The sequence below is a fragment of the Trachypithecus francoisi genome, unplaced genomic scaffold (assembly GCF_009764315.1).
Source record: "Trachypithecus francoisi isolate TF-2019V2 unplaced genomic scaffold, Tfra_2.0 Lachesis_group7, whole genome shotgun sequence".
Taxonomy (NCBI): domain Eukaryota; kingdom Metazoa; phylum Chordata; class Mammalia; order Primates; family Cercopithecidae; genus Trachypithecus; species Trachypithecus francoisi.
In genome coordinates this window covers 100,175,553-100,247,397 of record NW_022681472.1, presented here as the reverse complement: position 1 = coordinate 100,247,397, position 71,845 = coordinate 100,175,553, and the positions used below count along the sequence as shown (strand labels likewise).

The 71,845-nt window shown below is 43.1% G+C and overlaps 2 protein-coding genes and 2 pseudogenes across 4 annotated transcripts; 1 reads left to right on the top strand and 3 right to left on the bottom strand.

The window, feature by feature from the left end:
• Positions 1 to 23,130: 23,130 nt before the first annotated feature.
• Positions 23,131 to 26,556, bottom strand: CUNH8orf33 (chromosome unknown C8orf33 homolog). 3 transcript variants are annotated; one of them, XM_033203289.1, is made up of 6 exons: positions 26,013 to 26,145; positions 25,635 to 25,911; positions 24,667 to 24,848; positions 24,417 to 24,501; positions 24,120 to 24,266; positions 23,131 to 23,548 (listed from the first exon to the last, which is right to left on the bottom strand). In XM_033203289.1, exons 2-6 carry the CDS (start codon positions 25,855 to 25,857, stop codon positions 23,409 to 23,411), a joined length of 777 nt encoding a protein of 258 aa, XP_033059180.1. In that variant the 5' UTR covers positions 25,858 to 25,911; positions 26,013 to 26,145; the 3' UTR covers positions 23,131 to 23,408. The 3 variants fall into 3 exon arrangements, with proteins under 3 accessions (XP_033059180.1, XP_033059182.1, XP_033059183.1); XM_033203291.1 differs by lacking the exon at positions 26,013 to 26,145 and adding an exon at positions 25,067 to 25,198 and having other exon boundaries at positions 24,667 to 24,978; positions 25,635 to 25,771; XM_033203292.1 differs by lacking the exon at positions 24,120 to 24,266 and having other exon boundaries at positions 25,635 to 26,556.
• Positions 25,855 to 26,526, bottom strand: LOC117079455 (annotated as a pseudogene).
• A 16-nt stretch (positions 26,557 to 26,572) lies between the features above and the next one.
• On the top strand, positions 26,573 to 71,192 carry LOC117079453 (zinc finger protein 252-like). The gene is given in 7 exon segments (XM_033203288.1): positions 26,573 to 26,696; positions 27,063 to 27,222; positions 29,411 to 29,532; positions 29,674 to 29,840; positions 35,262 to 35,375; positions 67,928 to 70,154; positions 70,156 to 71,192. Coding segments are annotated over 4 exon segments (2,517 nt in total). The 5' UTR covers positions 26,573 to 26,696; positions 27,063 to 27,222; positions 29,411 to 29,532; positions 29,674 to 29,716; the 3' UTR covers positions 70,208 to 71,192.
• Positions 34,251 to 34,975, bottom strand: LOC117079456 (annotated as a pseudogene).
• Positions 71,193 to 71,845: the final 653 nt, after the last annotated feature.

Genomic DNA, 71,845 nt, shown 5'->3' with positions numbered 1-71,845 from the left:
GGGGATGGACAGGGTGAATAGTGAGAAATTACTTACTGAGTACAATGTGCATTATTCCGGTGATGGATACCGTAAAAGTCCTGACTTCACTATGCTTACAGCAAAATGGCACTTGTAACCCATAAATTTATACACAAAAATCTTAGACCTCTCTCTCTTCTCTCATAAGCCTCAGAGCTCAGTGATCCCCTTGGATCTCCTCAGCCTGCTGAGTTTTGACTTTCTTACCTAAGGTGATTTTGGGCAGAGACAAGGAGTGTTTCAGGAGGATGTTCTCAGGCACACTGCTTCTGAAGAAACATTGGAAACTCTTCTAGTGGCTTTTATCTATTCACTGCTTTAAGCAAGGAATAAAACATCTGTGGCTAAATTTTTAAAAACTTTGTTTCCCACCCACCCTTCAGACTTGACAAAAGAGATTTTAGGATTTTAAGGGAACAGCTTTTTCCTGACCCAAAAGAGCACAGTTGTGCAAAGACCAAGGTCACGTAAGTACCTTTTCCCCATCTGTAACATAACTCTCAGATACTGTTCCCACAGCTGGAATCAGTACAATGTTTTGACTGAGGTATTGGAAAAGCCTATGAGCTCATTATCGTTTGAACATATAATATAAAATTTAGACAGAATTTTATTTGAAAGGTTTGTTTACAAAATTTTTAGTTAACTGATTTATATTGTGGTTATTTCAAGCAACAAAAATCAGGTTGTCGTGTTGTAAGCTAGAAATATTTACAATAACACATAGTCTTGATTATCTCACATGATGAATTGAAGATTAAAGCAAAATAATTTATCTTAGGGAACTTTGTGACAGTTTCTGTTTCACTTTGCCTAATAATGACTTCAAACTGTTGTGCATATACAGAGAACTCCTGACTAAAGAGACTTATTTTGACTATTGCACTACATTGCTTATTGTAACTTTCTAAGACCTAGAGGAACATACATTTAGTCTCAGTTGACCAACTAAATGTTATGGGGTCGGTTTCTGTGTTATGTGCTGAGCGCTGAAGGAACAGTGGAGACAAGGCTGCTGCCCTCGCAGAGTCTGGGGGAGAAAACCTGGTGGAGTGTGGCAGGGAACACACTGGGAGCATCCCAGGATGCCAAAAGCACACACAAATGGAACACCTGCCTCAGAATGGGGGAGCGTCAGACAAGGAGAGGTGTCAGGAATAACGAGGAAAGTTTGATCTGCAGGAATAGAAACACACTTGAGAAATCCATGGGGAATGAAAAGAGCATGGCTGAGCAGCAGCAGATTGTCAAGAAGGAAATCAAGAAGGAGCAGCCAAAGAGGTTGATGGAGAACAGGAGAAAGAAGGTGACACTGAAGCCAAGGAAAGGAAAGTGTTTCAACATTTCTGGAAAAAATGACATGCTCTGTCTTAACCTTGCTCTTTTATGAATCAGATGGCCACATTCGAGGTTCTGAGAAGCCCAGCACTAAAGATGTTTCTTTTAGTTTGCTTAATCCAGCATTTGCAGAATATTCTGGGCTCAGTGTGTGTGTGTGTGTGTGTGTGTGTGTGTGTGTGCACGTGCGCGCCTGTGTGTTCCACTAATATCTCACTGGGGCTAGTGCTTTATACAACATAATTTTTAAAACACTGGTTTTATCTATACTATGTTCAGCTGCAGCAACACCTACAAAGGTCAACTTTGATCATGTGTCTTAGTTACTAAAGAAAACAAAACAAACTAATTAATAAAGCCCACCCTGCAGTGGCTCCTCCCTACCTGTACAATGGAGCCCACCTGGGTTGGCCTGGGCGCCCTGTGCTGACATGGCCATGCTGCAGTCTGCCTGTTCCTTTGCCTTCCCTTTCCTCCTGGAGAAGGTAGGGATGCTCTGAGCTTTGACCAGCATGGAACATGTGTCCTTCTCCTAAAGCAGACCATGTTTTCCTGAGTCCTCTTTAATCTCTTTTAAGGGTATTGATCAAACAATTTATATTTTCTAGCCTCTCCTTGTCTCCCCTTCCAATTTCCATACAGAGATCTGACCTTTCCTTAAAGCTTTTGGTCAGGTCTCAGCCTGTATGCAGTTTTCCTGCCACTTCTGCAATGTACATACTTTCCTGGTGCATTAATTGTGGGGGAAAGGAAGAGAGATCCGACTGTTACTGTGTCTATGAAGACAAAGGAAGACATAAGAAACTCCATTTTGATCTGTACTAAGAGAAATTCTTCTGTTTTGAGATGCTATTAATCTGTAACCTTAGCCCCAACCTTGTGCTCACAGAAACATATGCTGTATTGACTCAAGGTTTAGGGGATATACGGCTGCGCAGGATGTACTTTGTTAAAAATGTGTTCGCAGGCAGTATGCTTGGTAAAAGTCATTGTCATTCTCCATTCTCTATTAACCAGGGACACAATGCACTGCAGAAAGCCACAGGGACCTCTGCCCAAGAAAGCCTGGGTATTTTCCTGGTTTTCCACCCCTGAGACAGCCTGAGAAATGGCCTCATGGGAAGGTAAAGACTTTACAGTTTCCCTGCCCGACACCTGTAAAGGGTCTGTGCTGAGGAGGATTAGTGCAAGAGGAAGTCCTCTGCAGTTGAGATAAGAAAGCATCTGTCTCCTGCTCATCCCTTGGAATCGAATGTGTCGGTGTAAAACCCAACCATATATTCTATTTACTGAGATAGGAGAAAACCGCCCTTTGGCTGGAGGTGAGACAGGCTGGCGGCAATACTGCTCTGCCACTCTTTACTGCACTGAGATGTTTGTGTAAAGTTAAACATAAATGTGGCCTATGTGCACATCCAGGCACAGCGCCTTTCCTTAAACTTATTTATGACATCGATTCCTTTGCCCAGGTTTTCCTGCTGACCTTCCCCCTACCATTACCCCATAGTCCTGCCACATCCCCCTCACTGAGATAGTAGAGACAGTGATCAATAAACACTGAGGGAACTCAGAGACCAGTGCCAGTGCAGGCCCTCACTTGCTGAGCACCAGTCCCCTGGGCCCACTTTTCTTCCTCTATACTTTGTGTCTTATTTCTTTTCTCAGTCTCTCATCTCCACCTTGTGAGAAATACCCACAAGTGTGGAGGGGCAGGCCCCCTTCATTAATTATGCCATACCAGCTCAGGTTTTTCATTTATATATCAATTTATGTCATCTTCTTTTTTTCTTAGAGCTTATTTCACTGATTTATTCAGCCTTTCCACAATATAATTGTATGTCATAATTTTATATTTATTTTCATTGGTATTTATATATATCTTTCTTGCAAAAATGGAGACTTTCTAAGTATATCTTCATTGACGTTGAAAGAACAAAGTTTTAAGTCTTGGTTTCAGCCAAAAGGAGTTCCCTGCATATCCAGGAGGGAATGAAACACTTGCATTGTTGCGTTAGATATTCTTACAGAGAAAGAGAACCACTTGAAATGGAAAATTGCTAACTTTGCCTCAAGGAGACCAGGTTGATTCACTGAGAAAGTCTGAATTGGTTTAGAAAGCATGGTTCTGAGTTTTCTAGGAGAAGGAGAAAAGTTAGGGTAGGGCATAAGAAGTAAAGGCCACATCAAAAAGTTAGAAAGATCTTTTTTTTTTTTTTTTTTTTGAGACGGAGTCTCGCTCTGTCGCCCAGGCTGGAGTGCAGTGGCCAGATCTCAGCTCACTGCAAGCTCCGACTCCCGAGTTTACGCCATTCTCCTGCCTCAGCCTCCCGAGTAGATGGGACTACAGGCACCCACCACCTCACCCGGCTAGTTTTTTGTATTTTTTAGTAGAGACGGGGTTTCACCGTGTTAGCCAGGATGGTCTCGATCTCCTAGACCTCGTGATCCGCCCGTCTCGGCCTCCCAAAGTGCTGGGATTACAGGCTTGAGCCACCGCACCCGGCCAGTTAGAAAGATCTTAAATTAACAACCTAACATCACAACTGAAAGAATTAGAGAAGCAAGAAAAAATCAACCACAAACTTGCAGAAGACAAGAAATAACTAAAATCAGAGGTGAATTGAAAAAAATTGAGACAAGAAAAACTGTTCAAAAGATCATTTAATCAAGGTTTCTTTAAAAAATTAATAAGATAGGCACTAGCTAGACTAATAAAGAAGAAAAGAGGGAGAATTCAAATAAACACAATTAGAAATGATGAAGGGAATGTTACCACTGATGCCACAGAAATAAAAATAACAATCAGCAACTACTATGAACACCTCTACATACACAAACTAGAAACCCTAGAAGAGATGAATAAATTCCTGGACACATACACCCTCTCAAGACTGAACCAGGAAGAAATTCAGTCTCTGAACAGACCAATTATGAGCTCCAAAAATTGAATCAGTAATAAATAGCCTACCAGCCCCCCAAAAAAGCCCAGGACCTGATAGATTAACAGTCAAATTTTAACAAATATACACAGAAGAACCAGTACCATTCCTACTAAAACGATTTCAAGAAATAGAGGAGAAGGGATTCCTCCCCAACTTGTTCAATGAGGCCAGCATCATCCTGATACCAAAGTCTGGCAGTGACACAACAAAAAAAGAAAGCTTCAGGCCAGTATCCTTGATGAACATCTATTCAATAATCCACAACAAAATCCTTGCAAACCGAATCCAGCAACACATCAAAAGGCTAATTCACCACAGTAAAGTAGGCTTCTTCCCTGGAATGGAAGTTTGGTCCATCATGGGCAAATCATAAAATGTGATACATAACATAAACAAAACTAAAGACAAGAACCATGTGATTGTCTCAATAGATACAGAAAAGGCTTTCAGTAAAATTCAACAATCCTTCATGTTAAAAACTCTCAATAAATGAAGTATTGAAGGAACATACCTCAAAATAATAAAAGCCAGCTATGACAAACTCACACCCAACATTATACTAAGTGAGCAAAACCTGGAAGCCTTCTCCTTGAAACTCGGCACAAGACAAGGATGCCTCTCTCACCACTCCTATTGAACACAGTATTAGAAGTTCTTGCTGGAGAAATCAGACAAGAGAAAGAAATAAGGGTTATTTAAATAGAAAGAGAAGTCCAACTACCTCTGTTTGCAGACAACATAATTCTCTATCTAAACCCTATAGTTGTTACCCAAGAAGCTCCTTAAGCTGATAAACAACTTCCACAAATTTCAGGATACAAAATCAATATACAAAACTTGCTAGCATTCTTATACACCAAGAAAAGCCAAACTGAGAGCCAAATCAGAAAGGCAATTTTATTCACAATTTCCACAAAAAGAATAAAATACCTAGGAATACAGCTAACCAAGGAGGTGAAAGATCTCTACAATGCAAATTACAAAACACTGCTCAAAGAAGTCAGAGAAGACACAAACAAATGAAAAATTATTCCACATTAATGGAGAGAAAGAATTAATATGATTTAAATGGCCATACTGCCCAAAGTTATTCCTATTAAACTACCAATGACATGCTTCATGGAACTAGAAAAAGCTATTTAATAATTCATATAGAACCAAGAAAGAACCTAAGTAGCCAAGGCAATCCTAAGCAAAAAGAACAGAGCTTGAGGCATCACATTACCCAACTTCAAACTATACTACAGCACTACAATAACTAAAACAGCATGATACTGGTACAAAAACAGACACACACACCAACAGAATAGAGATCAGAAATAAGACCACACACCTACAACTATCTAATATTTGACAAAGCTGGCAAAAACAATGGGGGAAAGACTCTCTATTCAATAAATGGTTCTGGGATAACTGGCTAGCCATATGCAGAAGATTGAAGCAGAACTTCTTCCTTACACCATATACAAAAATCAACTCAAGATGGGTTAAAGTCCTAAAAGTAAAGCCCAAAATTATAAAGCCCTGGAAGACAACCTAAACAATACCATCCTGGACATAGAAACAGGCAAAGATTCCATGATAAAGTCACCAAAAACAATTACAACAAATGCAAATACTGACAAGTGGGATCTAATTAAACTTAAAAGCTTCTGCTCAGCAAAAGAAATTATCGATAGAGTGAATAGACAGCCTACAGAATGAAAAAACATATTTACAAACTATGTGTCTGATAAAGGTCTAACATTCAACATAAGGAACTTAATAAATTTACAAGACAAAAAACAAACAATGCTATTAAAAAGTGGCCAAAGAATTGTCTATTCATGTCCTTAGCCTACTTTTTGATGGGATTGTTTGCTTTTTTTCTTGCTAATTTGTTTGAGCTCATTGCAGATTCTGGATATTTGTCATTTGTCAAATATACAGATTGTGAAGATTTTCTACCATTCTATAGATTATCTGTTTGCTGACTGTTCCTTTTGCCATGAAAAAGCTCTTTAGTTTAATTATATCCCACCTATTTATCTTTGTTTTTCTTGCATTTGCTTTTACGTTCTTGGTCATGAAATCCTTGCCTAAGCCAATATCTAGAAGGGTTTTTTCAACGTCATCATCTAGAATTTTTGTAGTTTCAGGTCTTAGATTTAAGTCCTTGATCCATCTTGAGTTGATTTTTGTATAAGGTGAGAGATGAAGATCCAGTTTCATTCTCCTACATGTGGCTTGCCAATTATCCCAGCACCATTTGTTGAGTAGGGTGTTCTTTCCCCACTTTGTTTTTGTTTGCCTTGTCAAAAATCAGATGACTGTAAATATTTGGATTAATTTCTGGGTTTTCTATTATACTCTGTTTGTCTCTGTGCCTATTTTTATACCAGAACCATGCTGTTTTGGTGACTATGGTCTTATAATTTGGAATCAGGTAATGTGATGCCTTCTGATTCGTTCTTTTTGCTTAGTATTGCTTTGGCTATGCGGGCTCTTTCTTGGTTCCATATGAATTTTAGAATTGTTTTTTATTTTTATTTTTTTCCTTTTTTATTGAGATGGAGTCTCGCTCTGTCGCCCAGGCTGGAGGGCAATGGCGCAATCTTGGCTCACTGCAAGCTCCGCCTCCCGGGTTCACATCATTCTCCTGCCTCAGCCTCCTGAGTAGCTGGGACTACAGGCGCCCACCACCACGCCCGGCTAATTTTTTTGTATTTTTAGTAGAGATGGGGTTTCACCGTGTTAGCCAGGATGGTCTCAATCTCCTGACCTCGTGATCCACCCGCCTTGGCCTCCCAAAGTGCTGGGATTACAGGTGTGAGCCACCAGGCCTGGCCAAGAATTGTTTCTTCTAGTTCTGTGAAGAAGGATGGTGGTGAGACACCATCTCACACCAGTCAGAATGGCCATTATTAAAAAGTCAAAAAATAACAGATGCTGGCAAGGTTGTGGAGAAAGACCACACATACACTGTTGGTGGGAGTGTACATTGGTCCCACCATTGTGGAAAGCAGAATGGTAATTCCTCAAAAGAGCTAAAAGCAGAACTATCACTTGAACTAGCAATCTCATTACTGGGTATATACCCACAGGTATATAAACTATTCTATCATAAAGACATAAGCACATAAGTGTTTATTGCAGCACTATTCACAATATTAAAGGCATGGAATCAACCTAAATGTCCATCAATGACAGATTGGATAAAGATAATATGGGACGTTGTGGAGGAAAAGTTAAGTATTAAATTTGAACTCAATTGAACATGGACACAAACAATGGTCACTAAGTCCCAGAACAAGTTGTGTGAGCCCTTGAGGCATTCATTCAGCAATGTTTCAGAGAAATAGTTATTGAAAAATGACAGACAATTTCAAAAACAAGTTCACTTTTTGTGTTCCTCGAGCCCAGTCATGGAGGGCCCTCATGACTGGGCCTCATGTCAAACAACTTGTTACAAAAAGAGCTAGGTTCCCAGACCATGCTGAAGCTTCATGGAACCTCTCCTCATCTCTGCATGGACTAGTGGCCAACTCTGGACCCCAGGCTGTTGCTTCCTGGTCTGGTGATGACTCCTCCATCATCTAGTGAGTGTAAATATGTGTGTGTGTGTGTATATATATATATCTTTTCCCTTCTCCCCTTCCCATTACAATTTGTTTATTATATCATTTGCTTATTGCATAGCTGGGTCCTTCTAAAGAGGACCAAAACAAGACAATTGTCTATGGATAACAAAAAGTTTTAGGGCAGCCATAGTCAAAGACACAATTGACAAGGAAATTTGTTACTTCTCTGGCACAAAATAATGTAATATAACAATTACAATTATTACCGATAATGTACACTAAGTCATATCAGAATTATAGGAGTTTCCCATAATTTTAGAACACATACCAATAACATATTTATACAAATACAGTCCAAAGAAAATGAAACACAATTTCATACTTGACAATGCTTTCTGTATAATTTTTATACCAAATAAGCCAAATTATGTCATTTTTGGAGTTTAGAGAACCTAGTATCTTAAATGATTAGGACAGAAAAATACATAATTTATAATTTGATTTTGGAAAGTTTGTCAGATATCAAAGGTTTAAAACACTTCATATCACAGGTCATTGTAAAATAAGTCACTGATTTGACCAAAGTGATAGCTCACGGATTTAACAAAAAGGCAAAAGTCTTCATTGTTTGGGAGAGGAGACTTAATTTTCAAACAATAAGCCCTAATTTAAAACAACAGCAGGAAGCTAATTACATTTTTCAACATTTTATATAAACAATCTATAAAATTTTAATATTGACCATAACATATAACTTCCATAAGCCTTTTATAACCTTTATTAAGGAGTCAGTAATGCTTCAAGAAAACCTGTCAATCTGACACAAGGCCCACATGCTGGTCTTGCATCAGTGTGCCTTTGACAGTAATGATTAATTTACAGAGAAACTCAATGTATTTCCTCTCTCAAAACTGGCCCTTACAATCTCACATGCCCATGCCAGTCCCTGGGCCCTGAGGAGTTGAACAACTTAATTTCTGCGTCTCAGGAACATAGTTCATTTTGATTGGCATCTTATGCTGGGCCTGAAGATGAGGCTTGAATTCCTGTCAGTGTTTAAGATTTAGCAGAACTTGGTGTCCTTTTTAGACCCAGGACTCAAAGCCCTGTTACTTCATGTCACAAGGACTTCAAAAGAACATACAGGAAGATACATGGATGTATAACCTTAATTTAAGAAAATTTTTTTCAATCTCAGTTTTTTTCTAAGCAAACCAAAATTTAATAATAATGGCAATGAGTTCAATAAACCATGAAATGTTAGACCAGTTACCAAAAGGCAGAAGAAAAGACCTTTGGCACTGCACAGAATATTACGATGAAAGAAAACATTTCCTTTAGACCTTTAAGAGAACATTGTTAGCATCAGGCCACAACAAACAGAACTTGAGGAAAAAAACTTATATGAGCTGAAAATGAGTTGAAAGGGAGCATTACTATTTTGCACCCTTTCAAAGGGGAGAGAAAATAAAAAATGGTGAGATGCAATAGAAGTTAAACTTTGGGTTGAAAAAAATTAGAGTCTCTTATAATTTATTAAGAGTAAATCAATCCCTTAAGAAAATTTCATTGTTCTAACCAGTTATTTAGTGTATAAGTGTTTTTTGTTTGTTTTTTGCATTAAGCCCAATCTCTAGAAAGACTATTATAATTTCCCTTTAATTATAGACAACTTAATCATATAAGGTTTTTGGTTTGTTTGGTTTTTTTTTAATCCTCTTATTGTGACTTACACAGACTATTCATGATATGCTTGGATTTTCTGGTCTGTCCTGAACTTCTCTCTTTCTTAAACAACCAGTCATTTTATTTTAGGACTATGTTTACCATATAAGATTCTTTCTCATATAAAATTATGTCTCTTTAAGCTTTCTTAAAAGAAAAAAACCTCTTTATTTTTATAACTTTCTTTACATCTTTCTTATTTCCTGGTTCCTTTTACTTTGTTTTATACATAACCTTTAAATAAACCTTGAATTAGACAAATATTGTTCACCTTTTTTAAAAGGATACACATTTTCTTAGAAAGAATGTTCTTCTACAATATATTTTTATTGGAAAATACTCAAATAATGAAATATCTATTATTTAATTTAATATAACTTAGGATTCCAGATTATGAGTTTGTCTACAAGTATTTGTCCCATTACATTTGCCTAATTATTTTATTTTAATTGTTTACCTAGATTATTTATGAAAACTGCAGTGGTTATCATTTAAAGTTATGGAACTGCCATTGCAAAATCATAACTAAGACAGTGAGAAAGATCTGACCTAACCAACTCCATCTTGCTTCTAACCACCAAACCGTCCTTGTTAATTCCTGGGTGGAGGCTGAACTAACTTTAGGAGGAATGTAGTTTATAGTTTAGCTTTGAAACAAAGTGGATAACAGTCCTTTCCCAAAACAAACCTTACTCCCTGTGGACTAGACTGCCTAAAGCCACAAGATTAGAAGTTATGGTAATCGTACTAAATTCATGATGTAGCTGTTTTCATTAAACCCATATCAATTATTAAAAATTATATAAGCAAAGATCATCCTCTCTTGGGCTGGGTTTATAGTTTTATAACCTCTGTGTCAAATTTTGACACCTTATATTATTTGGCAGGGATAAGTATAAGATTGCATGATTAATAAATGCAAACAAAATGTATGCTGGCAATTCTTAAGATATTTCTAATATTACTTTACCAATAATTTTAAAGCTAGCTTCCTTATTAAAGATTTTACTTAAGTTATATAAACTTGGAAAAGCATTTGACTAGTCGTTTTTTCCTGATAAAGTATTTGATTCAAGCACTTTTATTTTCTATTTCTTTTTCTTTTTTTCTTTTCTTTTCTTTTTTTTTTTTTTTTTTTTGAGACGGAGTCTTGCTCTGTCACCCAGGCTGGAGTGCAGTGGCCGGATCTCTGCTCACTGCAAGCTCCACCTCCCAGGTTTACGCCATTCTCCTGCCTCAGCCTCCCGAGTAGCTGGGACTACAGGCGCCCACCACCTCGCCCGGCTAGCTTTTTGTATTTTTTCATAGAGACGGGGTTTCACCGGGTTAGCCAGGATGGTCTCGATCTCCTGACCTCGTGATCTGCCCGTCTCGGCCTCCCAAAGTGCTGGGATTACAGGCTTGAGCCACCGCGCCCGGCCTTTTTTTTTTTTTTTTTTTGAGACAAGAGTCTCACTCTGTCACCCAGGCTGGAGTACAGTGGTGCTATCTCGGCTCACTGCAACCTTCACCTCCCAGGTTCAAGCAATTCTCCTGTCTCAGCCTCCTGATTAGCTGGGACTACAGGCACACGCCACCACACCTGGCTAATTTTTGCATTTTTGGTAGGGACGGGGTTTAGCCATGCTGGCCAGGCTGGTCTCGAACTCCTGACCTCAAGTGATCTACCTGCCTCAGCCTCCCAAACTGCTGGGAGTGCAGGCGTGAGCCACTGCACCCAGCCAAGTGCTTTTGTTTTCTTAAGCCAATTAATTAGAGTTCTTTTATATATTTACAGTAGTGAAACATTGTATATATATTGTATATACAACACATAAATACATAGATGTATTAGGTATGCTGATAGAAGTTCATCTTATAAGTTCATAAACAGCTTTTTTTCTATCTTACACCTTTAAATTCTTTTTAATGTTTTTTTATTTAACAGAGTTTCACTCTGTTGTCCAGGTGGAGTGTAATGGCCTAATCTCAACTCACTGCAACCTCTGCCTCCTGGCTTCAAGCAATTCTGCCTCAGCCTCCTGAGCAGCTGGGATTACAGGTACCTGCCACCACACCAGGCTAATTTTTTTGTATTTTTAGTAGAGACGGGGTTGCACCACGTTGGCGAGACTGGTTTTGAACTCCTGACCTCAAGAGATCTTCACAGCTCAGCCTCCAAAAGTGCTAGGATTACAGACATGAACCACCATGCCCGGCCACACCTTCGAATTCTTGATAACCTGTTCTACTACTCTAAGCAGTTTTCAGCTAAATAGCCTTGAATTTGCACCTGAGGAAACTCAGGTGCGAATCAAATAGCAAAATTTACATCATAAAGTATGAAGAGAAAAAGTGTGCGTTTGCTAGAGGGAAATTAAAACAGATTTGATCGCCAATTAAACAAAAACTATAGAAATTATAAAGTCCTTTTAAATATATACACATACACAAAGATCCTATAACTTTTACTTCAGAAATTTAACCATGAAATCGGGGCACGGTGGTTCATGACTGTAATCACAGACACTTGGGAGGCTGAGGCGGGCAGATCACCTGAGGTCAGGAGTTCAAAACCAGCCTAACATGGAGAAACCCCATCTCTACTAAAAATACAAAAATTAACTAGGCGTGGTGGTGCATGCCTCTAATCCTAGCTACTCGGAAGACTGAGGCAGGAGAATCAATTGAACCCTAACATTAACACTTCATACTTAACCTAACCCTAACTCTTAACCCTAACCCTAAACCCTAACCCTAACCCTAAACCCTAACCCTGCCCCGAAACCCTTACCCCTAATCCCTAAACCATAACACTAACCCTAACCCCGAACGCTAAACATAACCCCTAAACCTAACCCTAAACCTTAAGCCTAACCCCTAACCCTAACACCTAACCCTAAAACTAACCTAACCCTAACTTAAGACTAATGCTGACCCTGACCCTAACGCTACCCTAACAATACTAACTCTGACCCTGACCCTAAACCTAACCCCTAACCTTAACCCTAACCCTTAACCCTTAACCATTAACCCTGACCCTGACCCTAACCCTAACTGTAACCCTAATGACACTAACCCTGACCATGACCCTAACCCTAACCTCTAACCTTAACCCTAACCCTTAACCCATAACCATTAACGCTGACCTGACCCTAACACTGACCTAAAATCTAACACTAACCCTGACCCAAACCTTGAGCCAAACCTTAACCTAGACTCTGAACCTAACCCTAACCCCAACCCTAACACTAACCCCTAACCCTAATCCCTAACACCAAACCTTAACCCTAGCCCTTAACCTTGACCCAGACCCTGACCCTAACCAGACCCTGACCCTAAATTAACCCTGACCCTAACCCTTACCCCTCTTACCTGTAAATCTAAGCTAACCATAACCCTTCTTAACCCTAACCTTAAACCATAAACCTAACACTAACCCTAACCTAACTCTAACCCTAACCCTTAACACTTGAACCATACACTGAAACTGACCCTAAATCTGACATGTAAATACTAACACTAACTCTAAAGCCTAACCCTAACACTTACCCTTAACCCTAATCCTTACCCTTAAGCCTAACCCTATCCATGACCATGACCCTATCCCTTAACCCTGACATTGACCCTAACCCTAACCATGTCCATGACCCTGCAACTGACCATAGCCCAGACCATAACACCCTGACCCTATGACTTTGACGCTGACCCAAACCTGACCCTGACCCTGAGCCTAACCCAACACTGAATCTAACCGTTAACCCTTACCCCAACCCTAACTCTAAGATAATCCTAAACCTAACACTTAACCCTAACCCTTAAGCCTAACCCAACCCAAACCCTAACTGAAACCCTAACCCTTAACCCTACCCCTAGCCCTAGCCCTACCCCTACACCTAGCCTTAACTAACGCAGAACCCAAACCGTAAACGCTAAACCCTAAACCTAACCCTACCGTAACCCTAACCCATAACCCTAACCCAAAATCCTAACCCTAACGCCTAAAAATAATCCTAACCCCAACCCTGACCCCTCACACTGACCCTGACTCTGATGTGACCCGGATCTAGACGTGAATCATAGCCATAGCCGTAACTCCAACCCCAACCACAAACCCTAACCCTAACCCTAGCCATAACCCTATCCCTGAACCCTGAACCCTGGTCCTGACCCTGACCCTAACGCAACCCCAACCCTAACCCTAACCCAACCCCAACCCTAGCCCTCACCCAACCCTAACCCCAACCCTAACCCTAACCCTACCCCTAAGCCCTACCCCTAACCTAACCCTAACTGAACCCTAACCCAAACTCTACCTTAACTGTTAACCCTAAACCCTAACCCTAACCCCCATCTGTATCCCTCGTGCCTTCCCCAACTCTACCTCCTAACCCTAACCTTAAACCTTTGTAGTATAATAGTGTCTGAAGTTTCCCCAGTGCAATGTCACAGTGGACTGTGGGGTTTCGTCCAACAATGTCTCTATGTTCCAGCCCATTTCCAGGCTGGTCAGAGAAGGTACTAGCTTGTGGCAACTTAGGCCAGCTGGCGCTGGCAGGGGCTGACTTGTGAGGTGCTAGAGACTGTGATGGAGCAGGTAGTGGCTGTTGTACAGAAGATGTACCAGGCCATGATCTCAGCTGTGCAGCAGGCATAGTCAAGCAGGTAGCATAGCAGGAAAGCTGGCAGCAGCAGTCCCTGCTCAGTGGAGCACATGCAGCTGCTCAGTATCAACTGCATGGTGGCCGTGGCCACAGGTAGGACCTCCACAGGTGGAGGGTGGCCACTATGTCAATGTGAACCCCAACTTCTTGATCTACTACATTGTCTCCCTGGAGCCTGACTAGAGAGGCCTGGGGGTACCATTAGCCACAGGAAGTGTTAGGTATGGGCTCTGCAGATGATCTACACATCCACAGCATGCTGCTGCAGATGCCGATAAGGCAGATCCGGGCCAAAAAGTGATCTCTGTGCCCTTCCCGGAGCCTGTTCTACTTGCAGCAGCACTGTGCCCAGAGAGTGGTTAGGGTTACCAGATAGGGTGAGAGTTAGGAACTCTCCCTAACCCTACTGGACTGACCACCTGGTCGCTGCAGAGGGCAGGAGAGTCTGCAGCAGCATCTTCTCCTAGGCAAAGCCAGGGTCCAGGCCCCTCCTTCCTGAGCCACAATGCTGACCACTGACCAGGAGGACACAGCTCAGCACTGATAAATACTTTCATATACACTGGATGGAGTGGGGGGAAAACTGAGACAGGAGACTCACCATACTGTACCAGGTATCATGAACATTTCCATCGATTCCTCAACATTCTTTCCCTGCCAAACAAAGCCACTTGTATGTTTTGATGCTCTTCAAAAATTAAAAATAAAAAATGCAAAAATAGGTAAGAAAATGTGTGGTATTTTAAGTCCAGGCACGGTGGCTAACGCCTATAATCCCAGCACTTTGGGAAGCTGAGGCAGGAGGATCACCGGAGATCAGAAGTTTCAGTCCAGCTTCATCAACATGGTGAAACCCTGTCTCTATTAAAAATACAACAATTAGCCAGGTGTGATCGCACATGCCTGTAATCTCAGGTACTCAGAAGGCTGAGGCTGGAGTAATCGCTTGAATCCAGGAGGCAGAAGTTGCAGTGAGCCAAGATCGCACCACTGCACTCCAGCCTGGGCAACAAGAGCAAAACCCCATCTCAAAAAGAAAAAAAAGAAAGAAAGAAAAGAAAATGTGTGGTATTTTAAAAACAAGTTTGTTAAGGTTTAATTAACATCTAGTACGATGCGCATATTTACAGTTTACAAATTTTAGAAGAAAAATTTAAGTTCTATATTACAATACCTTACAGTCAAACTAGGGCAAAATATTTGTGACTCGTGTCATAAAAAGCTTATTTTCCTAATTTATGAAGTCCTATAGACTGTAAGAAAAAGAGAAACATAAAAAAGAAAGATGGGCAGCTGCTATGTGGAAAGGATGCTGGGCCATCCCCAAACACCTGTTCCTCCCTCACATAGGCATGGAGCTGAGCCGTGAGGTGGCCAGCCAGTTCTGAGGTGGCTATGGAATTGGTCTTGGTTTCTGAGTTGTGAAGGGGAGGGGTTTGTGCGCCACTTTCCCGGAAAGGCCTTAGGAAGCTCAGGTTTCCCTGAGCTTCTGCATGACCTGGACTCCTGCATGGCCCAGGAGTGTCTACCTCATGAGGGACAGCACAGGCCAGTGACAGAAACACAGTGAACTTTCCCTAGAGGCAAAATAGGCTAGACACAGAGCCACCAAGGTGCCGGATGTATAAAGCAGGACAGACCTCATATTCTCACTGTTTGCCCCCACTCCCTTCTTACAGGAGACAACAAGGACCCAGAAATCTACCACACTTATTGGAAAGGTCAGAAAACCAGCCAAATGGAACCCACGTTAGTCCAATCTTCCAGGAGCAGGGACCAGCAAATCAACACCATGGCCATGTGCCCTGTTCCCCGACGTTGCCGAGGGCCTGTTTCAGGACATGGCAGGGAATAGAAAGGCAAGTCCCACTGCCTTGCCCTACTTCAGGAAATGCTGGGACACAGGCCAGCTGGTTACCCCACCACCCTCACTTGCTAGGAGAGACCAGGGACCCTGGCCAACTGCCCTCCATTCTTTTTGCTCCCCAACTCCCAGTATACAAGCACAACCTGGCAAAATGACACCTGATGCCCCACACTCCAGGAGACACAGAGGGACCCAGCACATCCCACTTCCCCAAGCTTCTAGGAGATGGTGAGGACCCCATTGAGTTGCCCCTTACTGCTACTGTGTCACTATCAGGAGAGCTGGGGGACATCGGCAAACTACCCCCAACTGCCTATGCGACTCACTTCCATGAAAATGCAGGTACTGCTGCCAGTGGCATTCCCTCTTTTCAGGAGATGGCAGGGAAGCTGATAAGCCCATACCCACAGCCACACCATCCCTCCAAGTGAATGCAGGCACCCTTGTCAGCCAGCTCCTTCCTGGAGATGATGGGAAACCCTGCAATGCCACTGCTCTGCTCTACAGTTCCAAGATGTGGTGGGAAAACACTCCATCCACTTTCGTAAGACAAGCAAACCCTTGCTGCCCCTCTTCCAAAGATGGCTGAGAGCCCCTTCCATAATACAGAAGGGACCCTAGCATGCCTTCACTGGCTGCTTCTGTCTCTTCCAAAGAACTGCGGGGCCCCAGGAAGCTGCTCTGCCTTGCATTCTGCCATGCCCCATATCCAGAAGATGGCAGTGACCCAGGCAAGCTGACCCATGCAGTGGGTGTGGCACCAACTTGAAGACAGTAGGGAATCCCAGATTATCTTCTCGGCCACAGCAGGGACATGAGCATGTTGTCCCACTGCCACCTCCCCACATACAGATGTTGGGGACCCAGGAAAGCCATGCCACAATGCTGCTGTGTCTCACTTCCAGGGAAGGTGGGGACTCAGCCATGCCCTCCACACTGCCAGAACCCTCTACTCAGGAATCACCAGGAACCCCTGCAAAACTGCCATTTTAATACACCCCATCTGACAAGAGACAGCACAAACACTGGCAAGACATGCTCTGCAGACGGTATAACTACCACTGCACCAAAGCACAGGGAGATGTCACATTGCTCCCTCAATGTCCCTGAGGTCATTCTATTCTGGGATCCAGCATAATTACCAATACCACTGCTGCCATCTTTCTGGAAATGGCGGTGACCCCAGTAAGCAAAACCCACAGCAATGCAGCTTTTATCAGATGGCAAAGACCTCGCCGAGCCACCAGCCTATGTGAACCCACTTGTCTGGAGAGACAGTAGGGCTCCAGTAAGCCTGGTCCCATCACCAGCTTAAGTTTTTTGTTTTGAGACAGGGTCTTACTCTATCACCCAGGCTGGAGTGCAGTGATGCCATCTTGGCTCACAACAGCCTCAACCTCCCAGGCTCAAGCAAGCCACACATCTTAGACTCCCAAGCAGCTGGAACTACAGGCATGTACCACCACACCCAGCTAATTTTTGTGGTTTTTGTAGAGAGGGTTTTGCCATGTTTCCCAAGTTAGTTTTGAACTCCTGGGCTCAAGTTATTTGCCCACCTCAGCCTCACAGAGTACTAGGATTATAGGCATGAGCCACCATGCCCAGCCCCAACATTTCTGTTTTGTTTGTTTGGATAGAGGGTCTTGTGGTTGCCCAGGCTGAGAACAGTGGCACAATCTCAGGTCAATGCAATCTCCACCTCCCAGGTTCAAGCAATTCTCATGCCTCAGCCTCCCAAGTAGCTGGGATTACAGGTGTGCACCACCACACCCAGCTAATTTTTGTATTATTAGTAGAGACGGGGTTTCACCATGTTGGCCAGGCTACTCTCAAACTCCTGGCCTCAGGTGATCCACCCACCTTTGCCTGCCAAACTGCTGGGATTACAAGCATCAGCCACCGTGCCTGGCCCCAAACAAGATTTTTTAGAGACACTCATAGAGCAATCAGCCACTGCTGTCCAGCCACTTACCAGGTGAACATGATGACTCTAACCCCTATATCAAATCTAACCCTAAAAATTAACCCTAATTCTAAACTTAGACTTCACCAGTCCTGGCTCTACCTGCCTGTGTTCCACCTGCCCAACTACCCACCCAACCAACCAACCTGAATACCAATGGTTAGGGAGACACAAACCTAGTGGGCAATGACATCCCATACAACCCTGGACTCTACAGACCAACACATGTGTCCCAGGTGAGGACCTGCTCAACAGCTCTTACCAAGAGGGTCTGGGGTACTTTGCAGCCTAATCTATAGGGAGGCCCAACCCCGCAGGTAGACTCCAGGACAAAAGTTGATGTCATGAGAGCAGAGTCAGGGACATCAGGCAGAGGGTGCTGACTCTGGACCAGGCAAGCTAAGGAACATCAGCTGTCACAGCTCAATGTGAGGTGCCATCAGTGCTTAGTTCAGTTCATGGGGCAACTCAACTTGTCACCTCTGTCCTAGAACAGCTAAGCTGTCTAGACAGCCTATGACTTGGGGGTACACGTTCCTTGGATGAGAGCAAACGATGCCAAACTCATGAAAAACAGATGGACCTAGAGTTGGTAAATTTATCAAATGTAATTAAGAAAGTAGATGAAACTTTTTTTTTTTTTGAGATGGAGTCTTGCTCTGTCGCCCGGGCTGGAGTGCAGTGGCCGGATCTCAGCTCACTGCAAGCTCCGCCTCCCGAGCTTCTCTGCCATTCTCCTGCCTCAGCCTCCCGAGTAGCTGGGACTACAGGCGCCCGCCACCTCGCCCGGCTAGTTTTTTGTATTTTTTAGTAGAGACGGGGTTTCACCGTGTTAGCCAGGATGGTCTCGATCTCCTGACCTCGTGATTCGCCCGTCTCGGCCTCCCACAGTGCTGGGATTACAGGCTTGAGCGACCGTGCCCGGCCGAAACTTTTTTTTTTTTTGAGATGGAGTTTTGCTCTTGTCGCCCAGGCTGCAGTACAATGGCGTGATCTCGGCTCACTGTAACCTCTGCCTCCCGGGTTCAAGTGATTCTCCTGCCTCAGCCTCCCGAGTAGCTGGGATTACAGGCATGCACCACCGCACCTGGCTAACTTTGTATTTTTAGTAGAGATGGGGTTTCACCATGTTGCTAAGGCTGGTCTCAAACTCCTGACCTCAGGTAATCCACCTGCCTCAGCCTCCCAAAGTGCTGGGATGATAGGGGCAAGCCGTGGTGCCTGGCCTAATAGTAGATGAAACCTTTTAAGATTTTGAAGAAAAACGTGCAAGCTGCAAAATTATCTTGTAAAGCAACCAAGAAGAATAATTTAAAATCCTGTGAGGAAGCAGCTCTGCTCTAAGAATGCTCAAAGAAGAAAATCCAAGGTTGCCAAAAAATCCACTTGTTAAATTGAGGTCATGGGATTTAAACAACATATTAGAAAACCAGATATCTCTGCACACATTACAAAATAATATGGGTAAGTATGAACAAGCTTCCAAGGAAAATGGAACCTGATGATAACCATGGTGAATACAGAGAAGCCCTTAGTTGAGCTCTGCCAGGTTAAGGGTTTGAAATTAGAGGTGATGGAGGGATTATAGCAGAAGGCAAACAATGATGTTAGTGACAAACAGCTCTGCAAGCTGAGTCTGAATCTATGACCCCAAACCCTAACCTTCACGTAATTTCTAACTCTTAGACCATCATCCCTAACACCTAATATCTAACACTAACCACATCACCGACCCAAAACTAACTCTAACCCAATCCTCACTCTAAAACCTCACCTTCACCCTCTAACCCTTATTCTATCCCCTAAGACTCACCCTAAACCCCCCATCACTCTCTAATCCTCTCCATCACCCTCACCCTAACCCAACCCCAACCTGATCCTCAAACTAAGGGTCAAACTGGGACCCTTAGGCTGGACAGATCAAGAGTAGGTGGTTTTAACAGGGCCCAATAGGGAACCCCTGGAGGAAGAACCATGGAGACACCAGCAAAGGAAAAAAGGGGAAAGATCTGCCCTAGCATCTCCTTTACTCAAGCACTCCAAACTCACAGAAAAAGATTTGAGAGCAGAGCCAACCACCAATGGGGGATGCAAGACAGGCAGCACGGTGATAATAAGATCCAAAAGATAAGGACTGTCCTAGTCCAATCATTCAAAGTCCCTGAGGGACAGTTAATTTATTGGCTCATTCTAATATGGAAGACTGAACATCAAATCCATGGGGCATCTCACAAGAGACATGAGTATTAGAAGATTTAGTAAAAGCGTGTTTCAGTGAAATGTAAATCAAACAGTGTTTTGATGGGCACATAACAAGATGGGGCTGGGTAGCGGGCTAAAGACCTGGTCTGAACTGTGAAGTGAACCAGGCTTCTGTTTCCTTGAGACGCAGATTTCTAAAACCCCTAACTTGAAGTTCTGCATCTGGGTTGTAAATCGAGGAATCTTTTTGAGATCAGACATTTCCTTCCTACTGATGATTTCTAACAGCAAAGTGGCTGTCCATGATTTTAATAAGCAAAGATTCTCAGTGGGAAAACAGACACTCAAGGGGGTCATTATATGACACTTTACATCTGCACAGTGACCACAGAGGAAATCTATTTCCCGAATATGTTACCTTGGCCTGATTAATGATAGGGCAGAGAGCCACTTTCTCGCACAAAGCTGATGTTTACTTTCCTGGAAGCCAGTTACGCTAAGATCTGGAGGAAGAGTCATCCAGGCAAAAGGAAGAGCAAGGTTGAAGACCTTAAGGCAGAATTAAGTCCAGTTACCTCAGGAGCAGAGGGGGACCACATCAGAGAGGCCGTCGGGGCGTAAACACGTGCAGGCCTAGGCAGGGCCTTGTACATAAGACTTCATATTGTATCCTAGGTACAATGAAGTCACTGAATCAGGAGACAGTGATCCAACATACATGAAGGGTCAGTCTGGCTAACACAGCAGGCAGGGTAAGAACAGTCATTAAGTAGAATGAGCAGTACTGAGGATAAAGACAATGTGAAATACTTGAGATTTATTTTGAAGACAGAGCTGATATGCCAGTCAAAGTATTAAAAGTATATATGTAATCCCAGCACTTTGGGAGGCTGAGGTGGGTGGATAACTTGAGGCCAGGAGTTCGAGACCAGCCTGACCAACATGGAGAAACTCCATCTCTACTAAAAATACAAAATTAGCCAGACACAGTGGCACACACCTGTAATCCCAGCTACTTGGGAGGCTGAGGCAGGAGAATCATTTGATCTCAGGAGGCAGAGGTTGCAGTGAGCCGAGATTGCACCATTGCACTGCAGCATGAGCAACAAGAGCAAAGCCCCTTCTCAAAAAAAAAGAAAAAAGTATACAGAAGTATACAGTGCTGGAGAGACAGCAATCGAGGATGACACAGGTTTGCTGCTGAATCAACTAGACAGGCAGTCGTGCCATTCACCGAAAAGAAGCCAAAGTGTGGGGAAAAGAGAGATCAGACTGTTACTGTGTCTATATAGAAAGAAGTACACATAAGAGACTCCATTTTGTTCTGTATTTGAGATGCTGTTAATCTGTGACCCTACCCCCAACCCTGTCCTTGCAAGAGACATGTGCTGTGGTGACTCAAGGTTTAATGGATTTTGGGCTGTGCAGGGTGTGCTTTGTCAAACAAGTGCCTGAAGGCAGTATGCTTATGAAAAGTCAGCACCATTCTCTTAATCTCAAGTACCCAGGGACGCGCGTACACTGCTGAAGGTCGCAGGGACCTCTGCCTAGGAAAGCTAGGTATTGTGCAAGGTTTCTCCCCATGTGATAGTCTGAAATATGACCTCGTGGGAAGGAAAAGACCTGATCATCCCCCAGCCTGACACCCGTGAAGGGTCTTTGCTGAGGAGGACTACTATAAGAGGAAAGAAGGCCTCTTGGCAGTTGAGATAGAGAAAAGCATGTCTCCTGCCCGTCCCTGGGCAATGGAACATCTCGGTGTAAAACCCAATTGTTATGTTCTGTTTCCTGAGAAAGGAGTAAACTACCTTATGGCTGAAGGTGGGATGTGCTAGCAGCAATGCTGCTCTTTATGCACTAAAAAGGTTTATGGAGATGTTTGCATATGCATAACAAGGCACAGTACTTTTCCTTAAACTAATGTCACAGAGATCTTTATTCATATGTCTTACTGCCGACCTTCTCCCTACGATGATACTATTATCCTGCCACTTCCCTTTTTCTAAGATGGTAAAGATAATGATCAATAAATACTGAGGGAACTCAGAGACCGGTGCCATCATGGGTCCTCTGCATGCTGAGCACTGGTCCCCTGGGCCCACTTTTTCTTTCTCTATACTTTGTCTCTATGTCTCATTTCTTTTCTCAAGTCTCTCGTTCCACCTAATGAGAAATGCCCACAGGTGTGGAGGGGCAGGCCACCCCTTCACCAAAGGGAAACCGGAGCCTAATCAAGTGTCTTAAACACGTCAAGTTTGAAATGCCTATGAAACACCCAAGTGGAAATGCTGAGTAGGCAGCTGGGCTCCAGGTATCAATCGAGTCTGGGAACCGAGTTTGGAAGATACCAGCAAACATCAAGCCACCAACGAGGATTAGGTCACCTGGAGATTCCCAGTTCCATGGAACAGAGGGCCTGAGATTGACATGGCCAACATTTAGACAAGAAGTCTGCCGAGGCTCAATCCAGGTCTCAGGCCAGAACTGTTAGGGCAAGAAGCTCCTTCCTCCTAAGAAGAGAGCCATGCCTGGTGGGTGCCATGCTGGTTCCCTGAGGATGACACCTGCTCAGGAATGAAGGCAACATGGACAAAGGACCCAGGCAAGGGACTGGACCCAGGGAACCAGACCCCTGCCATCTTCTGTACTTCCTCTAACACAGGTGGTCAGCACACTCTTTCACTCGTTATCCAATTTTATCAAAAACAGACACTAGGGCAATGTGACATAACAGCATTAAGCACTAAACCATTTGACAGGGATTCCTTTCAAAAGTGAAAAACAGTGTATAATTACATAGCTTCTCCACTAATCTTTGTTACCAACAGCCACTTAATCTAATCCTAAAGACTGAGTACAATATTCTTTCTACAATACTTCAAACAGCCACTTCAATTTATTGTATATTTTCTAAATGCACCTCTCTCTCTCTGTTCTGAAAGAGAGAATATTTCATCAGAAAACAAACGGGGTCTTTTGCCTATCTGATGGTCTCACACCTTCACAACAGCTCCAAATCCTTGGACCAGCCAGGGATAGACCAATCCCAGGGTTCTCTGCCAACAGAAGTCCTGGAAAGGCTCTGCACTCAAAACAAACCCCTACACCACCCCAAGGGAGGGGGAATGTTCCAGTCTGGGGGAGAAGCTAAAAGAAATTGAACCTAAACTCTTCATCAGGAGTGTCCAGAGTGGCTTTGGTTCTCCCTATAGGGCGAGGCCTGCAGACCCTTCGGCTCTTCTTTCTGGTGGCTCCATCTACAGGCTGCACCTGGGCTAAATAAGCGGCTGTCAGGGGAGAGAAGCAGCATATATGAGAACTGAATAACAACAGCTAACATTACCTGTACAGTTATGTTTGCCCATACAATTCTAACCACTTTGAATAAATTAACTAATTCCTCAAATTTGTAAGGTTGATATTACTATCACCCCCCATTTAGAGAGGTTCAGTAGTTTACAAAAGGTGTTAGTACTACTATGTAGTAGATCCAGGATTTGAACCTAGCTCATCTGGCTCCACGAATTGCACTCAAACTGTTATGGGATATGGCTTCATTGCCAGTAGAGAAAGCCAAGACACAAAGACATGAGGCAGCTTTCCCCAAGCCAGGAGCAGGACTAACATAGGACCACACTCTTTCCCGCTCCTCCCATGACCTCCTCGCTGCTTCCCAGGTTCAGTCCTGGGAAAAGGAGAGACAGGTCCACGCGTGCTCTTTCCCTGTTCCCTCAGGCTTCCCTGAGCTCATCTCCTTCCCTCACCAGCCTTGTTGCTCTGGGCCTTCTTCCTTTCACCCCCTAGGCACTTCCTCCTTAAATTAGGCTTTCCTGAATCAACCAATTGCTAGCTCCTCACCAGATCTGAGAGCCCGCAGGGCCTCACGCCATTCGGCTTCCATCTGAGCCCTATAGTCTCCAAACAAGGAGTGCATCAACTGCCTCTTCCGGGGCAGGGGCGTTCTTTTGCTGCGCAGGGTTCGGATTGCTCCAATAGCCTGCTCTTCTGCGAATAAAAACAAATGACTAGTGAAAACCTCTACTACTGACCTCCTACCGCCCCACCGCAAAGGAAACAACTTCATCCTCTGCCAGCACCTGCAGGCCAGGCGGTGCCACTGTTCACATTCCCCAGCTCTATAGAAAGGTCCCTTACTCTGTTTCGGGGTGGGTTTCTGCCTCTTGAGGCCAAGCTCCAGTTGTTCCACACACCAAGCCAATTCCTGGGCCAACTGCTGCGCCTGTGACGGATTTGGGGAAGTGGCTGTGAGAGGGCACTGGGACACAACACAGCGCCTGGCACCATCCCATCCCCCTCCCCGCCTTATCTCCGGGACCCCAGATCACATGTGCCCGTGGATTCGCACCCGGGGATTCTACCCTTCCTGACTGACGCCCGCCCTTGCCTGGGCCTCAGCGCTTAGGGGAACTTCTTCTGGGGCGGGTTTCTCTGGGGCCTTCTCGCCTCCATTTGCCACAGAGGCCCTGTTTCGGGTTTTCTTCTTATTCTTTTGTTTTTTCGAGGCTGCACTGCTTTCATCGCCTAACGGGTGCGCTCTGGTGTCGGCATTATTGCTTGTGGGTTGCCCTGCGCAGAGACAGACAGTGGAGGGATTCCGGATGCTGGAAACGGCGCCGGGAAGCCGGTGTCTGCGGGACGCGCAGGGAGTACCAGGGCCTGGGGCCGCCGCTGCCTCCCCAGCAAGATGTCCTAGGGCCTGGAGAAAGGGGGGCAGCACGAGGGTCACGGAGGGCCACCGACAGTACAACGCCCAGCCACCCGCGCGTCTTCTCCACACCGCTCACCGCCATGCTCCGCAGTCGCCACCGCAACTACGCGAGGCGCAGAGTCCCACGTCGAATTCCGTCCTCCAAGAGGGCGCCTGCGACTCTAGGTTCCGCAGGGTCGCGGGCGGGGCGGGGCGGGGCGCGGGGGCCCTGAGGGAAAGGGGCGAGGCTGGGGCGGGATGAAACTGGGGCGAGGCGAAGCTAGGACGGGGCTGGGACCTGGCTGAGGCGAAGCTGGGACGGGGCTGGGGCGGGGCGGGGGCGGGAAGGGGACAGGCGGGGAGGGGAGAGGCGGGGCTGGGTGAGGCTGGGGCGGGATGAAGCTGGGGCGAGGCGAAGCTGAGACAGGGCGAGGGTGGGGGGGGGCTGGGGCGGGGGTGGGGGGGGGCTGGGGCGAGGGTAGGGCGGGGCGAGGCGAGGCCAGGCCCGGGTCGGGGGGTGCCTGGGGGATTCGGGAAGAGGCTGCAGGGGGGGGTCTCCGAAGGAACCTTGTGAGCGAGTGCTCGCGGGCACCGACTATGTGCCTGGCACCTTTCCGGATAAAAGTTCAAAGCTCTACACAAGGGTGTGTCTTCTCAAGGCTCACCTTTTGGTGGGGAGGGAAAAGCATGTAAACAGAACGTGAGCAGCTGTGACGCAGGAGGGTGGTCAGCAAAGACCCTGGGAAATGGGGAAGAGGCGCAGGCCTGGGACCCGGCGCAGCCCGCGGCGCTCGCTCCCAGAGGGTCAGGACACGGTCGGTTGAGAGGCCGGCGACGCGGGACGTGGGAGCTCGGGTGAGGTCTGTGAATTGGGAGGGCCCCCGTCATAGATGTTTACTTCCGTTCTAACGCAGTGGGAAGTTGCTGCAAGATGTAAATCTGAAGAGTGGCATAATCGTAGATGTGTGTTCTGCGGATCTCACTGCTCCTGTGCAACGAGTGGGGCACATGGGGTGGAGGGATGTGGAGGTGCTCCTCAGCTGCCCAGGTCGCACCTGCCCTCTCCCCTCACTCCGCTTCACCCCCGCCCGCCGCCAGTTCCGCACGCGCGTCTCAGCATCCAGCGTTTGGTTCTCCAATTCCAGCTCCACCGGAACAGGTCTGAAACCTCTCTGCACCTCGGCTTCCGCATTTAAGCGATGGCAGCAGCCTTCTCGAGGGGGCGGTGAGGTCAAAAGACTTACAGGTGGGAAGTGCAAGGTGCACAGTGGACGCGAGCTGGATTCTGAGCTTGATCACTACTTGGAGGTGGGGAAAAGGCGCCCGAGAGAGGGGGACAGTGCGCAGCCAGACGTCCTAGGTCAGGAAGGGCCGGGTCCAGAGGCCGCAGAATAACCCCAGGCTGAGCGTCGGCAGGAACGCTCGGTGTTGGGGTCCCTTCCTTCCTTCGCAGCCGCACGCCGCCGGCGGCACCTCTGCGCCTGCGCCCTCTCACCTGCAGATTCCGCCAAGGGCTTGTATGGACTTAACCAAGAAGGAACAGGACTGCCGGAGCATTGAGTACTATCAGCCGCCTAGAGCGGACCCACGAAACCTGGAATTCAATTGGTTGGTGAGCTGAGGGGCAGGGCGGAAGTTCAGATTAGGTATTTCCGGTCCAGGGGGTTTGACTCGCCGCGGCAGGGGAGTTAGCGTTGGCCCTCCTTCCCTTCCGGTGGTCGAGCTGAGTGAGTCCCGAGCTAGGGCGCCTGGTGCGGAGGTGTTGGAACGGCGCTGGGGCGGGCAGGGATGGTGCGGGGGTTCTGAGGGGCCAAAAGACACAGCTCGCGGCCTCAGTGACCCGTAGAGGAGGCGCCGAGGGCGGCTGCGGGTTGTTGAGCGCCCGCTTTGTGTTGACTGAGGGACGGGCAGGGCGAGGGTGATGTGAGGCGGGAGCGGAGGCGGCGGGGCGTGCGGGTCCGCGGGCTGTCCTCCACGCTCCCGAGCAACATTGAAGCAGGGAAGCCAGATGGATAAAAAGGCCTCGCAGAGGAAGGGAGTTTGGGCAATGTAAGGGGATGAGCTGAATTGTGCTTTTTTTTTTTTCTTTTCAGAAGACAGAAAAGTGTATTTTATTTAGCAGGAATGGATTGAAAGGGTAGAGCTGTGGTGTGAAGGAGCGTCTGCTGTGGGGAAGGAAACGAACAGGCAAGAGATGATATCTCACACATGCGCTGGAACAAGCTGAACGCTCATTCGTTTAGTAGGCACTCGGTAAATGCTGACTTACTGATTAAGACAATTGAGACTTGGTATTGTTTGGGTTTGCTAATACTGTGCTGAGCATTTTATACATATTCTCATTTAACTCAATATAGTCACTTAAGGAGTAGTGTCAATCTCATTTTATGGTCTGTGGGAAAACTCAAGTCACTTACCTGAGACCTCCGCATTAGTAAGTGGTGGATCCAAGGTTAGAACTCAGTCCTATTCGAGTCCAGAGCCCATGCGCCTAACAGCGGCATTACATGCCTCCCGCATGAGTTTAGGAGTGAAGGCAGAGTGCATTAAGAGGCACCGCTTGTGATTCACAAAGGGCATAAGCAGCAGGGGCCAGTCAAAGGCAAGCCCTGTCTGACGACTGGAAGATTCCCTCTGACCAAGGTGTGCCTCAGCTGGAGACTGTGAAGACATCAGTGAGCTTGTGTTCATCGGCCAGTCAGAAAATCTGTCCAAGAGAGGCTTAAATGATGAAGATGAGGCAGGGTTTGTCCCAGAGTTTGTTGTGAAGTGCCAGGGCTCTAGAATGTGTCTCTTGACTTTCCTTTGTGGTCACTCCATTCCCCTTACTTCCTTTCATCTTCCTTTCAAACTTCCCTTAGCATCTCGGTGACGAGAACTGGGCCTTGCGGTCACCTAGAGCCGAGGGAAAAGGGCGCATTTCCTCCTGAACTAAACGAAGGAATTTGTTTATGTGCAGAGGGCTGTGGGGAGGTGACTGGCTGTGTATGCTGAGGCCAGTTGGGAAGGCTTCTGTGGGAGTGACACATGTCACTGCTAAAATAAAACCAGATTTGTGGTTTTAGATGTCGTCTGTGTACTGACAGTTTTCAGTATATACCCAACCAGCCCAACCTCACTCTTGAATTTTCAACTTGTATATCCAAATGCCCTAATTTTCCATTTGTAAATCTAATAGGTATCTTAAACATTACTGTATACAAGACAACTTTTACATTTAATCCTTCTGCAGTCTTACTCTTTTGAGTATATGGAAATTTCATCATTTCGGTTGCTCAGGCCAAAACTCTTGGTGTCTCGGCCTACATGAAATTCATCTGCAAATCCTATTGATTGTACCTTTGAAATGTGTCCATAATCTGACTGCTTTTTGTCACTTCTGCCACCACCAGTCTAGTCCAAGACATTCATCTCTAGCTGGATTGTTGCTAGAACCTTCTGACTGGTTTCAGTTTTTTCCTTACCCCCACCCCATAGTCTATTCAAAGCACCCTCAAAGCAGCAGCTGTAGAGACCACATCTGAGGTTATATCATTCTTCCCAGACATTCCAGGCACTTCCCATCCATTCAGAATAAAACGCATAGCCCTAAGGCCTACAAAGTACCCTCCCCAGAGGGTACCCACCTATTTCACCCTCCCCTACTCTGTTCAGCCCCTCTGGCTTCCTTGCCTATTCCTGAACACAGGTGTGCTTGCATCTCAGAACCTTTGCACTTGTGCCCTCCTCCTGCCTGGGATGTACCTCCCTGATATCCACATGGTGCCTACCCTCGCTCCATCCAGATCTCCGATTTGTTGTCACTTTATCGGAGGTGTCTTCCCTGGCCCATCCTGTGTAAAATATCTTCACCACCAGCCGCTGCCCTCGTGCTGCGGCATTCATTCTTTGTATGTCACACGTACGTGTCAACTTCTCCATTTGCTCGTTCACTGCCTTAGCACAAGAGCCTGGTCCGCTATTCTCAGCTGTTTGCCCTCTGCCCAGGACCTCATAGATGGACCTGGGAAATGCAGTCCATTCTCTTTTCTGGCCAAGTGCACCGCAAGGGTCCTGGCTTTCACATGGTGGCCTCAGGATGCTGTCATCCCAGGGGCCTCAGGAAGGCCTCTCTTGAGACATGGAGAAGTATAGCAGGAAAGTGGGGAGGGGATATGATCTCAGAGACCACTGGCTACTTTTCGTTCATCCACCTTTCCTGGGGTGCTCAGGCAGCTCATAAATGGGTCTCTGCTACCACAAAAGGTCTGGGCCCTCTCAGAGCACCTGTGGGGAGCAGAAGGTTGGTCAGGCTCCATCACCCTCTTCTCCCTGCGGCTCTGCCCACACCTCAGGACAAGCTCAGAGACCTAGTGATGGCTGTCATGCAGCTCCTTGGTGGGCTCCAGGTGAGTGGTCCTCATGGAGACTCTTCCATATGACCTCAGCCTTTTCTTGGCAGGAGTCTATCTATGAGGGGCTGGTCCCAGAGGGTGGACAGCTCCCTGTCTCCTCTGATGTCCTCTGTTCCTGAGTTCAAGTCGCTGAAATGTACTTCTCACTGTTTTCCTGTCCCTGGACCAGGTACAGTAGAGGTCAGGGTTGGGGCACACCAAGATGAGCCAATATAGTGTCTGCCTTAAAGAGTTGACATTAGTGGGGAAGACAGGTACATGTTCCCAGAGGGATTTTACCAGTCCTGAGCTTAGTGTCTTCTCCCTCCAGGTTCTGACCTGAGGGCTGCATCAAGATCTTGTCATTCCACATCATGGTTTCCTTTGAGGATGTGGCTGTACCCCTCTCCCAGGAGGAGTGGAACTGTCTGATCCCTGCTCAGAGGGGCCTCTACAGGGATGTGATGCTGGAGACCTATGGGAACCTAGTCTCACTAGGTAAGTTCCCTCCCTGGGGCTCAGCTCCTGGGCTTCCTGCTCCTTAACCTTGAGGCTCAAGCTTGGGGCTCAGAGGCTCCTCATACTCTGGGCCCAAAGACCAGACATTTTGACCCTGGTACCATGCAGGTCTAGTTTGCACAGAGATGGGAACAGGTGGTACTGGGACCCTCCTTGATTTTTTTTTTAGTAGGCAGTGTCTCTCTCTGTTGCCCATCCTGGAATGCAGTGGCAAGACCATAGCTCACTGTAACCTTGACATCTTTGGTTGAAGAGATTCTCCCACGTCAGCCTCCCAAGTGCCCAGGACTACAGACAAGGGCCACCATGCCTGTCTTATTTTATTTTTTTAGAGACAGAGCCTGTATGTTGCCCAGGTTGGTCTCAAACTCCTAGCCTCAAGGAATCCTCCCACCTTGGCCTCCCCAACTTCTGGAATTACAGGCATAAGCCAGCATGCCTGGCCAACCCTCCCTGATGTATATAGAAGGAGAATATTATTCATTGCACAGTTAGTACATTCCTATCCCCTGAATTAATCTTTCTGCATCTTGAAGATCGGTGGTAGGATACACAGTTTATAAATGAACCTGAGACTAGCAAATACTGTCACTTTTCGTAAGTTTACGCAGCCTATTGGTGGCAGATCTGGGATTTGGATCTGTTTAGTTTCAGGGCCCGGCTTTCCTTTCACTGGAATGTGCTCTTCCCTTTAGCCCTTTTTTTTTTTTTTTTTTTTTTTTGGTTTCTGCTAGCCTTTATTTGAGAAAATTTACACAAAAATCCCCAATCCAACATTTACAAGTGAATCTGTATAAATCCCATATGCCTCTTTCCCAAACGAACTGAAAAATGGCTTTATGACAGGGGTCCATGACAATGGTATAACAAGATTTACTTAAACTGCATCATTCTCATTTATGTTGTACAGACCATTTTGGATAATATGCTCAAAAATGGAGGAAAGCACATAACACCCTTGTTTTTAAAGCTTATTTCCTCTTGTATCAGTCTTTTGTCAAAGGCAAATACCTTTACTTTTTGGATAAAACCAAGATATAATATCAATTAACTTTTAAACCAAAAGCACAAAATGTCCCAGTTGATAGTTCTGGCATGAATAAAGGGAAGGGACATGAAAGAATGTCAATTCCTACAAAACTTAAGTTTAGGGTCACACTTGGGAACAAAAGCATCAACAAAATAAAATAATTCTCTTCTCCTATCTTCTTGACATTTTGGCACATCAGAAGAACATAACAGAGTAGCTTTCATTGCTCCTAAAAAGGGGAAAGGCACCAGTCAGAAATAGGAAAGAAAATCTTGTTAGGCTAATGGTACATGATAGAATTTCACATTAAAAAGTTTACAGATGGAGGCTGGGCATGATGGCTCACACATGTCATCCCAGCACTTTGGGGGGCTGAGGCCAGCAGATCACTTGAGGTCAGGAATTCGAGATCGGCCCGGCCAACATGGTGAAACTTCATCTCTACCAAAAATACAAAAACCAGCCAGGCGTGGTGGTGTGCGCCTGCACTGCCAGCCAGTTGGGAGGCCAAGGTGGAAGAACCATCCGAAACCAGGAGGTGAAGGTTGCAGTGAACTGAGATAGCGCCGTTGCACTTCAGCCTGGGCATCACAGCAAGACTGTCTCAAAAAAAAAGAAAAAAGTTTAAGGATGGATTTTTTTTTTTTTTTGAGACGGAGTCTCGCTCTGTCGCCCAGGCAGGAGTGCAGTGGCCGGATCTCAGCTCACTGCAAGGTCCGCCTCCCGGGTTTACGCCATTCTCCTGCCTCAGCCTCCCGAGTAGCTGGGACTACAGGTGCTCGCCACCTCACCTGGCTAGTTTTTTTGTATTTTTAGTAGAGACGGGGTTTCACTGTGTTAGCCAGGATGGTCTCGATCTCCTGACTTCGTCATCCTCCCATCTCAGCCTCCCAAAGTGCTGGGATTACAGACTTGAGCCACCGCGCCCGCCCTTAAGGATGGATCTTAACCCACATATTATTTTCTCTACTTGGATGCATCCTCTGTAACTTAGTGTATGTAATACTAGAGATAGATTTTTTTCAATGTCTGCTGCCTATGGTAAGGACCTGCAGCCAGGTTCTCAAAAGCAGTACCTGCCAGTTCTTAACAGCAGATGGCAATGTTGTACAGGTTAACAACGGAACTACTTTTATGCCACCCCAGAGGAAGATATAAGAAGTCAAAAGGAAAAAAAAAAAAAGAACTGATTTGGGTTCATAGTAGCAGGAACATAAACAGAATAGCCTGGGATTTTAACAACATAACTCATTCCCTCTTCCACCTTTGTACTTTATCCAGGTCAACACATCAGGATTCTCTAACAATTCCAGTATTCTGCTTCTTTACTGTAAGATCCATGTAATTCTTGCCACTGTGATTAAACAAGCCCTGTAATAGTCAGCAGGGTTAAAAAGAGATTACAGAAAGGATAAACGCCTACCTACTTTCTTGGGGGATGTGGGAAAGATTTCAAGTGACAACATTTTTCATAACTGTTTATAAACGTGGTCATTTATATTCACGTTTTCTCTTATTTACATTAGTTTGGCCCTTAGGCACCTCATACTCCTACAGTGATTATTGGCTTTGCTTTCATTTGTTTTGGATTTTTAAGTATTTACTATATTAATGGTCCTCCTAGATATCTATTTTATACATCATATCTCTTAATTCTCTAGATGGAACACTGAAGGACAGGAATTAAGTGACTGGCCATGCAAGAAGAGTTGGAAATTTTACTTATTTTTCCTTGGTAGAAGTTATGTTAAAAATTCAAGCAACCACGTATCTAACAGAGGAGTTTTATCTGGGATGTATAAAAACTCTCAAAACTCAATAGTAAAAAGAACAAATGACCTAAATAGAAAATAGACGAAAGATATGAACAGAAATTTCAATGAAAAGGATATATAGATGGCAAATTAGCATATGAAAAGATACTCAACATCATTAGCCACTGGAAAATGCAAATCAAAACCACATGTGGTGTCAGTACACACAGCTATGTGAATAGTTAAGATAAAAAATAGTAGTAATACCAAACACTGGTGAGGATGTGAAGAAACTGGATCAGTCATACATTGCTGTATGAATTGTATGAGTGGCTGTGTGTAAAAGGTACAGCCACTCTGGAAAAAGAGTAGGGTAGTTTCTTACAAAAATGTACGTGTTTACCACACAACCCAGCAATTGCCTTTTTGAGCATTTATCCCAGAAAATGAAAATATATGTTCACATAAAAACCTGTACATGAATGTTCACAGCAGCTTTATTAGTAAGAGCAAAAAAATGAAAACAACTCTTATGTCCTTTAGTAGGTGGATAGTTAAGCAAACTGTGGTACATCCATACCATGTCATACTACTCAGCAATCAAAAGGAAATGCCCAGACTTCACCATGATGCAATATATGCATGTAAGAAGTCTGCACTTATACCCCCTAAATATATAAAACATTTTTAAAAGAAAAAAAGGAAGAAACTGTTGATACATACAACAACTTGGATGAATTTCAAGAGAATTATGCTGAATGAAAAAAAGTCAACCTCAGAAGATTACATTCTATATAATTCCATCCATACAACATTCTTGAAATGACAAAATTACAGAGTTGGAGGACAGAACAGTGGCAGCCGCAGGTTTTGGTGAGGGGATAAGAGAGATGTGGCTGTGGCTGTAAAAGGGCAGTGGAAGGGATCCATGTGACAGAACTATTCTGTCTGTTATGATGGTGGTCACATGAATCTACACATGTGATAATACTGCATAGAATTATATACACATACATGAAAAATGTTCAAGCAGTTAAGCACGAATATCTTAATTGTCTAAAATGACATTTTCTTTAAGAGTTATCTACAGTTCAAAACTCACTTTTATGAAGTGTCACATCCATCACCATTTTAAGAGACATAAAATCATGAAAAGATATCACCAGAAGCTACATAAACGTTTCAGCCAAGGGTAAAGAGAAAGTTAAGAGTGTTTTCACAAGGCAGTTGAAAGAGGGCAATCCAAATGAAGTCAACATGGTCACACAAAAATCTTGGTAAAAGAACTAGAATGGAAGCACGAACCGCTGAGCAAGTGGGAGAAGAAAAGAAAACATGGTTCAAACAGATCACACAAGGGAACCCAGGACAAATGCTGACTTTGACATTATCTAGGTAACTCCTATCTTTCTGTCATAGGTGACTCTAATAATAGACCTATTGTTGCAAAAACCAGTCAACGTTCTACCAAATTAAAAAGAAGTCCCTCATTGACTTGTTGGGTGTAGGTGGTACCCCATGTCCTCCCACACCAAAAGAGATCAGTTCTGGCAAGAAAGCTCCAACCCACCTTGATGGTGCTGCTGATAGGATGCCTTAGGCCAGGCATGTCCCAGCGATGTTCTGCTGGCTGAGGTACAAGGTGGGAGGAGAATATGCCTCATTCATTACTTGATCAACTTCTTGGCCTTGAAGAAGCATTGCAGGTAGAAGACCTGCCAGGTGGCTAGTCCAGTAAGGCAGAACATTGAAAAGATGCTGAAGTATAGGACCCAAGTGTTTGTTGACTCATTGGTATCACACATCTCCTCTTCTCTCTTCTTCATGTAGGCAAAATCATTAACAGTAGATTCTGAAAGGTCTTCTAGGTGTTTCAGCTTCACCTCTAATGGTTTGAGCTTCTCAACTTTTGCAACCTCCATAATTTTTTGCCTCCACTCCATGCTTCATGTCTAGGATCACAAGTTGGTCAGGTATCTGCCCTGTTCCCTTGCTCTCAAAACACACTTCAAACGTCATAATCTTTAGTGGTAAAGGAAAATTTCCCCCTTGGTTGCCTTCTCTTTGGAGTAGAAAATATGGCCAGCAGAATCTGTAATCTTGAGGTGGCTGCGCAGGCCGCCAATGCCCCCAGACTGGTCAGAGATCTCGTACGTGCCAGTCACTGGCAGGTCCTTGTGGATCTCCTCATGGAGGCACTTGTGAGAATCAATGGGCAGATGGAAGGAGATGGCAAGGACCAAGCTGGGGCTGAGCAGGAACAAAAGCAGCAATGCCAATGGACAAGGGCCATGCCAGGCTGGTGGGCCAGACAAACCAGACATGGTGTTGGAGACTCATGCCCCCTTTAACCCTTCTGCTGGGCATCAACACCTCCTACTGTGAGTCCTCTACCATGATGTGTTCAGGCCACAATGCTGTCCTATCTATGCCCCCTGTCCCCCTGAAAAGCTAGTTTTGACCTTTCTTCAGCTTAGGCAGAGGTCTGTGTCTTTCTTCATGATTAGAGACCAGGTGGCAGGGAAGCACACAACCATCACACAGACTCAGACCACAGGTCCATCCTACCCTCTACCTGGGTGAATTTTCAGCTCTTACTTCCTTTCTCTGGAATAGGACTTCAAGCTTCCAAACCTGATGTGATCTCCAGGCTGGAGCAGGGGGATGAACCATGGACCCCACACATCTTGAGAACTCAGGGGAGCTGGAGCTGGAGGCACAAGAGAGAAGGTGAGTCTGCTCCCACTCTCTGCTTCTGTGGTAGGTGCTGCAGCTTCACTCACGAATCCCTTCTCTGCAAGCTCCAGACAAATCTCTTGTTACCCTCAGGCCTTTGCTTTCCTCCTCCTTTTTCTATCTTGTCCTCTTTTTTGCTGTTATTTGCCCCTGTTATCTGTCCGTAAGTAGGTTTGTGTTTTATTTACCCTAGAAAATGCTCTTTCAGCCACAAAAAAGAGCTCAAGTGTCTTTCCCTGGCAGCTGGCTCCCAGTCCCTTCACTTCCATGTCATCCACTCCTTAGGCTGTTTGGGAAAAATGCTAATCACATTTTTCCTCTGCTCTGACACCACAGCAACAATCAACAAAGAGTTCATGACCAAATGTGTGGAGGGCTTTTCCCATGCTCCAAACAGCTCTAATTCAGTTCCGTTTTGGTGCTTTCTTCTTGGAGATAGCCTGACACCCCACAGGCTGAGGGCTCAGTCTCTGAGACTGTCCCCTCAAGACACTACTTGTAAGTTCAAGATTTCCAAACTTCAGACCAACAGGATTCAAGTTGGAGTTCCCATGACCCTCACTCTGGGTTCTATTAATTTGCTGGAGCAGCTCACAGAACTCAGGGAAACACTTAGATTTGCCAGTTTAGGCCAGGCGCGGTGGCTCACGCCTGTAGTCCCAGCAGTTTGGGAGGCCGAGTTGGGCAGATCACTTGAGGTCAGGAGTTCAAGACCAGTCTGACCAATATGGTGAAACCCCATCTCTACAAAAAATACAAAATTAGCTGGGCATGGTGATGTGCATCCATAGTCCCAGTTACTTGGAAGGATGAGGCATGAGAATCACTTGAACCCAGGAGGAAGAGGTTGCAGTGAGCTGAGATCATGCCACTGCACTCCAGCCTGGGTGGCAGAGTGAGACCCTGTCTCAGAAAAGAAAAAAAGAAAAAGATTTACCAATTTATTATAAAGGATAAAGGTGAAGAAATCTGTAGGCTGTGGTATGGGGGAAGGGGTGTGGAGTTTTCATGCCCTCCCTGGGCGCATCACCCTCTAGGATCCTATCCACTTAGCTATCCAGCAGCTCTCTGAACCCTGTCCTCTTAGGTTTTTATAGAGACTTTATTATGTAGATATGATTGATTAAACCATTGGCCATTGGTGATCAACTTAACCTTTAGCTCCTTTCCCCTCTCTGAGTTTGGGTCTTTGGGGCTAAGAATCCTGACCTTGTAACCATGCCTTGGCCTTTCCAGTGATCAGCTTCATCCTAAAGCTGTCAGTCAACATAAGCCTATGAAAAGAAAGCACTTTGGAGATTACAAGGATTTTAGGAGTTGTATGCCAGGTCATGGGGGTGAAGACCAAATATATATTTCACACTGCCCACAGGGTTTGCTGGCCAGCTCTGTTTTGGCTGCTTGGAGACACCACTTAGAGAGACGTTCTCTTCCAAGTCTCTCATTCCTGCTGTTATTCATTCAGAGCATCCTAGGCCAATTTTGGGTCTTAAGGAAACAGATGAGCTAGAAAGTGTTTCTTCCTGTGTAGTGGGGGACCTGGGCATGTAAACAGTAAGCAGAACAGAGTCCTGGGGATCCATGCTGCCACACAGCTAACATTTATGCTTGATGCAGGCCTGGCACTGTGCTGTCACAGTGAATTTATGGAATTTGCCAATATCTCTGCACAATCGGTGCCCAGGAAACTGAGGCACAGAGAGATTAAATGGTAGCCCCAGATCACACAGCCGGCCAGGGACAGAATAGAGTTGGGTCCCTGGCAGATTGATCTCAGCCCCATACTCTTATTTTCCCTAAGGAACCAGCTTTATTGAGGTGTAATTAACATATAATATGTTAACAAATATTTAAAGTATATGATTTTATATCTTTTGACATATGTATACACATGTGAAACCATTGCTACAATCTAGGGCAGATATATCCATCACCTCCAAAAATTTTCTCCTTCTTCATCGTCTTTCACTCCTTCCCACCTTTCTCACTCCTTCCCACTTATATCGTGAAGTAGTTACTGATCTCCTTTCTGTCACTATAAATTATATTTTCTAGAGTTTTATGTGAAAATGAAATCATTGAGCATGTATTCTTTTTTGTCTGGCTTCTTTTATTCAACATAATTATTTTGAGATGTGTTTATGTTGTATATCAATAATTCTTTTTATTTCTGAGTAATATTGTTTTGTTTGAATATACTACAATTTGTTCATACTCTGTTAACAAACATTTGAGTTGTTTTCGTTTTTTGGTCAGCATACATTAAGCTGCTGTGAACATTGCCTTCCACTCATCTTGTACTTCCCTAAGTTGTTGTGAGTTGTCAAGCATGATTACTGTTCTCTCCCTTGTCCCCCAGGTGCAGTCACTGGTCCAGCATTAAGGCCAGGATTCCTTGCTTTCCAGGGCTGCTGAATAGCTATCTTCCTGGCACTTTCCATTCTTACTCTCTTACATTGGAGTCACCATCTGTTGAATTCCATGTCTATTTATTTATTTATTCCTTGTTTTGCTGAAGTACATCCTCAAATAGGTTGAGCCCTTTTGTGTCTCAATATGGCTTTATTCTACCCTCATGTTTCTGAGTCCTTATGTATGAAATGTTTTATAAACTTCATATAAGTTGAATTATTTTATTCAGTCTGACAGTCATTAGAGTGTGCAGTAAAGGGTTAACTCAGAGGCTTGCACTGCCCAAATCCTGCATATTCCAAAGGTCTTTAGGACTAACCCCTTGACTAGCTTCTTGGAGGTAACCTCTAAGCTGTTGGAATATTCTGCCTGGTAAGAGTATTTGAGTATACCTGGGGCCTTGGGCTATGCTAGTTTATGCTAACTATGTGATTTAAAGCAAATGCTTATTTCTGTTTGCCTGGGTCCCTGGACCACAGTGTGTCAGATTATCCCCTGAGGGGAACTGTCAAGGTACCTGAGTGCCCCAAGTCCATGTACTAACCATTAATAAAAGTCCTGAACACTAAAGCTCAGGTGAGTTTCCCTGGTCATCAACACCTTGCATATGTTGTCACACATGGTGGCCGGAAGAATTAAGGTCTGTCCAGGTGACCCTATTGGAAGAGGATATCTGGAAGTTCACACTTAGTCTCTCCTGGACCCTGTGTGGCATTTTCATTTGCTGATTTTTAATTGTATCCTTTTGTCCTAATAAACTGTGTAATTGTGAGCATAAGAGCTTTTCTGAGTTCTGTGAGTCCTAGTAAATTATCAAACATGAAGGTGGATTTGGGTACTCCTCGCAGAGTGCTTTGTCCATGTAAATGTAACACAATTATTGATAAAGTTGAGAGTAAGTCTGCCATTTTGCTATTTGTTTTCTATTTGTCTCATCTATTTCTTTTTTCCTATACTATATATATATATTTTTTTTTTTTTTTGAGATGCAGTCTCACTCTGTCACCCAGGCTGGAGTGCAGTGGCTCAGTCCCAGCTCACTGTAACCTCCATCTCCCAGGTTCAAGTGATTTTCCTGACTCAACCTCCCGAGTAGCTGAGACTACAGGTGCCCACCACCATGCCTGGCTAATTGTTTTATTTTTAGTAGGGATGGGGTTTCACCATGTTGGCCAGGATGGTATGTATCTCTTGACCTCATGATTCGCCCACCTCAGCCTCCCAAAGTGCTGGGATTACAGGCATGAAGCACTGTGCCCGGCCTCTTATATTCTTTTGAATAAATCAAACTTTATATGTAATTTTATGTTTCTTCTCCATTAGCTTTTTAGTTGTACATTCTTTTTTAAGTGATGACTCTAATGATTAAATATGTCTCTTTGACTTACTATGGTCTACCTTAATGTTTTTACCACTTCTTGAAAAATGCAAGATCCTTACAATTCCTTTCGTCCCTCTCCTTCCTTTCATTATTATTGTCACTTATTTTGTACTACCTACTTTGAAACCTCACCAGAGAGTTTATTCCATTGCTATTTCTTGACAGTAAATATTCATTTAGAGTTACCCTTTCTAGTGTTTTTCATTCCTTTCTGCAATTCTGTACTTCTGTTCAAGATCATTATTTTCAGTTTGAAATTTTTTCTTTAGTATTTCTGTACTTGAGCTGGCATTATTCTGTGAGCTTTTGTCTGAAAGTGTCTTTGTTTTCCTTTCTTGATTTTTTCCTTTATTCAGTGGATATGATGTATTAATTGATTTTTGGATGCTAAACAAACCTTGCATTTCTGGGATAAGTCCCACTCAGTAATGGTGTATAATTTTATATATATATATTGTGGAATTTGATTTGCTAGCATTTTGCTGGGGAATTTTGTGTCTGTATTAGAGATTCTGATCTGTTGTTTTATTGTCTGTTTTTGGTATCAGGGTAATACTGTTTTCATTGAATGAATTGGAAAGTGTTCTCTTTTGTTTTTTTGGAAGAGTTTGTAAGAATTAGTATTAAGCCTTTTTTTCTATTCTGTAGTTCATTAGTTTCTGTTATATTCCTTATTTTCTACCTTCTGCTTGATTTGGGTTTAGTTCTTTTGTTTGTTTGTTTGTTTTCCCCAGGGTTTTAAGGTAGAAGATTAGGTTGTTGATTTGCTCCCTTTAAAAAAAAAATGTAGGCATTGAGGGATGGCCAAGGTAGCCAAATACAGACAGCTCTGGTCTGCAGCTCCCATTGAGACCAACACAGAAGATGGGTGATTCCTGCATTTCAAACTGAGGTACCCAGTTCATCTCATTGGGACCGGTTAGGTAGTGGAGAGGGAGTGGAAGCAGGGTGGAACATCGCTTCACCCAGGGAGTGCAAGGAGCCAGGGGACCTCCCTCCTCTCCCAGCTAAGGGAAGCCATGAGGGACTGTGCTACACGGCCTGGGTACTACACTTTTCCCATGGTTTTTACAATCTGCAGATCAGGAGATTCCCTCATGAGCCTACACCACCAGGGTCCTGGGTTTTAAGCACAAAACTGAATGGCTATTTAGGCAGGCACCGAGTTAGCTACAGGAGTTTTCTTCATACCCTGGTGTCACCTGGAATCCCAGTGAGACAGAACTGTTCACTCCCCTGGAAAGGGGGCTGAAGCCAGGAAGCCAAGTGGTCTCTCTCAATGAGTCCCACTCCCATGGAGCCCAGCAAGCTAAGAACCACTGGCTTGAAATTCTCACTGCCAGCACAGCAGTCTGGAGTTGACCTGGGACATTCAAGCTTGGAGGGGAAAGGAGCATCTTCTGAGATTACTGAGGCTTTAGTAGGCGGTTTTCCCCAATAGTGCTAAGGAGACCAGGAGGTTTGGACTAGGCGGAACACCACAGTGCGGTAAAGCAGCTGTGGCCAAACTGCTTCTCTAGATTTCTCCTCAATGGGCTGGGCATCTCTGTAGGAAATACAGCAGCCCCAGTCAGGAGCTTATAGATAAAACTTTCATCTCCCTGGGACAGAGCACCTGGAGGGAGGGGCAGCTGTGGGCACAGCTTCAGCAGACTTAATCTTTCCTGCCTGGCTGTGAAGAGAGCAACTGATCCTGACAAGGGGGATTCTTCCAGCACAGCACACCAGCTCTGCTAAGGGACAGACTGCCTCCCCAGGTGGGTCCCTGAATCCCATACCTCCTGACTGGGAGACACCTCTCAACAGGTCAACAAACACCTCATACAGGAGAGCTCTGGATGGCCTCGGGTCAGTGTCCCCTCAGGGATGAAGCTTCTAGAGGAAGGAGCAGGCAGCAATCTTTGCTGTTCTGCAGCCTCCACTGGTGATAACAAAGTCAACAGGGTCTGGAGTGGACCTCCATCAAACTGCAGCAGACCTGCAGAAGAGGGCTGTGACTGTTAAAAGAAAAACTGACAAACAGAAAGCAACAATAACCACATCAACAAAGAAGACACACACACACAAACCCCCATCCAAAGGTCATCAGCCTCAAAGATCAAAGGTAGATAAATCCATGAAGATGAGGAAAAAACAGTACAAAAACACTGAAAATTCCAAAAAGCCTCTTCTCTTTCAAATGATCACAACTCCTCTCCAGCAAGGACACCAAACTGGACGGAGAATGAGATTGATAAATTGACAAAAGTAGGCTTCAGAAAGTGGGTAATAACAAACTCCTTGAGCTAAAAAAAAAAAAAAAAAAACATGTTCTAACCCAATGCAAGGAAGCTAAGAAACTTGATAAAAGGTTACAGGAACTGCTAACTAGAATAACCAGTTTAGAGAGGAACATAAATGACCTGATGGAACTGACAAACAGCACAAGAACTTCGTGAAGCATACACAAGTATCAATAGCTGAATTGATCAAGTGGAAGAAAGGATATCAGAGAATGAAGATCACCTTGCTAAAATAAGACATGAAGACAAGATTAGAGAGAAAAGAATGAAAAGGAATGAACAAAGCCTCAAGAAATATGGGTCTATGTGAAAAGACCAAACCTACGATTGATTGGTGTATCTGAAAGCAATGGGTAGAATGGAACCAAGTTGGAAAACACACTTCAGGATATTATCCAGGAGAACTTCCCCAACCTAGCAAGATACGCCAACATTCAAATTCAGGAAATAACACGGAACACCACTAAGATACTCCACAAGAAGATCAAACCCAAGATGTATAATCATCAGAATCTCCAAGAGTGAAATGAAGGAAGAAAATGCTGAGGGCAACCAGAGAGAAAGGTCAGGTCACCTACAAAGGTAAGCCCATTAGACTAACAATGGATCTCTCTGCAGAAACCCTATAATCTGGAAGAGAATTGGGGGCCAATTTTCAACATTCTTAAAGAAAAGAATTGGGCCGGGTGCTGTGGCTCACGCCTGTAATCCCAGCACTTTGGGAGGCTGAGACGAGCAGATTACCTGAGGTCAGGAGTTCGAGACCAATCTGACCAACATGGAGAAACCCTGTCTCTACTAAAAATACAAAAATTAGCTGGGCATAGTGGTACATGCCTGGGAGATGGAGGTTGCAGTGAGCTGAGATTGCACCATTACACTCCAGGCTAGGCAGTAAGAGCAAAACTCTATAACAAAAAAATAAAAAATATTCAACCCAAAATTTCATATCCAGCCAAACTAAGTTTCATAAGCAAAAGAGAAATAAACGCCTTTCCAGGCAAGCAAATGCTGAGGGATTTTGTCACCAGCAGGCCTGCCTTACAAGAGCTCCTGAAGGAAGCACTAAATATGGAAAGGAAAAACTCATTCCAGCCACTGCAAAAGCACACAAAAATATAGAGACCAATGACACTATGAAGAAACTGCATCAACTAATGTGCAAAATAACCAGCTAGCATCATGATGCCAGGATCAAATTCACACATAAAAATATTAATCTTGGCCGGGCGCGGTGGCTCAAGCCTGTAATCCCAGCACTTTGGGAGGCCGAGACGGGTGGATCACGAGGTCAGGAGATCGAGACCATCCTGGCTAACACGGCGAAACCCCGTCTCTACTAAAAAAAAAAATACAAAAAATTAGCCGGGCGAGATGGCGGGCGCCTGTAGTCCCAGCTACTCGGGAGGCTGAGGCAGGAGAATGGCGTAAACCCGGGAGGCGGAGCTTGCAGTGAGCCGAGATCGCGCCACTGCACTCCAGCCTGGGTGACAGAGCGAGACTCCGTCTCAAAAAAAAAAAAAAAAAAATTAATCTTAAATGCAAATGGGCTAAATGCCCCAATTAAAAGATGCAGACTGCCCAATTGGATGAAGAGTCAAGACCAATCCGTGTGCTGTATTCAGGAGATCGATCTCACATGCAAAGACACACACAGGCTCAAAATAAAGGAATGGAGGAATATTTACCAAGCATATGGAAAGCAAAACCAAAAAAAAAAACGGGTTGCAATCCTAGTCTGATAAAACAGACTTTAAACCAACAAAGATCAAAAAAGACAAAGAAGGGCATTACATAATGGTAAAAGGATCAATGCAACAAGAGGAGCTAACTATCCTAAATATATATGCACCCAATACAGGAGCACCCAGATATATAAAACAAGTTCTTAGAGACCTACAAAGAGATTTAGACTTTCACACAATAATAGTGTGAGACTTTAACACCCCACAGTCAATATTAGATTAACAAGACAAAAAATTAGCATCCTTTATTTATTTTTTTTAATTTTTTTTTTTTTTTTTTTTTTTGAGACGGAGTCTCACTCTGTTGCCCTGGCTGGAGTGCAGTGGCACAATCTCAGCTCACCACAAGCTCTGCCTCCTGGGTCCACACCATTCTCCTGCCTCAGCCTCCTGAGAAGCTGGGACTACAGGTGTGTGCCACCATGCCCAGCTAATTTATTTGCATTTTTAGTAGAGACAGGATTTCACTGTGTTAGCCAGGATGGTCTCAATCTCCTGACCTCATGATCTGCCCACCTTGGCCTCCCAAAGTGCTGAGATTACAGATGTGATCCACCACACCCAGCCAGCATCCTTTAAAATTAAAGGATATTCAGGACTTGAATTCTTCTCATTCTTGTCAGTGCCACAAGGCACTTATTCTAAAATCAACCACATAATTGGAAGTAAAACACTCCTCTGCAAATGCAAAAGAACAGAAATCATAGCCTCCCAGACCACAGTGCAATCAAATTAGAACTCAGGATTAAGAAACTCAAAACCATACAACTACATGGAAATTGAACAATCTACTCGTGAATGACTCCTGGGTAAATAACGAAATTAAGAATGAAATAAGTTCTTTGAAACCAATGAGAACAAACAGACAATATACCAGACTTTCTGGGACACAGCTAAAGCAGCATTAAGAGGGAAATTTATAGCACTAAATGCCCACATCAGAAAGCTGGAAAGATCTGAAATTGGCACCCTAACATCACAAAACAACTAGAGAAGCAAAGGCAAACGAATTCAAAAGCTAGCAGAAGACAAGAAATAACTAAGATCAGAGCAAAACTGAAGGAGATACAGACAGGAAAAATCCTTCAATAATCAATGAATGCAGAAGATATTTTTTTGAAAAAATTAACAAAATAGATAGACCACTAGCTAGACTAATGAAGAAAAGAGAGAAGAATCAAATAGATACAATAAAAAATAATAAAGGGGATATTACCACTGATCCCACAGAAATACAAACTATGATCAGAGAATACTATAAACACCTCTACACAAATTAGAAAATCTAGAAGAAATGGATAAATTCCTGGACATATGCACCCTCCCAAGACTAAACCAGGAAGGTGTCAAATCCCTGAACAGACCAATAACAAGTTCTGAAATTGAGGCTGTAATTCATAGCCTAACAACCCCAAAAAAGCCCAGAACCAGATGGATTCACAGCCAAATTCTACCAGAGGTATAGAGAGGAACTGGTACTATTCCTTCTGAAACTGTTCCAAAGAATAGAAAAAGTGGGAATCCTCCCTAACCCTTTTTATGAGGCCAGCATCATCCTGATACCAAAACCTGACAGAGACACAACAAAAAAAGAAAATTTCAGGTCAATATCCCTGATGAACATCGATGCAAAAATGCTCAATAAAATATTGGCAAACTGAATCCAGCAGCATATCAAAAAGCTTATTCATCAAGATCAAGTCAACATCATCCTTGGGATGCAGGGCTGTTTCATCATAGGCAAATGAATAAATGTAATCCATCACATAAACAGAACCAATGGCAAAAACCTCATGATTATCTTAATAGATGCAGAAAAGGCCTTCAATAAAATTCAACATCTCTTCATGTTAAAAACTAAATCAACTAGGTATTGATGGAACATATCTCAAAATAATAAAAGCTATTTATGACAAACCCATAGCCAATATCGTACTGAATAGGCAGAAGCTGGAAACATTCCCTTTGAAAACCAGCACAAGACAAGGATACCCTCTCTCACCACTCCTATTCAACATAGTATTGGAAGTTCTGGCCAGGGCAATCAGGCAAGAGAAATAAATAGAGTATTCAAATAGGAAGAGAGGCAGTCAAATTGTGTCTATTTCACTGTATATTTGGAAAACCCCATTGTCAGCCAGGCACGGTGGCTCATGCCTGTAATCCCAGCACTTTGGGAGGCCAAGACAGGTGGATCACGAGGTCAGGAGATTGAGACCATCCTGGCTAACATGGTGAAACCCCATCTGTACTAATAACCCAAAAAAATTAGCCGGACGTGAGCCAAGATTATGCCACTGCACTCCAGCCTGGGCAACGGAGCAAGACTGCATCTCAAAAAAAAAAAAAGTCAGGAAACAACAGATGCTGGCGAGGGTGTGGAGAAATAGGAATGCTTTTACACTGTTGGTGGGAGAGTGAATGAGTTCAGTCATTGCGGAAGACAGTGTGGTGATTTCTCAAGGATCTAGAACCGGAAATACCATTTGACCCAGCAGTCCCATTACTGGGTATATACCCAAAGGATTGTAAATCATTCTGCTATAAAGATACATGCACAGATACATTTCTTGTAGCACTATTTACAATAGCAAAGACTTGGAACCAACCAAAATGCCCATCACCGATAGACTGGATAAAGAAAATGTGGCATATATACACCATGGAATACTACGCAGCCATAAAGAGGAATAAGTTCATGTCCTTTGCAGGGACATGGATAAAACTGGAAGCCATAATTCTTAGCAAACTAACACAGGAACAGAAAACCAAAAACAATATGTTCTCACTCGTAAGTGGGAGTTGAACAGTGAGAACACATGGACACAGGGAGGGGAACATCACACACCAGGGCCCATCACGGGGTGAGGGGCAAGGGGAGGGAAAGCATTAAAACAAATACTTAATGCATGTGGGCTAAAAACCTAGATGACAGGTTGATAGGTGCAGCAGAGCACCATGGCACATGTATACCTATGTAACAAACCTGCAGGTTCTGCACATATATCCCAGAACTTAAAGTAAAATTTCTAAAAAAGAAAAATTTTTTTTAACTTTAAAAAATGTAGGCATTGACAGCTACAAATTTCCCTTTAAGCACTGATTTAGCTGGCATCCCACAGGTTTTGATATGTTGTGTCTTCCTTTTCATTCATCTTGAAGTATTTTCTAATTTTGCTTTGTACTTCTTGTCTGACCCATTGGTTATTTAGTACTGTGTTGCTTAATTTTTACATATTTGTGAATTTAGCAAATTGTTTTCTGTTATTAGTTTCAGTTTCATTCCATTATGTTTAAAAAACATAATGACAAGGAAACTTGTAGAATTTCAGTCTTTTTAAACTTATTGAGGCTTGTTTTATGGCCTCACCTATGATCTGTCCTGGAAAATATTCCATGTGTACTTGAGAAAAATGTATATTCTGCTGTTGTTGGGTGGAGTATTCTCTAACAACTTATATGTTTGTTAAGTCTAGTTTGTGTATAGTGTTCTAAATCTTCTACCCTTGTCCCTCAGTATCCATGGGGGATTGGTTCCAGGAACCCCTTCAAATACTAAACTCCACAGATGCTCAAGTCCCTTATATAAAATGGTGTACTATTTTCATATCACCTATGTACATCTTTCTCCTATATACTTTAATACAATGTAAATGCTATGTAAATAGTTGTTAAACTTGACTGTCTGGGGAATAATGACAAATCTGTGTGTGTTCAGTAGAAATGCAACCATGCTTTTTGTTTAATTTCCATTTTTTTTTGTATTTGTGGTCACTTGAATCCATTGATGCAGAATCCCCAGTGTATTAGTCTGTTTTCACACTGCTATGAAGAACTACCTGAGACTGAGTAATTTATAAAGGAAAGAGGTTTAATTGACTCATAGTTCCACATAGCTGGGGAGGCCTCAGGAAACTTACAGTCATGGCAGAAAGTAAAGGGGAAGCAAGGCACATCTTACATACCAGCAGCAGTGGGCAGGGAGGGTCGACTGCCAAGCACTTTTAAACCATCAGGTCTTGTGAGAACTCACTATCATGAGAACAGCCTGGGGGAAACCACCCCCATGATCCAATCACCTCCCACCAGGTCTCTCCCTCAACATGTTGGGATTACAATTTGAGAAGAGATTTAGATGGGGACACAGAGCCAAACTGTATCACCTAGATACAGAGGGCCATCTGTATTTCCTTGTTGATCTTCTGGTTAGATGTTCTATCCAAATTGAAAGTGGGGTTTGAAGTCTCTGACAACTGTTGTTGAACTATGTATTTCCCCCCAATGCAGAGACCAGCACGGTCAGGGAGACCCTAACCCAGGGGCGCTAGAGAAATTAAAGACACACACACACAGAAATGTAGCGGTGTGAAGTGGGGAATCAGGGATCTCACAGCCTTCAGAGCTGAGAGCCCCAAACAGAGATTTACTCACATATTTGTTGACAGCAAGCCAGTCATTAGCATTGTTTCTATAGATATTAAATTAACAAAAAGTATCTCTTATGGGAAATGAAGGGATGGGCCGAATTAAATGAATAGGTTGGGCTAGTTAACTGCAGCAGGAACACGCTCTTAAGACACAGTTCACTCATGCTAATTGTGGCCTAAGAATGCCTTTAAGTGGTTTTCCGCCCTGGGCAGGCCCAGGTGTTCCTTGCCCTTATTCCCGTAAACCCACAACCTTCCAGCTTGGGCGTTAGGGCCATTATGGACATATCACAGTGCTGCAGAAATTTTGTTTATGGCCAGTTTTGGGGCCAGTTTATGGCCAAATTTTGGGGGGCTTGCTCCCAACATATCTCCCTTTGATTTGCAAAGAGAAAAGCAAGGGCAGCTTTGTCACGGTGAGCTACTTCTCACAGGAGTCAGGATCCGCATCTGCAGACTGTACAAAGACAACACAGATTAAAAGCACAATCATCATTGAAATCACAGAGCTTCCAAGTGTTTTTATCCATTTAAATGGGCTGCTAACTGCTAATCTGTCTGCAGCTCCTTTCAGCACTCCATTTCTGGCATTAAGGTCAGGTGTGCCTGAGATGCTTTAAATATTTGTTCTTTTAATTTTGCTATAGCCAAAACCAAGTTTGTAGAGTGTCCTTCTAGATGCTTTTTTATTCTTTCCCAAATTTTGATCTTATTAGGAGCATTTAATAGTTTCTACAAATCCTTATGTTTACCATTTGATATGCCAAATGATATATGGCATATCATTTGAGGTTGAGGTGCCGCTATATCGCTGTGGTTCCAGATAATAGGAACTTTTGCCATGCTTCTTATAATTTCTACCATCTGACTGTTTTGTTCAGATCAGCTGAATATAGTGTGACCGTGCCATACAGACTCAGGTGCAGTTCAAGCTAAACATCCTCTTAGTGGACCAATTAATAATGATTCCATAGGAATCGTTGTGTAGCACCTCTCTGCCTGTTCTGCAAAGCAGTCTTCCTAAACAAGTACGTTCATTTTTTCTGACTGGGTCCAATTCTGTTTACAAATAGGTTTTTGAAGGTGGTATGCCTCAATTATAGGAGCAGTTATTATGGTAAATACTGAGATCAGAAAGCATGTGTAACTGTGTCAGAGTGATTGCATCCAGGCATTATTACCAGCCCTTATTGAAGGAATACTCATGGCTGTGGTGATAACCGCTATCATAGCTGCAATTAAATTACTCGTTGTGACTAGTTGCCCCACTTTCCTCAGGTTTTCTTCTGCCATCTGTGACAGCTTCTTGATCTGTCCCCAGGTGGGTGGCTGTGTTCGACGGTTGTTGCTTGTGACAGTTGGGGTCCTCCTCAGCGTCAGCCTCGACATGGCTGCAACCGAGGGGTCCTCGGGATCCTCCCAGAGTCTATTCCTTGACATCTGGCTCATAAGGTTTCAGGTGTCTTGGTGGTATCCAAATCGACTGTTGATTTTGGCCTGGAGAAAGACAAGCATAACCTCTACCCCAAGTTATTATTTTGCCTATTTCTTAACTTTTTGTTATTGGATCTCTTCACCAAATGATGCTAGATTCAGTTGTATATGGGCTGTCCTGTAATCCGTATTTCTCCTCCTTTTTTGTTTTTGTCATCAGTTGTTGTTCTGTATGAAATTATAACTGAGCATTTTCAATTAACTGTGTGGAGTGAACCACGTATGAGGAATCAGAAATCACATTAATAGGCATATCAAAAGCAGTCAATACCTCAGTTACAGCTACAAGCTCTGCTTTTTGAGCTGAAGTATAGGACGTCTGGAAAACTTTACTTTTTGAGCCAAAATAAGAAGCTTTGCCATTGCTAGACCCATCTGTAAAAACATTCTCAGCACCTTCAGTTGGTTTAAATTTAGTTATTTTAGGGAGAATCCAATTAGTTAATTTCAAAAACTGAAACAGCTTCGTTTTAGGAAAATGATTATCGAGAATGCCCACAAAGTCAGCTAAATGGGTTTGCCAAGTAAGACTATTTTAAAAAGCTTGCTGTATTTGTGCCTTTGTGAGAGGGACAATAATTTTTCCAGGATCATATCCATGTAATTTAACAATCCGAGTTCTCCCAATCCCTATCATAGTAGCGATTTGATCTAAATAAGGAGTTAGAGTCTGTGAATTAGTATGTGGGAAAAAAAGCCACTCTACTAAGTCCTGTTCTTGAACAATAACACCAGTAGGTGAATGCTGAGCTGAAAATTTAGCAAATCTAGAGTCTTCTCTGGATCTATTCTATTTATCTGAGCTTTATGGACTTGCTTCTCAATCAGTTGTAACTCGACCTCAGCCTCCTTTGTTAACTGCTGAGGGCTAGTGAGACTAGAATTTCCTCTAAGGATAGAAAACAGATTACTCATGGCATAGGTAGGAATGCCTAGAGCAGGTCATATCCAGTTAATATCCCCTAGTAATTTTTGAAAAGCATTTAGTGTTTTTAATTTATCCCTACATATGGTTACTTTCTGTGGCACAATGGTAGTGTCATTTACTAAAGTCCTCAAGTAGGAGTAAGGAGTAGTAGTCTGAATTTTTTCAGGAGCTATAATTAAACCAGCACGAGAAATTGAATTTTGCAAGTGATCATAACATTGGAGTAATTCTCGAGTGGGGACAGCACAAAGTATATCATCTGTATAGTGAATAATGTAACACCGTGAAAATATTTAACGAGTAGGTTCCATTGCTTGCCCCACATACATCTGGCAAATAGACTGTTTAACATACCCTGTGGCAACACTTTCCAATGATAACAGTTAGCAGGCTGCAGGTTGTTTACTGCAGGAACTGTAAATGCAAACCGTTCACAGTCTTGCTCAGCTAAAGGCATAGTAAAGAAACAGTCTTTTAAACAGTCTTTTAACAGACTATTAAAGGCCAATTTTTTGGAATTATAGCAGGAGAAGGCAATCCTGGCTGTAATGCTCCCATAGGTTGTGTAACTGAATTGATGGCTCTTAAGTCAGTTAAGATTCTCCATTTACCTGATTTTTTCTTAATTACAAAAACTGGAGAATTCCAAGGAGAAAATGTTGGAGCTATGTGCCCATTTTCTAGTTGTTCAGCAACTAATTTCTCTAAAGCTTCCAGTTTCTCTTTACTTAGCGGCCATTGTTCTATCCAAATCGGCCTATCAACCATTTTAAAGGTATATGTTCTGGAGGCTTAACAATGGCCGCCATCAAAAATGTTTTCCTCATCTTTGGTGAGAACTCTGTTTTTCCGCTTGAAGCGGTTCTTTCAAACCTGGCAAATTTTTTTCTAGTCCCATACCAGGGACATACCCCATTTCAGGCATTGTATGTTGACTTTGAGGGCTATATAATTGTTTTGGAATTAGAACTTGTGCTCCCCGTTGTTGTAATAAATCTCTTCCCCATAAATTTGTAGGTACAGAAGTTATAATTGGTTAAATAATCCCAGGTTGTCCATCAGGCCCCTCACAATGCAAAATATAACTACTTTGATAAACTTCAGCGACTTGACCAACTCCAACCACGTTAAATTGAGTGGGTGGAATTGGTCACGTGGACGGCCAGTGCTGTAGATAAATGATTGAAATGTCCGCTCCTGTATCTGCCAAAACTTTAAATTTCTTTCCTAGAATAGTTGTTTCACAGGTAGAAGGTTTATCAGTAATTTGATTTACCCAATAAACTGCTTTGCCTTATTTATTTGTGCTTCCAAATCCTCCTGATCATTTAATTTCACTTTTTCCCATTCCCACATACAGCACAATCAGGAGCTGTGCTATGCGCTCTCCTGGCTCTGCTTTCCAGGGAACAGAAGCAGATATAACAATCTGAATTTCCCCATTGTAATCTGAATCAATGACTTCTGTATGTATTAGTATGCCATTTAAACTTAAACTACACCTTCTTAAAAGTAATCCTATTGTCCCTGCTGTCAAGGGTCCACAGACTCCTGTTGGGACCTTTTGCAGGGGTTCCCCAGGCAGAAGGCTCACAGCTTTTGTGCAGAAAAATCTACTGCGCCACTACCGGCTATGGTGGGGGACAGACATTGTACAGGGGTGAGGGAATGGCCTGAACTGGAAATGCCCCGGTTTAGAATGGGGCCAGGGACGGGTCCCTCATGGCGTTTCCCGAAATCAGGTTCCCATCTTTATCAAACTTAGAGTGACACTGACTAGCCCAGTGTTTTCCTTTTTTACATTTTGGACATATTTCAGCCTCAGCAGTTTTCTGTTTTCCCCTATCTGGCAGCCTGACTCGCTGACTTTTTCTACATTCTATTTTAGTATCACCATGCTTCCCACAGTTAAAACAAGCTCCAGGAAATGGAGTGTTTCCTTTATCCACTCTCAGTCCTGCCATTGCCTGTGCCAACAAGATAGCTTTATGCAGATTACCTCCGATACCATCACAGGCCTTGATATAATCAACTAAATGTGCTTTCCCTTTGATAGGTCACAGAGCAGCCTGACAATCGGAATTAGCATTGTCAAAAGCTAATAACTGCAGTACTATATCCTGAGCAGCCGAATCTGCAATCATCTTTTTAAGAGACTCCTGTAACTGAGTTACAAAATCAACATATGGTTCCATTGGTCCCTGTTTTATAGCACTAAAGGAAGGGTGTTGTTCTCCACCTGAAGTGATTTTTTTTTTCCCAAGCTCTAATGCACACTCCTCTAAGCTATCCTTTGGCATCCTGCATGACCAGTTGTGCATCTAAACCAGCCCAGCTGCCAACCCCCAAAAGTTGGTCTGCGGTTACATTAATCTGAGGTTGGGCCTGGGCCTTGCAAGCAGCCTGAATGGAAGCTTCATCTGCCTGCCAAGCTTTAAATTGTAAGAACTGAGCAGGAGTTAGACAAGCTCGAGTAAGAGCATCCCAGTCAGTAGGAATCATCCGACTGGAAATAGCAACATTCTTTAACACTCCCATTACAAAAGGAGAACCTGGTCCATACTGATTTACAGCTTGTTTTAATTCTTTGAGTAATGTAAAAGGAAAAGGCTCAAACGTAGCTGTAGTATTTCCCTCTTGAACTGGAGTGTGTATTCTAACCGGGAACTGCCAAGCCTCTAAATCATCCTCTCATCTAGCTTGCTGAACTCCTGCCTGAATAGAATTAAGAGCAGTCACTGGAGGCGCTGCTTGAACAGTCACTGGGGCAACTACTTTTTGCACAGTGTCCTCTGGAAAAGAAAGATTTGTGGGGTCATTTTCTTCAAAATAATAATGAGGGGGTGCAGAAGAGTAGGGATGAACCTCTCCTTCCTTTGCCGGTTTAGCTTTGGCTGGCAAATAAACATGATCTGTAACCTCTACTGTTACTTCGTTATACTCTTGTTCCTCCTCATCATCAGTGTGAAAAAGTTCCAAGGTGGAAAGAACCAGCCCCCAAACTTGCCCCATTGTTACCCTGATGTTTTCGAGCTCCCCTTCTTACTCACCATGGGGATTGCTTTAAGAGTACTTTGGTGTCCTCCAGCTAGTTTTCCATTCCAGCCATCACTCTGGCGACCCTTTGACCTGGATTCGAACCCCCACAAATGGACGCCACTTGCTGACACCAGCACGGTCGGGGATACCCTAACCCAGCAGCGCTAGAGGAATTAAAGACACACACACAGAAACATAGAGGTATGAAGTGAGAAATCAGGGGTCTCACAGCCTTCAGAGCTGAGAGCCCTGAACAGAGATTTACCCACATATTTATTAACAGCAAACCAGTCATTAGCATTGTTTCTATAGATATTAAATTAAAAGTATCCCTTATGGGAAATGAAGGGATGGGCCGAATTAAATGAATAGGTTGGACTAGTTAACTGCAGCAGGAACACGCTCTTAAGACAGTTTACTCTTGCTAATTGTGGCTTAAGAATGCCTTTAAGTGGTTTTCCGCCCTGGGTGGGCCGGGTGTTCCTTGCCCTTATTCCCGTAAACCCACAACCTTCCAGCTTGGGCGTTAGGGCCATTATGGACATATCACAGTGCTGCAGAAATTTTGTTTATGGCCAGTTTTGGGGCCAGTTTATGGCCAGGTTTTGGGGGACTTGCTCCCAACACCCCAATTCTTTCAACCTTTCATTGCACATTCTTTGAAGCTCTGTTGTTAGCTGTGTATATGTTTACAAGTGTTATAACTTTTGAGTTGACCCTTTTATCATGGTAAAATGTCCCTCTTTATCTCTGGTAGCATGTTACATTTTAAAGTCTATTTTGTCATTATTAGTATAACCACTCTAGCTTTATTATGGTTGCTATTTGCATAACACAGGGTATCTTATTTGATTTATGATTTTTCAACTTCACAATGGTACAAAATTATTCTGTTTTTCATTTTCAGTACAGTAGTCAATAAATTGCATGATATTCAACACTTTACTATAAAATAGGCTTTGTATTAGATTATTTTGCCCAACTGTAGGCTAATGTAAATGTTCTGAGCATGTTTAAGGTAGGCGAGGCTAAGCTATGATGTTTGATAGGTTAGATGTATTAAATGCATTTTTTTACTTATTAGTCCGTTCTCACACTACTATAAACAAATACCTGATACTGGGTAATTTGTAAGGAAAAGAGGTTTAATTGGCTCAGAGTTCTGCAGGCTGTACAGGAAGCATACCAGCTTCTGCTTCTAGGGAGGCCTCAGGAAACTTAAAATTATAGCAGGAGGTGAAGGGGAAGCAGGCACATCTTACATGGCTGGAGCAGGAGGAAGAGATACAGGAAGGAGGTGCCACACGCTTAAACAACCAGATCTCACTAGAACTCTATCACAAAAACAGCACCAGGGGGATGTGCTAAGCCATTCATGAGAAACCGCCCCCGTGATCCAATCACTTCCTACCAGGCTCTATCTCCAGCATTGGGGATTGCATTTCAGTATGAGATTTGGGTGGGGACATAGATCCAAAGCATATCAACTTCTATATTTTCAACGTATCATGGGTTTTTCAGGACATAACACCATTGTAAGTTGAGGAGCATCTGTGTATCTTTTTCCATTCTTTTACTTCCAATCTGTTTTTATCTTTGAATCTAAAGTGTATTTCCTATAGATAGAATATAGTTGGATATTGTTTTTTAATCCACTGTGACTCTGCCTTTTTTTCCTTTCTTTTTTTCTTTCTGCCTTTTCTTTGAATTGTTTAGTCACATTTATTGTAGTTCGTTGTGTAGTTGGGTTTACATCTGCCATTGTGCTCTTTGTATTTTGTATATCTTGTGTCTTTTCTGTTCCACCATTCCTCCTTAATTTTTTTCTTTTGCATTGAGTAGATTTTACTTTATTTTTATTTTTAAAGTCAGGTCTTGCCCTGTTTCCTAGGCTCTCTGTAGCCTTGAACTCCTGGGCTGAGGGATCCTTCCTCCTGAGCCTCAGGCCTCAAGTACCTGGGACTACAGGTGTCTGCCACCATGCCTGGCTAAGTGTGTGGGATTTTTTTTGTTCTGTTTTGCTTTTTTTTTTTCCAATTTTATTTTTAGAAACAGGGTCTTGCTTTTATGTTGCCTAGGCTGGTCTCAAACTCCTGGCCTCAAGTGATCTTCCTGACTCAGCCTCGCAAGTGACTGTGATAATAGATGTGAACCACCATGCCCAGCTGCATTGAGTACAATTTTTCTATTATAACATTTTAATTTCTTTACTGATATTTTCACTTTTTGAAAGTTATTCTCTTAATGCTGACTCTAGAGCTTACCACATACATTTCATCAGAATTTACTTCTGATTTATACTAACAAAATTCAATGAGATATAGAATTGTTACTTGTATATAGCTCTATTTAATCTTCCTCCTTTATGTACTGTGTTTTACAATTATATGTTTGTTATAAACCCACAAATACATTTTTATAATTTTTACTTTTTTTTTTTTTTTTTTTTTTTTTTTTTTTTTTAATTTTTTTTTTTTTTAATTTTTTTTTTTAATTTTTACTTTATATAACTTTATGTCAATTGTGGAAACAGAAAAGAAATGAGAAAGTATATATTGGTAAAATTTTTTTTTTTTTTTTTTTTTTTGAGACGGAGTCTCGCGCTGTCACCCAGGCTGGAGTGCTGTGGCTGGATCTCAGCTCACTGCAAGCTCCGCCTCCCGGGTTCATGCCATTCTCCTGCCTCAGCCTCCCGAGTAGCTGGGACTACAGGCGCCACCACCTCGCCCGGCTAGTTTTTTGTAGTTTTTAGTAGAGACGGGGTTTCACCGTGTTAGTCAGAATGGTGTCGATCTCCTGACCTCGTGATCCGCCCGTCTCGGCCTCCCAAAGTGCTGGGATTACAGGCTTGAGCCACCGCGCCCGGCCGGTAAAATTTTTAATGTTTACTTTCTTATTTACCATTTATGGTTTTCTTCATTTGTTCCTGTACATTTAGGTTACCATCTGCTGTCATTTCCTTTGTCCAGTACAACTCTGCTCTCATCCACCTCCTTTGTGCTGTTGTCATATATAATACATGTTTACATCTTAAAGCCTAAACAATATAATTATATAAAATTGATTTATAACATTGCTTTTTAAATTAATTGAGAGATTAAATACATACATTTATACTGTCTTATGTAATTAAAGAATTACCTTTATCTTTGTTCTTTGTGTTTTTGGTGGGTTCTCATTTCTATCTGGGTTTACTTGCTTTCAACCTGAAGAATGTTCTTTGGTATTTTTTATAAGGTGGGTCTAGTAACAATAATTATCTGTTTATATTTATCTGGTAATGCTTGTATTTCATCTTCACTTTTGGAAGATAATTTGCTGGATAGAAACTTCTTCTTTTTTTTTTTTTTTTTTCTTTTTTAGAGACAGTCTCGCTCTGTTGCCCAGGCTGGAGTACAGTGGTGTGATCTCAGCTCACTGCAGCCTCCATCTCCTGGGTTTAAGTGATTCTTCTGCCTCAGCCTCCTGAGTAGCTGGGATTACAGGCACACGCCACCATACCCAGCTTTCTTTTTTTTTTTTCTTAAATAGAGATGGGGTTTCACCATGTTGGCCAGGCTGGTCTCAAACTCCTGACCTCAGGTGATCCATCCACTCGGCCTCTAGAATTGCTGGGATTATAGGCATGAGTCACCACACCAGGCCAAGATAGGAAATTCCTGGTTGAGAGTCTTTTTCTTTCAGAACTTTGAATATGTTATCCACTGTCTTCTGACCTCCATTACTTCTGATGAGAAGTCTACTGTTTATCTTATTGGGGTTCTCTTGTACATGATCAGTTGTTTTTCTCTTGCTTTCAAGATTTTCTCCTTGTCATTTTTTTTTTTTACCATGATGTTTCTGAGTGTTGGTATCTTTGTGTTTATCCTACTTGGAGTTCTTTGGGCCTCTTGGATGTGCAGTTTAATGTTTTCCAGGAAATATCAGAAGTTTTCAGCCATTATTCAAGTATTTCTTAAATGGTGGTAAAACTATATAACACGAGGATCAGTCTACATTCTTAAACATGTTTAAGTGTACAATACAATAGCAAAACGCTGTATAGCAGACCTCTAGAACTTTCTCAAAACCTTGCATGACTGAAACCCTATACCCACTGAATAGCAACTCCCCATTTCTCCCTCTCCCCAACCCCTGGCAACGACCATTGCACTTTTTGTTTCTATGGGTGTGACTGTTTTAGATACCTCATATAAGTGGAACTATGCAGTATTCATCCTTCTATGACTGTCTTTATTTCACTTAGCATAATGTCCTCAAAGTTCATTTATGTAGTTGCATATGAGATTTTTTTCTACAATATCTTATGGCTGAATATTTCATTGTATGGATATACCAGATTTTCTTTGTACCTCCATCTGTTGATGGACATCTAGGTTGTTTCCACCTCTTGGCTATTGTGAGTAATGCTGCAGTGAACATGGGAGCACAAACCTATCTTCAAGATTCTGACATTGGCTAGCTGTGGTGGGTCATGCCTGTAATCCCAACACTTTGGGAGGCCAAGGTGGGTGCACAAGGTCAAGAGATCGAGACCATCCTGGCCAACATGGTGAAACCCTGTCTCTACTAAAAATACAAAAATTAGCTGGGCATGGTGGCATGTGCCTGTAATCCCAGCTACCCAGGAGGCTGAGACAGGAGAATTGCTTGAACCTGGGAGGTGGAGGTTGCAGTGAGCCAGGATCACACCACTGCCCTCTAGCCTGGTGACAGAACAAGACTTCATCTCAAAAGAAAAAAGAAAAAGGATTCTGATATCAATTCTTTTGGATAGTTACCCAAAAGTGGGATTACTGAATCATATGATGGTTCTATTTTTAATTTTTAAAGAAACCTCTATGTTGTTTTGCATGACTGCACCATTTTACATTTCTACCAACACATCATCATCAACACTTGTTATTTTTCAGGCTTTTAAAAAGTAATAGCCATTCTAATGTGTGTAGTGATACCTCTTTGTGGTTTTCATTTGCATTTTCCTGATGATGTTGAGCATCTTTTCATATATTAATACCTGTTGACCATTTATGTGTCATCTTTGAGAAAAAAACTTAGCCCATCTTTTTTTAAATGGGGTCTTGCTCTGTTGCCCAAGCTAGAGTACAGTGGTGCCATCATAGCTCACTGCATTCTTGACCTCCTCTGCACAATAAATATCTTTATTTCTCACAGTTCTTAAGGCTGGAAGTCCAAGATTAGGGTGCAAGCATGATCAGGTTCTAATGACGGCCCCTTCTGAATTGCAACCTCTTGCTATGTCCTCACATGGCAGAGGGAGCAAAGGTCTCTGGGGTCTCTTTTATAAGAGCACTAATCCCAATTATGAGGGACCTGCCTGCATAATCACCTCCCAAAGGTCCCACCTCCCAACACCATCACCTTGTGATTCAACATATGATTTTTGTTGTCTGTTTTGAGAGAATCTCACTGTTGTCCAAGCTAGAGTGCAGTGGCGAGATCATAGCTCACTGAAGCCTCAAACTCCCAAATTCAAGCAATCCTCCTTCCTCAGCCTCCCAGGTAGCTGGGACTACAGGCGTGTGCCACCACACCTGGCCTGGGCCTTGTTTAATGGGAGGTTTTTGATTACTGCTTCAGTCTCCTTGTTTTTTTGTTTTGTTTTGTTGTTGTTGTTGTTGTTTTGTTTGTTTGTTTGTTTTTTGAGACAGAGTCTCACTCTGCCGCCCAGGCTGGAGTGCAGCGGCCGGATCTCAGCTCACTGCAAGCTCTGCCTCCCAGGTTCACGCCATTCTCCTACCTCAGCCTCCCGAGTAGCTGGGACTACAGGCACCCGCCACCTTGCCCGGCTAGTTTTTTGTATTTTTTAGTAGAGACGGGGTTTCACGGTGTTACCCAGGATGGTCTCGATCTCCTGACCTCATGATCCGCCCGTCTCGGCCTCCCAAAGTGCTGGGATTACAGGCTTGAGCCACCGCACCCGGCCCAGTCTCCTTGTTTTAGGTATAGGTCTACTCAGACTTTCTATTTATTCATGAATCAGTCTTGGTAGGTTGTATATTTCTGAGATTTCATCCATTTCTTCTACATTGTGCAATTTGTTGGCATGTAATTGTTCATAGCAGTATCTTACAATCTTTTAATTTCTGTGGCATCAGTTGTAATGTCTCTTTCATTTCTGATTTTGAGTTTTCTCTCTTTTATTCTTAATCTAGCTACAAGTTTATCCATTTTGTTATTTTCAAAAAACCAACTGTTTTGTTGTTTTTTCTATTGTTTTTCTATTCTATTGTTTTCTACAGATTGTATTTATGTCTACTCTAATCTCAATTATTTCCTTCCTTCTCACTTTGGGGTTAGTTTGTTCACCTCTACTTCCTTGAAGTATAAAAGTGGGATTATTTTGGATCTTTTAAAATGGAGGCATTTATTGCTATAAAATTCCCTTTTAGTACTGCCTTTGCTTCATCCCATAAGTTTTGGTATGTTGCATTTTTCACTCGCGTCCCTGTGAAGAGATCACCAAACAAGCATTGTGTGAGCAATAAAGTGGTTTATTTCACCTGGGTGCAGGTGGGCTGAGTCCGAAAAGAAAGGCAGCAAAGGGAGATAGAGGTGGGCTGTTTTATAGGATTTGGGTAGGTAAAGGAAAATTACAGTCATAGGGGGTTGTTTTCTGGTGGCCAGGGGCAGGGATCACAGGGTGCTCAGCGGGGGAGCTTTTGAGCCAGGATGAGCCAGGAGAAGGAATTTCACAAGGTAATGTCATCAGTTAAGGAGGAATGGGCCATCTGGATGTGTACATGCAGGTCACAGGGGATATGATGGCTTAGCTTGGGCTCAGAGGCCTGACAGCATTTCCATGTTTATTTTGAGATACATTCTAAACTCTTTTGATTAGTTCTGTGAACCCAGAAAACCTGAGACAGGTCTCTGGTAATTTAGAAAGTTGATTTTGCCAAGGTTGAGGATGTGCTGTGACACAGCCTGAGGAGTGTTATGCCCAGACCGTTTATTCCCCAAAGAAGACCACCAGAGTCCAGAGTCAAAGCCAAGCGGCAAGGATCTTTACTGCAAGTTCAAACTTGGTCCCTCCGTTCCACAACATACAAGAGGGCCCCGAACAATGCGTGCGCTTGCTTTTTATAGCCTAATGTAAACAGGACTTGTAAAGTTACAGAGGAACAAGGGAATTCTCTAGGTTACAGCATTACAATTGGTTAACATTTTAAGTTTATACATTTAGCAGTTTTCTATTGGTTCCCGCGCTTTCACAAATGGCTGTGTCCTTATCGGGGACTTTCCAGGTGGTGTCCTTCCAAAGTTGAGATATATGGTAGTCTTTGAGTTGAAAGATATATGGTGGGGGGACATATGGTGGGATGTGCTCAGGAAGTTGAGAGACATATGGTGGGATGTGTTTATACGGGGCTCAGGAAGTTGTGAGATATATGGCAAGCACTGGTAATTAGAACAGAAAAAGAACAAGACAGGGACTTTCACAATGCTTGTCTATACAACGTCTGGAATCTATAGATAACATAATCGGTTAGGTCCGGGGTCAATTTTAACTAGGCTCAAGGCGCCGCCCGGGCTGTCTGCCTGTGGATTTCATTTGATCTCTTTCAAGGAGGTCCTGACAACATTTGCCCACGGTGGTCGGGGCACAGCTTGGTTTTATGCATTTTAGGGAAACATGACACATCAATAATATATGTAAGAAGTACATCTGTTCAGCCTGGGAAGGTGGGACAACTTGAAGCAAAGGCAGGAAGACTTGAAGTGGGGAGGGAGCTTCCAGATCACAGATAGGTGAGACATAAATAGTTACTTTCTTTTGAGTTTCTGATTAGCCTTTCCAAAGGAGGCAATCAGATATGCATCTACCTCAATGAGCAGAGGGATAATTTTGAATAGAATGGGAAGCAGGTTTGCCCTAAGCAGTTTCCAGCTTGAGTTTTCCTTAGTGATTTTGGGGGCCCAAGATATTTTCCTTTCGGAGTTCTTTGACCATTGGTGGTTCATATATTTTCTTCTGCACCTTCTCTGTCTCCTCTCCTGATTCCTCTATTGTGTGTGTATAGATGTGCTTAAAGGTATTCCACACTTGCCTGAGGCTCCATTCATTTTTTAAAATTCTTTTTTCTCGCAGTTTATCTTCAAGTTTATTGATTCTTCTGCCCATTCAAATCTATTGTTGGCCCCACCAATTAATTTTTATTTCAGATTATTGTACTTTTCAACTTTAGAATTTCCATTTAGTTGCCTTTGAAATAATTTTTGTCTTTATTGATATTCTGTACTCGATGAGACATTGTCTTCATACCTAATTTTACTTCAGTCAGCATGGTTCATTGAGTTTTTGGAACATATTTATCATAGCTCCTTTGAAATCTGTTAAATCTGACTTCTGGCCTCTCTCACAGGCAGTTTGTGTTCTTGCATTTTTCCTGTGTTATGGGTCACATTTTATTGTTATTTATTTATTTATTTATTTGCGTGTCTCCTGCTTTTTTTGAAAACAGACATTTTAGGTAATACAGGAATTCTGGTTACTGGTTCCCCTCCCCCTTCTCTAGAACTTGTTTTTGTTGTTTGGTAGTTTATGTGTTTTATGACTTAGTGAAACTATTTCAGTGGCATACATTTTCTTCACCATATGGAGCCTAGAGCATAATCAGAGTCATCCTGCAATGATAACCTTTTTGGCACAACTCTCTGTCTCTCTCCCTGATCTCCCTGTGAAGCTATCTACTTCAGATGGTATTACATCGTTCCCATTAGGGTCCACTAATTGCAGGCAGATTGCTCTGGTGTTTTTGACGTGCCCTAGGGCAGTGGTTCCCAACCTTTTTGGCACCTGGGACCAGTTTTATGGAAGTCAGTTTTTCCATGGATTAGGTGAGAAGGGATGGTTCTGGGATGAAACTGTTTCACCTCAGATTATCTAGCAATAGCTTCTCATAAGAAGCACGCAACCTAGATCCCTTGCATCTGCAGTTGACAACAGGGTTCGTGCTCCTATGAGAATCCAGTGCTGTGGCTGATCGGCCAGGATGCAGAGCTCAGGGAGTAATGCTCGTTCACTCACCCACTGCTCACCTCCTGCTGTGCAGCCCTGTTCCTAACAGTCCACAGATCAAAACCCGTCCATGGCTTAGGGGTTAGGGACCCCTACCCGAGAACATGAATTGCTCAGCAGTCTGATCCAATTAAATTTGGGCAGGTGTATTGTTTAAAGTCCATCTTTGAGGTTTATTCTGACTCCAGAAGCTGTCTCTTTCCCTAATTCTCTCTGATAAACCAGCTGACCTGTGGTTTAGTGTCTTATTAATTTAAAGAGCTATTCTTGAGAGTTACCCTAGACTTGAACCTCCCCTATGCTCTGTTTCAAATAAAGTCAGTTCTTTAAGGAAGAGCTTGAGAATTCTCTGATGGACTGCCTCTCCTCGTAGGCAAACTCTCAGAGCCACTTCCTTGGGCAGTGAGTGAGGCAGTAGTCTATGGTCTTCCCATTGTGGAACCTCTGCCTATGAGCAAGCTGGGGCCAGAGCAGTCAGGTCCCAAATAGTCTTGGCCTGCTATGCCTCTGCCCTTGGAGAGAAGCTGAATGGAGGAAGGGAGCCCTTGTCCTGTCAGCCTCATTCACTGGAATTTAGCCTCTTTAACTTGGAGTTGGAGGGGATGAAAACTGCTGGAGGCCTATCCTCCTGGTGAGATATGGTAAGCTTTCATTGGAAACTGAGGGGAGAGGGAGCCCCTTCTTGGCCACATCTGCCTAGAGTGGACCATCTGTTGTACTGAGCTGGGGGTGAGGGAGGGGATGGAGCAGGTTGTGATTCAAATGCCACAAACTCTCCAGGAAGGAGGCTGGTGGGGAGAAGAGAGAGGGAAGTGAGAGAGAGGATGGAGGAGAAGAGGGGGAGAACAAAACGAGGAATTCTATGTACTCTCCCTATTCTTACCAAATTGTAGTCGAATTTCTTGCATAAATATTTCTTCCTCTGCTGTTTTCCCTCAGGGCAATTGCTAGAGACTTTAAATGGTTGTTTGGTTTGTTTTTTTCTTTTTAAATAGTTCTTGCTTTGTTTTGCAAGAAGTGAATCCACTGAATTCCAGTTTATACTGTTATCCTGGAAGTGGAATTTTCAAGCTTTTATTTCTCAATATTTCTGGTGAATGTAGAATTCTAGCATGGCAGTTGTTTTCTTCAAAATTAAAAAATGTCCTTTTTTCTGTTGTTTTCCACCTCTAAAATCACAAAGTCAACTTTCAGTCTTATTGTTACCTTGAAGATAACGTCTTTTTCCTCGTGCTGTTTTTTGATATTTTTTTCCTCAGGTATTCAGTAGTTTTGACTGTGTTATACCCAGGTGTGGTTTTCTTTGTATCTTAGGATTCTCAGAGCTTCTTGAATATGTGGTGATATGGTATGACTCTGTGTTCCTACCCAAATCTCATCTTGAATTGCACTCTCATGATTCCCATGTGTTGTGGGAGGGACTGGGTGGGAGATAATTGAATCATGGAGCGGTTTCTCCCATACTGTTCTTGTGTTAGTGAATACATCTCACAAGATCTGATGGTTTGATAAGGGGAAGCTCATTTCACTTAATTCTCATTCTGTCTCTTGTCTGCTGCAATGTAAGACCTGCCTTTCGCTTTCCGCCATAATTATGAGACCTCCCCAGCCATTTTGCTAAGGCTGTCTCGAACTCCTGGACTCAGGCAATCCACCTGCCTCAGCCTTCCAAACTGCTGGGATTACAGGCTTGAGTCACATGCCTGGCTGATTTGTTTTGTTTTTGTATTTAGAGATGGGGTCTTGCTATGTTGCCCAGGCTGGCCTCTAACTCCTGGTTGCAAGCCATCCTCTTGCATGAGTCTCTCGAGTAGCTGGGGCTATAGATGTGTGCCACTACACCCAGCTCTCATTTTTAGTTTCAATTTTATTTTATTTTCTTCTTTTCTTTCCTTCTTCCTTTTTTTTTTTTTTTTGAGATGGAGTCTCGCTCTGTCGCCCAGGCTGGAGTGCAGTGGCGCGATCTCAGCTCACTGCAAGCTCCACTTCCCAGGTTCATGCCATTCTCCTGCCTCAGCCACCCGAGTAGCTGAGACTAAAGGCGCCCGCCACCATGCCTGGCTAATTTTTTTGTATTTTTTAGTGGAGATGGGGTTTCACCGTGTTAGCCAGGATGGTCTTGATCTCCTGACCTAGTGATCCGCCCACCTCAGCCTCCCAAAGTGCTGTGATCATAGGCGTGAGCCACCGCACCTGCCTTTTTTTTTTTTTTTTTTTTTTTTTGATGGAGAACTCTCACTCTGTCACCCAAGCTGGAGTGCAGTGGCACAATCTTGGCTTACTGCAACCTCCACCTCCCAGATTCAAGCAATTCTCCTGCCTCAGCTTCCCAAGTAAGTGGGATTACTGGTGCCTGCCACCATAGCTTTCATTTTCTGCAGGTGAATCATTTTTAGTTTCCTGATTAGTCACTTTGGCCAGTTTTGTTGTTGTGTTCTCATTCTTTCTTTTATTTGCATTCTTATCTGAAGATTTGTTCCTTCTTCCTTTTTTGGGCTTCATTCCCACTTTTGCAGAAGCAGTTTAGCTAACAACCTCACCAATCTCCTCCTGGGCTCTTCTTCCTTCCCTGCCCTTTCAGCTGAGCTGACCCTCCTCTTGGGCATCTTGGTAGCAGGGAGGGCATGTGGCAGGTGCCTGTGGGATGCAGTTTGCCAAGAGCCCTCCTGAAGCTGGGCTGCCTACTGTTGCTCCATACACTGCCCACGCCACTGGGACCCCTGTGGGTTTGTTTCTATCATGTATTTTCTCTCTTGATCTCTTATTTTTTCTTTTTTTTTCCCCCACATGCTTTCTGTTACTTGAGTGGTGTGTGTGTTGTGTGTTTGAGATGGGATTTCTCTATGCTTACCTGGCTGGTCTGGAATGTCCAGGCTCAAGCAATTCTCCCACCTCAGCCTCCCAAGTCTCTGGGATTAAAGGCATGCACCACTGTTCCAGCTCTGAGTGTTAATTATTATGGATAAAAAGGCATAGAGGCTCTGTATGATATCCTCTTGAGAGGATTAAGTCTCCTTTTGACAGGAAGATAACATGCCATTGGATCACCTTATCAAAGGTTGGTCCTAGGCTTTATTAAGGCTGGTAGAAAAAAAAAGTCCTACTCATTGGTCACCTTTGAGGAAAGCTAGGAAACTGATTCATCACTCTGAAAACTGGTAAATAAAAGAATCGAGCATTCTGCCTTTACTAGATGTATTGTACATCTAGTATTAGGTACAATACTAGAAAGGCAGGATACCCAATTGATGACAAGAAGTTTAACTTCATGGAAATTTTGGCTAAAAAACCAAGGAATGACAGAACTGAAACATCACTATTTCACAATCCCAAATTTGAAAGTGAATCTAGATAATGACCATTAAGTATGTTAGCATCACATGAAAAAATACAACCAGATGTTTTATACCTCTTGATAGAAAAATATACCACTTATGAAGTTTCTTGTTTGTTTGTTTGTTTTTGTCCTAAAAAACCTGAACCTAAGGTATTAACTAAATAATCTAAATACAGAAGTGATTGACGCTACTACCACATCCTTCTCCCTACCCTGCACTAAGAATACCTAACAGCAAGGCATCATATATTTAGGGCAAAACCCAGGAAATTGCCTCAAAAGAAACCAAAGCTGAGCAAAGACAGCTCAGTTTTTAGTATTTAGGGTTGCTGTGAACTTATAATCACCTCACTCAAGTACCTTTCCAGTTAACAAGTACACTCATACACAGAGGTCCCAAGCATCTTTTTATTGTCTCATTTGAAAATACACACAGCCGACCAGGCGTGGTGGCTCACACCTGTACTCCCAGCACTTTGGGAGGCCAAGGTGGGCGAATCACATGTGGTCAGGAGTTCAAGACCAGCCTGACCAACATGGAGAAACCCTGTCTCTACTAAAAATACAAAATAAACCAGGCATGGTGGTGTATGCCTGTAATCCCAGCTACTCGGGAGGCTGAGGCAGGAGGATCACTTGAACCCAGGAGGATCACTTGAACCCAGGAGGCAGAGGTTGTGGTGAGCCAAGATAGTGCCATTGCACTCCAGCCTGGGCAACAAGAGCAAAAAAAACTCCATCTCAGGAAAAAAAGAAAAAGAGAAAGAAAGAAAGAAAATACACACAGCCAACCAAGGATCACCAGATATCTGAGGGAAATGGCTACATGAACTTTAGTGTGAGATGTTGGTTCTTGTCTTACGGATGACTCTGTCTTGTGGTTTCTCACTTTGTTCACATTTATTTTGTCTCCTCCCCAGCAAAATAACACCTAATAGAATCATCTTTTAGACTTTAGTCCTGAGAGTATCTTGAGGACTCAACTCCTCAGATACCTCAGAAATTTTTCTTCCTAAATTCAGGATGTTTATCTTCTAGGACACTGTTTGTAGGTTTTAGAGTAAATTATGAAGTTTGTTTTTCCTTTCATACTCTGAATGGCAAAATCAGTCCCTCTGTAGTACCGTGAGTAGTTCATGGAACTCTATTAAGATTACTTAGCCCTATTTTATTTTACTTTTTTAATTTATTTTATTGTATTTTATTATTTTATTTTTTGAGACAGAGTCTTGCTCTGTCACCCAGGCTAGAGTGCAGTGGCACAATCTTGACTTACTGCAACCTCCACCTCCTGAGTTCACACTATTCTCCTGCCTCAGCCTCCCAAGTAGCTGGGATTAGAAGCACCCACCACCATGCCCAGTTAAATTTTGGATTTTTAGTAGAGATGTGGTTTTGCCATGTTGGCCATGCTGGTCTGGAACTCCTGACCTCAGGTGATCCACCCACCTTGGGCTCCCAAAGTGCTGGGATTACAAGCGTGATCCATTGCACCCAGCCATATTTAGCCCAATTTTAGAGCTCATCCAGTTAGTATTTTTAGCTCAGTCTCCCTATTCAAGCAGTGCAGTCTCAAGGAGCATCCCGTTATAACTAATGATAAACACCATTTGCAAAAGGGAGATTCCATTGTTATTTTGTGGTATCTCAACACAGGGCTGTCCTCTTACTGTTCTGACCTCAGTTATCCTTCCCACAGTCTTTGTATCTATGTGACTTAGTGCTTGTTTTTTTTTGTTTGCTTAGTTGGTTTGTTTTGGATTTTTATTTTTAATAAGCTTGCTTTCATTGGGTCTCAGAATTCAGTTTTATAGTTTTCACAAATTTTTGGACACTTTTGTTCACTGGAAATGTGTGACTTGGAACTGTTGTATATACTTGGCCTGAGTAGGTTGCTGCTTTTCTCTGTTTTTCCTGATTTGCTTCTGTGAAACCAAGTTGTCCAGATCAAATAGTTTTTTTCATCATCTATTGCACTGATGTACACCTCATTCATTATGAGTCATTTATCATTTATTTTCAACAAATATTTGAATATGCTATGTGTAAGCCATAAGAAGATACCTTGTTTACAAAGTATGCAGCAATGACATGAATAGTGGAGGCAACCTCCAATTCCTCCTTCCTGATAACCCTCCTCAAATCCTTTCTCAGATCTTGCCTTTCCTACTCCATATGTTCCTGGTCAGCCTAGTTGCAGATTTAAGCCTTTGACCTTGGGCATATTACCTTCCTTCTTCCTTCCCACACCAGTATTCATTGCTTTACCAGCATGCTTCTCTTTCTCCTCTTCCCAAGGGGGTCATATTTGTTGCTTTTTTTAAATTTGCATTCTGAGTATCAGTATTATCCTACAAGAAGATACTTGTTTGATATAAATATTCCTGCTTATTCTCTAATTCTTCCTCTCATAGTAAAATGCAAGTGTTTCACTTTTTTTTTTTTTTCATTCTTTCAGGCTGTGATTCTATGATTGAAAAAGAGGAATTGATTCCAAAGCAGGAAATTTCTGAAGAATTGGAATCCCAGAGAGCAGAATCAGAAGATCATGTAAGGAATATTTTTAAGGAAACTGAAGAGATGAATAAAACTGAGGGAAAGTTAGAGAATTGCTGGAGAAAATATGTAGTAGAAGGAGTTAAGAACTCCTTCTCCCAGAAGAACAATTTCAGAGCAATTACTATGAGATGTGTGAAAACCCTCTCTAGAGAGAATGGCCACGAGTTCAATGCTGTTGGAGAAAACCGCATTACAGACTCAAATCTTGACAAACATGTTAGAGTGTGTAGAGAGAAGAGTCTTCATCCAAGTGTGCCAAATGTAGAAAACTTGAAACAACATGAGGACCACACTAACCTCCAGAGTTTCCAATTAGGAGAAAGAGCCTGTCAGACAGATGTGTTAGTGAAAGTACCCAGACAGATTTCAGTTCTTAGTGAGAATCAGAGGATGAACAATCCAGACAGACCATTTGAGTGTACTGGGCATGGAAAAACTTTCAATCAGAACACAGCTTTTAACCAGCACCAGAGAATTCATAGTGGAGAGAAGCCCTATGAGTGCAATGAATGTGGAAAAGCTTTTAGTCGGCCCTCTATCCTCAGTAAACATCAGAGAATCCACAATGGTAAGAAACCCTACACATGTGAGGATTGTGGCCAATCTTTCAGTGCTCACTCTTACTTTATTCAGCACTGTAAAATTCACACTGGACAAAAACCCTATGAGTGTATTAAATGTGGGAAAGCTTTTAGTACACATTCATCTTATATTCAACATCTAAAAATTCATACAGGAGAGAAACCTCATGAGTGTAATCAGTGTGGAAAAGCCTTTAGTCATAGCTCTAGTCTAATTCATCATCAGAGAATTCATAGTGGAGAGAAACCTTACAAGTGCAGAGAATGCGGGAAAGCCTTCAACAGACAATCACACCTTATTCAGCATCAGAGAATTCATTCTGGAGAGAAACCTTATGACTGTGAGGAGGGTGGCAAAGCCTTCACTACACGATTATCTCTCATTCAGCATCAGAGAATCCATACAGGAGAAAAGCCTTATGAATGTAGTGAGTGTGGAAAATCCTTTAGCCTGAACCGAACTCTTACTGTCCATCAGAGAATTCACACAGGAGAGAAACCTTATAGGTGTAATGAATGTGGGAAATCCTTTAGTCAACACTCACAAGTTATTCAACATAAGAGAATTCACACTGGAGAGAAACCGTATATCTGCAATGACTGTGGAAAATCATTTGGTGCTCATCTGTCCCTTATCCAGCATCAGATAGTTCACACTGGAGAGAAACCTTATGGTTGTAGTGTGTGTGGGAAAACCTTTAGTCAAAAGGGACATCTTATTCAGCATCAGCGAATTCACACAGGAGAGAAACCCTATGAATGTAGTGAGTGTGGAAAAGCTTTCAGCCAGAGTTTTAATCTTATTCACCATCAAAGAACACACAATGGCGAGAAGCCCTATGAATGTAATGAATGTGATAAAGCCTTCAGTGTGCTTTCTTCCCTTGTTCAGCATCAGAGAATACATAATGGAAAGAAACCCTATGAGTGTCACAAATGTGGGAAGGCCTTTAGCCAGGGGTCACACCTTATTCAACATCAGAGGAGTCATACTGGTGAGAAACCCTATGAGTGTAATGAGTGTGGGAAAACCTTTGGACAGATATCCACCCTAATTAAGCATAAGAGAACACACAATGGAGAGAAGCCCTATGAGTGCAGTGACTGTGGGAAGGCCTTCAGCCAGAGTGCACACCTTATCCGCCATCGGAGAATTCACACTGGAGAGAATCCCTATGAGTGCAGTGACTGTGGGAAGGCCTTCAATATTCGCTCCTCTCTCATTCAGCATCACCGAATTCATACTGGTGAGAAACCTTATGAATGTAGTGAGTGTGGCAAGGCGTTCAGTCAGCATTCACAGTTTACCCAACATCAGAGAATTCACACTGGAGAGAAACCGTATGTATGCACTGAATGTGGAAAATCCTTCCGACAAAGGTCTCACCTTACTCGACATCAGAGAATTCACAGTAGGGAGCAACCTTATACATGTAATCAATGTGGAAAAACCTTCAGTCAGAGAATAACTCTTAGTAGTCATGAGAAAATCCACACAATTCACATTAGAGAGCAAACCTATGAATGTAGTAAGTGTGGGGAACTCTAGTGCACAGTCATCTTTCATTCAACATTGTACGGTTCACAATGGAGAGTAACTGATTTAAGTCTATAAATTCTTCACAGTTATATGAGAGTCATGCTGGTGAGAAATGAGTCACTTTATGGTTTTCCTTTTGGAGATTCAGTTCTTAAGGGATTTCACTCTCCCAGTAAGCTGCTTACTAAAGTCAGGCTGCTGAAGTGTATAGCGACAGTCCCACAATAGCACACCTTGTTTCAGATTCACAGGATGGGCCCCCTTGAGCCCTGTAGATATGTGAAACTTAATTATTTAGATGCATTTCATAGCACCAGACCTTAAGGTACAGTTAGGTATTTCACTTGAGACCTCTTGCTTTTCTTTTTTTTTTTGTATCATTTATTTCAACTTCAGAGAAAGTAGTTGAGATCCTTGCACTTCCAAGTGTGATGGAACCAGGCTGGGGTTTTCTTTGTTTGTTTGGGCCCCTTCGAAATGTTTTTATTTTGTGATAAAGAGTATGGTACCTTAAGCTTCAGAAGTATTATTTTTCAACATCAGATAATTCACAGGGAAGAGAAACATGATTATAAGCAAAAGTTGTTAAGAAATAAAGTGAGTCTTTGTGTAGATTAAAATAGTTGAGACCTTGCTAAAAAGTCAAATAACACTGTACTCCACCTCCAGGTTTCCAAGAGTTAAGATGCTGCCAGCAAGGAGCTTGCAGTCTTGTAGCTGGCCCAATATATCCAACTAATTCAAAATGGGAAATTGTACATTTTACTGTCGAAGACTATGTGCTCCCAAATGAGACGTTCCCGATAAGTCCTGCTCTTGCAAACGAAGCAGGGCATTTCTTCCCTGCAAACAGGGAGGACAAAGGAGCCAGCTGCAAACAGCAGACCCTGGGGGCTGGTTTATGTGTAAACATCTTGAAAATCCAGAAAGTCAGGGAAAGGTCAGAAAAACAACAATGTGTCTTGTGACTTGGCAACATTCCACAAATGACTGTACAAAATAAAGCAGAGCGTGTCATTCGGGGTGGCCGCCATGTTTGTCTCGTCCTGTGTTGTCTTGTGTGTTCATTCCTTTGTTTAGGAAACACGTGGACCCCAATATCTGGTGCAGCGAGCAGGATCCGTGGCTCCATGAGAGCAAGGAACTGGAGGGGGAACACCCTGGGCAGGTAAATAAATGAAGGGGGACCCACAGGAAAATTATGGGGAATTCCACCTCTCTGGCCTCTGAATATTTGCAGTTACTCCAGGGATTGTTGATGTCTATAGGAGTAGAAGTAAAAGAAAAGACTTTGAAGTGATTGTTTGCCCATGTTCAACAACATTTTTACTGGTTTCAATATCAAACCAAAGTACTGTTAAATCAAAAGGAATGGTTACAAGTGGTTAAAGTCCTGCGTCGAGCTCATCAGTGAGGGCAAACAATGCCTCTGACTTTGTGGACTTTGTGTAGTTCCATTACTCAGGCATTAGAGTTACTTGAAACTGACTCAGAGCGTGGTGATACTGCCACAGGAGGTGAGGCATCTGAAGCTTTAGAGAGGAATGATCCTAGAGAGGAACATATTTATGCCCTGGTTGTTGAGGACAAGGAATTGGAAGAAGAGCTAATGCCTCCTTCATCTGAAGGAAATTCTGATTTGCAGCATATTTTAGAGATGTTACAACAGTTGTTAAAATTGCAAGGTACCGCTGCT

Excerpts from the sequence above, each read along its gene's own strand:
- CUNH8orf33 (XM_033203289.1), bottom strand. The coding sequence starts at position 25,857 with ATGACGGGGGCCCTCCCAATTCACAGACCTCACCCGAGCTCCCACGTC. Across the intron at positions 24,849-25,634 it reads TTTTCCCTCCCCACCAAAAG|GGCAACCCACAAGCAATAAT; the intron begins GTGAGCCTTGAG and ends GTCTCTGCGCAG. Across the intron at positions 24,502-24,666 it reads CCCTAAGCGCTGAGGCCCAG|GCGCAGCAGTTGGCCCAGGA; the intron begins GCAAGGGCGGGC and ends AATCCGTCACAG.